This window comes from Pelobates fuscus, chromosome 6 (assembly GCF_036172605.1).
Source record: "Pelobates fuscus isolate aPelFus1 chromosome 6, aPelFus1.pri, whole genome shotgun sequence".
NCBI lineage: Eukaryota > Metazoa > Chordata > Amphibia > Anura > Pelobatidae > Pelobates > Pelobates fuscus.
In genome coordinates this window covers 254,183,287-254,255,375 of record NC_086322.1, presented here as the reverse complement: position 1 = coordinate 254,255,375, position 72,089 = coordinate 254,183,287, and the positions used below count along the sequence as shown (strand labels likewise).

The following is a 72,089-nucleotide window of genomic DNA, read 5'->3' as shown; positions in this document are numbered from 1 at the left end:
CATATGAAATGTTGTGTGAATAACCCTCGTTGACTGTCTGACAGTCACCTGTTCTTCCCAATATATCCAGTTTTTACTGTAAATATGCTACCCTTCTGTGATGTGAAAGCACTGATTTTAATCTGGACACCGGATGTATCTAAGCGATTGCTGCAGATTTGCTCGGGCCATCTGAATTCTGATCATGTTTGGATTTGGCAAATATTAGAATTAAAGGGACACTCCAGGCACCCAGACCACTTCTGCTCATTGGAGTGGTCTGGGTGCCAACTCCCACTACCCTTAACCCTGCAAGTATAATTATTGCAGTTTTTTTTTAATCTGCAATAATTACCTTGCAGGGTTAAGTCCTCCCCTAGTGGCTGTCTATTAGACAGCCACTAGAGGGAACTTCCTGCTTCATAGCACAGGTTTTCTGTGATAGAGCGTCGCTGGACGTCCTCACGCTGTGTGAGGACCTCCAGCGTCGCTCTATTCCCCATAGGGAAGCATTGAAATTCATTTTCAATGCTTTCCTATGGGGTGCGCTAATGCGCATGCGCGGCATTGCCGCGCATGCGCATTAGGTCTCCTCGGCCGGCGGGCGAGATAAGTAGAAGGAGGAGCGGCGGGGAGGAGGAAGCAGTGACGTGGGACCTGTCGCTGCCTCTGGTAAGTCACTGAAGGGGTTTTCACCCCTTCAGCAACTGGGGATTGGGGGGTGGGAGGGAGAGGGACCCTCCAGTGCCAGGAAAACGGATCGTTTTCCTGGCACTGGAGTTTCCCTTTAATATTATACTGTTTGCCAGCACTCTGAGTCACACGACTATCACTGAGCTCATCTCACCACTTTCAGAGATCTGTGCTGGCTAAATAACATACTCAACATACTCAACATACTCTGCTAAATAACATACTCAAGTAGGTCTACCGCTGAAAATGCTCTACACACACTATAGTCACGTTGGAAAAAATGCAGCCATCCTACTTACCCTTTAAAATTACGTGCAACTGCAACACATAGTCTATAGGCAAGTACCTGAATATGTTGTACAATATCACTTCTACGCTTAACTTATAAGCACCTATTAGTTCCTGACAAGCATAGTAACGTCATAACTAGATAATAAAACGCTATAGCATCTTGTAGCAAGATTACCTAAGCACCCAAAGCGACGAACGCATGTAATGTTCAACATCTACCATTTTCATATATAAAAATGTGCTGGACTTAACATGTATCCTTATGTTCAACTGTTGATTATCAGCTGGAGGATTGCCTTTGGGGTACCTCTCATGCATCTGTTCAAAGCTTATGCACTACAAAAATAAAGAATTAAAAAAAAAAAAAAAAAAAATTATAGCTGTGTGAATATACTGTATATCAGTATCATAGTGTAGATCAACTGAAGTTCGAAACAAGAATTTGGTTCTATATATCTCGAACATGAATTTGGTTTTATAGCATTTGAACTACAATTGATAGAGATAGTGCAGAAATATAACTGTCAGGCCACTGCTCACCAGCTAACAGCATAAAATATTTAGAACTCATTGAAAACATTATAGATTACTCTGATGAAACAATCTCTGCTTTTGATCCTATGCCACCTAGTGGATACACAACGTGGCAGGAAGGAGAGGAACTATATTCACATGGCAAAGCTGACCTTAAAGAATGTTAGGTTATTTGAGCATTCTTTTCTCTGCTATGGAAAAGTTAATTATGGTTGAGTAAATTTGAGAACTTAAGACACACATGAAAAACCAGTGTTATATGTTTGGATTGTAAAGATGATGTTCACAATTAGCGTTTCCACAGCTGTGGCAGAACAAGTGAAGACTTCTATCATCTGTCCGTACTCCCACCTCTGATGCTCGCCTTCAAGACTTCTTGAGGGCTGCACCGGTCCTGTGGAACTCACTTCCCTCCTCCGTTAGATTCTCACCCAGTCTCCACTCCTTCAAAAATCATTAAAAACCTACTTCTTCATTAAAGTGTATCAATTAAACTATCAATAGTTCCCGACTGATTCCTCTCTTGCAACTGTCATTAGTCTAATACTATCCTTACCTTTTGTGTCACTTTACCCCACTCCCTCTAGCATGTAAGCTCATTGAGTAGGGCCCTCAACCCCTCTGTTCCTGTGTGTCCAACTTGTCTGGTTACAACTACATGTCTGATCGTTCACCCACTGTAAAGCGTTACAGAATTTGTTGGCGCTATATAAATAATAACATAATAATAATAATAACATAGTGAAATATACACTTAGAACAAGACATCAATAAGCCAAGCTGCAGGACATACTGCTTATTAAATATTTATTAAATGGAGGGTCCTGAATTTGAGCAAAATGGCCTCAAAAGAGTAATTCAGTATTGGCTTACATCTGGTTGAACCAAGCACTCAAGTAGACATAAGGGGCGTCATGAGGTGTGAGTCTGATAAGGTTTATGTAAAGCAACACTCTAACATTACATATCTATGTATTGATAACATTAGAATGTTCCTTTAAAGTATTTTATGCAGGCATCCCATTTTATAATTATACAAAGATAAATCCACTTTTTATACAGCGTTGTTCAGGTTTCGCCACAGCAGTCTGTTCACCCCACTTTTGGATCAACAGTGATTATGATCTCAGGTCAATCCAGTGCTTCACAAAGAAGCATTGGGGCCTGCGCCATTCAGATGCTTCTCACAGAGAAGCATTATCCTAATTCTTCTCATAGAGTCCAGCATCATTATGCGGAGTTTGATGATGCCAAACATAATAATATTCAAAAATTGAAGTCTGTCAGGGGAAAGTGCCTCTTGTGGCTGTCTGAGCAGCAGCCACCAAGAGGCTTGCTGACTGACGAATGTAAGCTTTGTTGCTACATTTGTCAGACTGCAAGCATGGTGTCTATGCACCAAAACTACTGCAATAACATGATGCTTACATTGTCATATTTTATTTTGTGTTCCTTTAGTTTAATCTACTTTTTTTTTTTATTTAGAAATCTGTTCAATTTAAGCTCATCTGGTGGGGACCAAGCAGGTGAGTGTACATAAAAGGCATAATGAGGATAATTATAATCAACTTTAATTTCTCTAATGTCTCTATTTTATTTTGTCATTATTTAATTTATGCCACAATTAACATTTTGAGATATATTTAAGCTCACTACCTGCATTTGTTGATTATGTTAAAGTAAGGAGCATTAAAGAGAGACAATAGGCATCAATCATTAAACAAACAATGCAATAAAGAAAGTTCAAACCTTAGGCCTCTATTTACAGGAAATGTTTAAAAGGCTGTGCAGGGAGGTGTGACTATGGCTGTATAACCAAAGTGATCTATACGCCAAAGCTAAAGTTCTTTTGATGCCTATAGTACCCCCCTAAAGTACTTTACTTTAACATAATGAACAAATGCAAGTGGTGAGCTCATGCAGAACATATAATTTGAAATTTACATTGAAATATTACTTTATAAAATAGCCCTACTTGACTTTCCTTTTCCTTTACATTTTTTACCACTAGATGGCAACATTAGATAAGTAATGACATAATTACCCAAAAAACACATAATAATAATTTATATGCCCAAGAAGGACTTCTCAAACCCCGGCCTGACTTAGGCAGATGTGGTATTAGTATTTGCACTGTGGGGAGATATATTGTGTTTGGTCTCACCTCAATCTTTTGGTACCTATCTATATAGCGATATATAGAGATAGATAGACAGACAGTCAGACCGATAGATTAAACCAAGCATGTCAATCTCAAAGGCTAGCATGGGCCACATAAACAGGGTTTAAGTTTAAAAAAACAAAACCTTAAATTTTCATACAAATGTAGGTTTGTTTTGAAAAGTACAGTATAAAAAAAAAACAGCATCCCCTTCTACTTAATTCCAGTCCCCTCTCTGTGCTAAATCCCAATCTCCCCCTCTGTACTAAATCCCAGTCCCCCCTCTGTAATAAATCCCAGTCGTTGTCCCCCCCCTCCCCGTACTAATTCACAGTCCTCACCTCTATACTAAATCCCAGTCCTCACCTCTATACTAAATCCCAGTCCCCCCTCTATACTAAACCAGCCCTTGTTTAAAAAAAACAATATTAGCCAACAAGCAGACTCCACTCACATTGCTGCTGCCAGTATGCGACCAGTCCAGCCTCTGGTATACCCCCAATGGCGCTGTCCGCATCCTGTGCCAATTGGATCCTCCCGCTACTCCTTGAAAACCCGTGAAGGTGGAGCACGTTGACATCACATTGGAATGTGACGGCGTTGCGTGCCTCCATGCTTCTCCAGATCCTCCACTGTCCAGCCGAGGCTATTGCAACACTGACCAACACACACTGACAGAAATACACTCACTGACAGACACACACACACTCACTCTCTGACAGACACACACACACTCTCTGACAGACACACACACACACTGACAGACAGACACACACACTCTCTGACAGACAGACACACACACACACACACACTTATAGACACACGTTCACTGACAGACACACACACTGACAGACAAACACTCACTGAAAGACATACACTCACTAACAGACACACAATCACTGACAGACACTCACACACATACACACACACACACACATTTACACATTCTTACACACACTCGCATCATTTCAGTTATAGCTCCCTACCTTTCGGAGCTGGTGTGGGGCCTCTCCCTGATCTTCTCTCGGGAGCTCAGTCTTCCTGCTCCTCACGCGCGCAGTTTAGTGAGCCTTCAGTATAATTGATGTGGATCTGTTTACATTGTGCTCTTTACTTGGTTGCTATTTTATTGGATTGCACTTTGTCTCTTCTCATTTTGAGATAAATAAAGCTAAACCTAGGACAGATCCACATTACTTATACTGAAGGGTCTTTATCTTTTTTGAAATTGTGAGTGGCCATTTGGCATAAGGAAAAGGAAGTACTAGGGCAGGCAGCAGGTCCATAAGTGCTGTATCTGATTTTGGGCAAGTGGTCAAAACTTACCAGCCTTACCTCCTCTGCTAATACTACCACCACTTTTAAGTGGTTGGACAGGTACTGTTGGACCACTCATCATCCAGTAATTTGAAAAAGAAAACACAAAAGAAAGAATTAGAAAAACAAAAAGCTCCTCTTGTCTAGCTGTTACTGCTAGTGCCATGTACACCCACTTTGATTTCCCAATTTAGAATTGTTTTACTGATATGTAATTTTTTTCTTTGATTTTTCTGTAATAGATTATTTGATTTGCAGTGTTTCTGTGCCACTGCTTGTGCTTTGAAAATTCCAAGCTTATTCGCGCAATTATATAAACAGTGCTTTGCTACAGTTTACCCATAAAGTGGCAAGTCTTTTTATTTATTTTTTTAAGCATGCTAAAATGTGTTGCTGGTGGTCATGCCATTGATCACCACCTATCAAAAAATATATGTGACGGATGCCTCCTTCATGGATTGCACCCCATAAGCTTTGTCTGTCTATTTTTGTACTGCCTTGCTTACAGACACTGTTTGAGCCTCTTGGACTTCTAACTGGAACAAATTGAACTTTCAAAGTGGCACTTCGAACTCCCGAACTCCTGAAGCCATTCGAAGTGCCAATTGATCATGTGGCGGCGGCTATCTTAAGCCACGATTACAATGAGCGGTGCTTGGTCGTCGAGTGAGTGGAACTCAAATCGGGCACTCAACAGCGCAAACACCGCTAAATATTTACCTTCTACTCATGTTCGGCTATTCGAACGGGAGTCGAACGGCGTTCGGTAAAAAGAAACCCACAAACGAGACCTATAATTACTTTATCCACGAACGGCCAAGTTCGGTATTTCGAACTGTATTTCAAATCCTCTAAGTAGGCCGGCTGCACAGCCTGATTCTCTGGAACTGTTTTGGCCATGAAACCATGCGTGCGGTCAGTCAAAATATAACTTCCATAGAATTCTTGAACCCCTCAACTGATCTGGGTGATTTTTGGATATGTTGGTCACCCAGATCAGGGCTATCAGGGAATGTAATCGTGGCGAGATCATGTGTTTTTGGGGTACTTTTGGGGTTTTGAGAAATATATGTTCTTTTTAGCTTGGAGATAATTGAGTTGATACAGCAATTAACTAAATTATTACCCAAGCAGAGGGGAGGGATTGTATGCCATGTGTGGGAGTGCCTTAGATTATAACTATGTTAATTATTGGTTTACAACTGTCATAAAAAGCCAGTGTGGCACCATTAAAAGTCAGTTCCTGCTTACCCTCATCATAGTCTCATCTCATGATTGTAGGGACCAGCTATACATGCTATAATCACCTAGTTCTTGTAAGATTTATACTATCCTGGGAAATCAAAAAGCAACACTCTGGACAGTGGGAAAAGAACATCTCAGGCCGTGAAACCCCTCATCCTCTCGGCATAGCTGCTACAATATATAAATACATATAAAGAAATTAAATTACTTGTGTTGCTGCTCCTTTTTTTTCAAATGCCTTTCATTGTAGTGGTTTTAACCTGCCTGGCTAAGTCTTGCAATGTGGCTATGCCTGCTACCCACAGATGCAGCTAGTAGTAGATGATATGGCACGGATTTATTCCACGTTGCAATTCTTTGACTATTTATTTTCAGAAACGGATTATTTGATTTGCATTGTGCTTTTGTGTCACTGCTTGTGCTTTAGAAACTGCAAACATACTCCCTCAGTAATATACACTCCGTATTACTACACAAGTAGACCCTGCCTACACTGAGTGTGGCAGTAGAAGTGTTGCAGGCAGGATACAGCATAATTGAAGATATTTTTTTTGTTTTAGTGTGTGTTGTGCAAATGTCAAAGTACTATGCAATGTAGTCAAATCCACCAAGCACAACCCATTTTTAATACAAACATAAGGCAGCAGGAAGCCACTGCAAAGGCATTTAAAGGGGGGGGGGAGGCAGCAGCAGCACCTTCTCCACTACTACCAGTATAGTGTCAGTTGTCAACAGCGACAGGGCAGCAGCAGCACCTTCTCCACTACTACCAGTATAGTGTCAGTTGTCGATAGGGACAGTCCACCAGTCTACTCTTGAACATTTTGTTGGATTTATTCCAGGGCCATGTTGGGTCAGCAGGCTACTAAAGTTATTTGCCAGATTGACCATGACATGCTCTTACTGGTCAGTATGCTTTTTTTTCCTGGTGACAGTCCACAATGCTGAGGTATGGTGGTGGTAGTGGAGGAGGTTTAACCTTACTGAAAACCATGCTTAAACATTACATGAGGATTGCCAGGCATTTACACCATAGTGTGAGGGTGAGCTAACTCTTAAGGCATGAACAAAAGAAAAGAGAGCTTACTACACATATCTATGACAGGATGTCAGCGCGTGGTGGAACTCCACTTTAGACATGTGGTGGTAAGCCCCACCCCCCTAGCCACCCAGGGTATGAGAAGTGGACAATAATAAGGCAGCTAGAGTCAGGTATTAATCTATTAAAGAAGGCGACGAGCGATTTGAGCCACAGTAATGCCAATTTGAGACAGTTCATCTCTTTGCTTACCCACCTTAAATAGATCTATTACATTACTCCTGCTGCTGCTCACCTTTCCTTCAACTGCCTTTCATAATAGTGGATTTGCCCTGTCTGGCTATTCCTGAATCTTCTGCGGACACATTTGGAAGCAGCTGATAGAATACTTTTTTTTTTCCAAAGTGAAAGATGGTCACTGATGCTACAGACTGGATATGTGGGAAAGTTTTGTACTTTTCAAGGTGGAAGGGAAGATGAGTGAATCATCAAATGTCCACTCATTATTGAATTATTATCAGTTCAAGCCATGGGTGTTTGTGAGGGTGTCACGATTCTATGTATTCTTCCTACTTTTATGTGGATCTGTTGTAGGTGGCTGCACCCAGACTGAAGAAATGTGGCTCTGTCTCCAGTTAGCCCTACCTTGTAATTATTTCCTCCCTATTTTAGACTCTCCCTCTTGTTTGCCAGGTCATTGATATTGCCTGCTGAAACCCTTGCTTCCTATTTCCTGTTCCTGGAAGCCCAGCTCATTGGTTATGTGTCCTATGGTACTTGAGCTCCTTTGCTAACCCTTAGTATTCCACACCTTGCTGCTATCCTGTGAAAACCCAGTGTTTCAGAGCTTGCTGCTATCCAGTACAAAAAACAACAGTGTTCTAGAGCAAGTTGCTTTCCTGTGTAACTTAAAGAAATCCTGTAGTGCCAGGGATACAGCTTTGGCTCCCCCTCCCTCACATACCCCTCCTCCCACTCCCCCTTGCGGTATAAACCTTCTATTTACTTACCTTTTCCGATCGCCGATGTCCCTCGGCACTGGGTCCTGGCTCCACACCCTCTGACGGCCCATGATAAACGGGCGCTTATGCATATACGTGGCAAATGAGACCTCCTCATAAGAAAGCATTGAATAGCTTTGCTGTGGGGAAAAATCTGAAACTGGAGGTCCTCATGCAGAACGTTAGAACATTCAGCGTCAGATAACAGACCAAAGGTCGGTTTCAATTCAGGAAGCCTGAATGAGCTTCAATGAGCTGAAGTGGTCTGGGTGTCTACAGTGTCCCTTTAACCTTTTAACCTCTGTATCCAGAGGCCCTGCTAACTATATCGAGTCCCTGTTCCCTTTCTTTTATACAGAGCTATCTGTTTTCAGTATGTGCTATTCATTTGTGTTCTTGAATTTAATACAGTTGCTTTCCTCTTTACATTGTGTGTGTTCTGATTTCTTTGCATATTGGGTTCCTTCTTATGGTAGTTGTTGCTGTGACGACTTTAGACTTTGAGATGCCTTAGGCATCTAATTCTAATTCCCACAGTGAAACAAAATAGGGGTTTATATTGAGCTGTAGTTATATGGAAGGACGTGCTTGCAGTGCTGGATACAGATTTATTGTTCAGAGGCAAGCAGTGCTGTGGGAGGGTGAAGGGGAATGAGTGTGACAGAGTGAATGAGGATGAGTTTGGCAAGGATAGGAGGTGAGTATGACACGATTAGGAGGGGTTAATCTGATAGGGTGAGTGTGGCAGAGCAAGGGAGGGTGAGTGTGACTGTGTGGGAGGGTTACAGTGTGTGGGGGGTGACAATGTGTGTGGGAGGGTTACAGTGTGTGGGGGGTGACCAATTTCCTCACACTGAAATCATTTTTTGTGGTCCAGTGGCTTCCCTCCCTGATGATCTGGTGGGTTGGATATCTGATCTGCAGCTCCACATGAAATAGCTGTCTTGCGAGCGCTAGCACTGGAAGTGTCAGAGTGTTGCCGTGGTAACCGGCAGCAATGCTTTGACTGGCCACAACTCAACTCACGAGATCTACTTAAAGATCTGCAACTCTGCACTGCCTGGCCTAGATGCTGAGCTCTTTCCCCCTTTTTGGCAGACTTAGGGGAGGTGCCCCATAACTGGCTGCATACAGGGCAAGCTTCCCTTCCAGTGCCGGTCCCTTGGTCATTGACCAAGAGCCCCACTGATACGTCTGCCTTTACGCGAGTTTGGCAGCAGCGAGGCCCCAGAGAGCACATGGCCTTTGGAGGCTGCCTAACTCGCCTAATTAGAGAGCCACCTGTGCTTCCCAACCAAACCATGACTGAGGAAGAGTATCATAAGCAGAATGTACCATGATTGAGTAAAGTGCAACTTTCCTCAAACTTTTACTAGAGTAAAGTACAATTAGAGTTCTGAAGAAGCTAATTGCCGCACAGTTAGCTATATAAGATTGCATTTTAGAAATGGTACAACATCTGCAAAGACCAAGTGACATTAAAGTACTAACAAACTTATGTTGAGATGAACTAGAAGTTGTATTACTACACCCTGTTCCAAATTATTATGCAAATTCTATTTAAGTGTCACAAAGATTAAATATTTCGTTTTTCAGTTTAACTCATGGTTGGCATTGTTTCTCAGGGCTCTTTTGATCACTGAAAACAATCTCGGACACCTGTGATTAGATTGCCAGGTGAGCCCAATTTAAGGAAAAACTACTAAAGGAGGGTGTTCCACATTATTAAGCAGAGCACCATTTTCATGCAATATGGGGAAGAAAAAGGATCTCTCTGCTGCTGAAAAGAGTGAAATAGTTCAATGCCTTGGACGAGGTATGAAAACAGATATTTCACGAAAACTTAAGCGTGATCATCGCACTATTAAGAGATTTGTGGCGGATTTCATGCAGATAAAGGCACATTGAGGAAGATTTCTGCCAGATCCATGCATCGGATCAAGATAGCAGCTGCAAAAATACCATTACATAGCAGCAAACATATATTTGAAGCTGCTGGTGCCTCTGGAGTCCCACGGACATCAAGGTGTAGAGTCCTCCAGAGTCTTCCAAGTGTGCATAAACCTTCTATTCGGCCACCACTAACCAATGCTCACAAGCAGAAACGGCTTAATTGGGCAGAAAAATACATGAAGACTAATTTTCAAACAGTCCTGTTCACTGATGAGTGCCGTGCAACCCTGGATGGTCCAGATGGATGGAGTAGTGAATGGCTGGTGGACGGCCACCCTGTTCCAACAAGGCTGCGATGTCAGTAAGGCGGTGGTGGAGTCCTGTTTTGGGCTGGAATCATGGGAAGAGAGCTGGTTGGCCCCGTTTGGGTCCCCGAAGGTGTAAACATGCCCACTGCAAAGTATTTGGAGTTTCTGACTGACCACTTTCTTCCCTGGTACAGAAAGAAGAACTATGCTTTCCGTAATAAAATCATCTTCATGCATGACAATGCATAATCTCATGCTGCAAGGATACCTCTGCATTAATGGCTGCTATGGGGATAAAAGGAGAGAAAGTCATGGTGTGGCCTCCATCCTCCCCTGACCTCAATCCTATTGAGAACCTTTGGAGCACCCTCAAGCAAAAGATCTATGAGGGTGGAAGGCAGTTTACCTCCAAACAGCAGCTCTGGGAGGCTATTCTGACATCTTGCAAACAAATTCAAGCAGAAACTGTCCAAAAACTCACAAGTTCAATGGATGCAAGACTTGTGAAGCTGCTATCAAATAAGGGGTCCTATGTTAAAATGTAACGTGACCTGTTAAAATGTTCAAAAAGTTAAAATGTTGTTATAAGTTTGATTGAAATAGCTTTTGATTTCAGTAAATATGATGCAAACACAACAAATGACAATTTTCAGTTCTTTACAACCTATAAAGTGTTTTGAAACTTACTGTGCGTAATAATTTGGAACAGTGCATTGTAAGTTTTTTATGTTTAAAAAAATACTGTTATCATTAGGAGGTTTGTTCAATAAAATTTTAATTGTACTCTTAATAGTTGATAACATGAGAATTATGCTGTTATTTACATCAATTATTTAGGTAAATGAGAAAAATATAATTTGCATAATAATTTGGAACAGGGTGTATATGTTTCTCCTCTTCTGTGAGAATTCATGATTGCCCCATTTTACGGAAGGAATTGGCCCTCTCTTTCCCTCATGTCTACCATTAAGATAGAGCCTGTTTCATTTGTTAAAACATGATTTCTACAGAAATAATCTCAGTTTAACTCCTTCTCGACCGTGGACGTTTCAGGTACATCGGACAAAACACAGCCCTTAAGGACCACGGACGTACAACGTACTGAAACGTCCGTGGCGAATTAGAGAGGTGGAAGAGATCATGATCACTTCCAGCCGCTCTAACGGTATTGCAGCGATGCCTCGACATCCTGCAATCCCCCCCCCTCTCTGCCGGGCTGCCCACGTGGCTCCCGACAGTGAGGCAGAGCATCGGAAACCATCAGGCTTCCGATGCTCTGCCTGTGCTGAGTGCCTCAAGGGGTCGAGGCACCCAGTGAAAATTAAAATAAATTAACACACACACAAAAAAAGATATATATATATATTCTTTTTTTTTTTATTAACCACTTCCCTCCCTCTCCCTCCTTCCCTCTCTCTCCAGTCCCCCCTCTGCAAATTAGGACCCCCAGGGGCCATGTGATTGCTCTGAAAGGGCGGTCACATGGCCGCAATAAGTGTCCATTGTGCTGCCAGCAGGGGGACTGCCTGAACTGACAGGTGAAAAAGAGTAAAAATAATAAACAAAAATAAAGTTAATAAAAAAAAAAAATATATATATATATATATATATGAAATATATATATATATATATATATATATATATACATATTTTATATCTATATATAATGTGTATATGTGTGTGTGTGTATATATATATATATATATATATATATATATATATATATATATAAAATCTTATATATAACGTCATACTAAGTGTATTTTTTTTATTAATATATACATATATTAATATAAAAATACACTTGGAGTAAAATTACACACGTATCATACAACGAGAAAAACCCAAGAAAAAAAAATGTCATAGTGTATTTAATATAACAAAAAACATATAACAAAAAAAGTTTGGAATTACCAAATGTACACTCACAAGGATATATGCACAAAATAAATTGTGCTATTTAACCATTACCCACCAGGGGGACACTTCTCCAGCATATATACACGGTCCCCAGGATCTTATCCAGCAGTAGCAATTGGCTGGAAAGGCACAGTTTGTTCGGTATATTCACCATAATTTCAATTCAGCAGAGTCTTTGTAGTGCATTCGTCTATTTGGATTTGCTGGGCGCGTTTTGTCCGCTTTCAGGACTTTTCAAGATCACCTCTAGTTGTATGATCCACCACATAAACAGAAATTCTGAGTGCCCAGACCAAAATTTTAAGCTATCTGCACTTTTTTTCACATTTCTCATTGCACAGAATTATGAATTTGCACAGTGCACTTTATTTGCGCCAAAGACCACATTTTGTGACCACAATCTTTGTTCTTGTCAGGGTGAAAGGGGGGGGAGCAGGTGGTCAATTGCCAATTTAGTTTTTCTTTTCTTTTTAGATACATTCCCTATTTGAACTCGAATTACTCCTGCTTCCTATTTATTAATACAAAATATCAAAAGAAAAAAGATCATAATCAAACATTATTTTAATTTTTAATCCATATGTATAATAGTCTAATTTTGTCAACTCAGAATTTTCATTACAAAAATAGCAGAAATTGCATAGCCATTAGACTAGGCAATATTGTAGTTGTTTTAGCATGTTAGCACATGCAGCATTTTTCCTGCTGTTTTGCTTTCCTGAATGGCGTTCCTGAATAATTTTTAATACCAATATTTAGCCTAATCTTACAGTGAAATAAACTAAATTCTGCTTAATTGTGGGGAAGCCCTCTTTTATCTTGTTCCTGTCCTCACACTACAGTGAGTAGTGAGTTGGCTTGCTCTCACACTACAGTGGAAATGCCCGACAATCTTCCTGAACTGCAAGTAAGGTTTGCACCTTTGTGATGGCTTCCTGCATTGAACCCTTCACCACAACGCACGCCTACCAAGGAACCATCTCAAAGACCTTTGACCTTGTTAGCAGCTCCGTTGGTGACCACAAACCAAATATGCAGATCGGTGCCTGCCTGTTCTCCCAAGCAATTTGACACCATTTAGGTGGTGGCCTGCAATACGTATGCTATAGTTTCTGTTTCACCCATTACTTCAGCATGTAGCAGGAGGGATTGATAGCCCTTCTGACCTACATATCCAATAGTCCATTCGCAGCCTGATATGATGTTAGTATTGGACCTCCTCCACTGCCAACGCAATGCCCAGGCACCAGGGGCTGCCACCAGTATCACAGAGAGGAAGGCCTGCTGCCTATTAGGATCATACCATAAATGAAGTTCACCCACTGACCTACAGCCTTAGGCTACTGCTGCTTCAGTAGTAGCGGGAATAATACAGCTATAGGACTTCCTGCTGAATCACAAGGGCATTTATTGCAGAGCAAGGGCCTATATCAGCTGCTAAAATGGCTCCCCTTCTATCATGGAAACGGAAGCTACCCCTACAGTGATCAGAAGAAGTACGCAGCGTTGATATTCAGTTTCCTGGCAATTTCTTGCATGGAACATCCTTAATGTCTCAGAACAAGAATAGACTGAGTTTCAGAAGAAAGTTCTTTTTTTTTCAGCCATCTTGAGCCTGTGATCGTACCCACAATTTTTGATACTCCGGATAATCAGCTAGTCTAATGAATGCCAGTTTTATTGCTTCTTTAATCATACATCAGTTTTCCAGCTGTGCCAACATAATTGCAAATATTTTTTAATGATCAGTTAGCCTTTTTAAATGATACATTGGATTATCAAATACAACATGCCTTTAAATGCAGATATTGTATTACAAAATAGCAGTTTCCAGCTACAATAGTCATGTACTACATTAACAGTGTCTATACTGTATTTCTGATCGATTTGATGTTATTTTATTGAACAAAAAAATTAGCTTTTCTTTTGAAAGCAAGTTAATTTCTAAGTGTTCCCAAACTTTTGAACACTAGTGTATATTCATGAGTAACTCATTAAAATGCTTCTTGCTGTGCAACTATGTACAAATATCCTTCAACTATCCTTCCAATCACAAGGCTGGTGATAAGCGGCATTGCAAAAGTGTACTTTAAATGTAAGGTGCCCTTATTAACATGACTTCTCAAACAGAGCAGATTATTTTTTTTTCCATTAGCCAGTAATGAAACTCTTTGTATTTCTATGTACCTCACACCATGGGTTGATTTGGGGTATTAGCCATCAGTTCTGTGGTTTTAACATAAATAATGAAATTACTTCTATTTTATCAACATTTATGGCAGCCTAACCTTTTCCCACTCTGCTTTTACGAGGTTAGGAAAATAGTTACTCAGACTGTGTGTTATGCATTGCAAAGTCCCATTTATATATTTTTTTTTTTAAATTGTTGCTGTCCTACTGCAGGGAGGAGCAGTAGGAAAAAAATCTGTTTTATTCACAGAATAAAACATAAATTAGGCATTTCCCAAATCTAAATGTTTTTAAGCTAAAATATTTCTACTGGCTGAAATCTGTCTCATTTACAAAAATATTTTTTTGTGAAAGTCACTTCAATATACACTTTAATACGTCTAGAAATAGTGCATACAATAAATAAAATAATAGAAATCTGATTTTGATACCGTTTTTTTTTTTTAGAAGCAAGTATGCCTTTTTTGGGGGGGGGCTAGCACAAAGACTACCAATTTCCATGCCTCCCATGTGCCCCTATTTAGGAGGGACTATTCCTATGTTAGGCCCAAATGCCTCTTTTATCCTAATGACCCTTTTTCTTTGAGCTCCATATTGTTAGTGTGTCTTGGCGTATAACAGAGCTTCACAGCAACAATACGGCTATGTGTCTTCAAACTGCAATAAATATGTTTAGAAATAAGTCTGTGCAAAAAAGATATGTTGTTCTAGTTCTAAATTCAATTGAAGTTGCATTATTTGTTATTAATAAGTAATCCCACTCACACAACTAAAATTAAAGTGTCCCTCTTTGTTCATTTGAAATGTTGGGAGGTACGAATTACACAGATTTATCATGATTGTCTCTGTTTTTTACATGATGTATGCCAAAAAACAAAAAAAAGGTCTTGTCAGCCAAAAGTAAATGTATAGAAGAAATGTTGGGCTTGTGATTATCTTAGCCCATAATTAAAGAAAAGGATTGTTCTCATCCTGGTGACTGGCAAAGCTAGTATGAGATGCTACTCCTTGAGGGAGCATTGTAGGAACTGGATTTAGAATTAACGACTGATTGTTTGGGAAGTTTCCAAAAGAATGATGGCCTAGAGAGGTGGAAGAGCTTTGAAAATGTATCAATGGTTGATTGACAGATGGCATGAAGAAGGAACTTGAAGAGATTGATTTCATATTAAGTATAGTTTCAGCAGACATTGCTGACATTGGATGGACATTCGACATTGGTGTGAAAGGAATTGCTGTCAAGCCTGGAGCAGGAGAAATGGCCCTCACTTGGTTAAGAGATGGTTTTTGATCCATGTGTTGGAATGGGTTTATTGATGATGGTGCGCTCGTTCCTAAGGTAGTGTAAAAAAAATAATTTCATGATTAAAAAATAATATATTTTTGCATTGAAGAACAAAATTTAAGAAAAATAACTTTTTTTGTGAAAGGTGATCAATCCTTCATACGCTAGAAATATTTACTTTTCCCAAAGAAAAACAAATAAATGCACAAATTTATGAGTGAGGCCACATTCACACAACAATTCACAAATTAATGAATTCATTTTTGTCCCTAAATGTATAAATTGCTCACTGCCCAAATCAAACCTTTTGGTCTAAAAACTGCAAAATGGCATGTTGTGTATTTTATTGGCTTTGGATAGAAATGTAAATATGTGATCTGTAGGGTCCCAATAATGAAAAAAGGAAATAATTATATTAATACAATCAATTTGGCAAAATATATATTTTTCCAGTCATTAAAGTGACATGCATCACTTGACAATTATATTTTTAAATCAGCAAGCACTGTTAAACATAACTACAAACAAAAAAATTGAATAAACTTTTAGAAACTTATTAGAAACTTGAAAAAAATAATTAAAATAGCGGACCAGTGAAGACCCTAAGGAGAGAGTAACAATGAAAAGGAGAGGATGCCCTACCTTTAATACATCTTAGGATGAAAGAATAATGGGTAAAAAAATTAGTGTAGAGGGTACAGCTGGTAAGGTATATGTACAAACGAGCTAAGGTCCACTAGACAGACACACAATGTGTCTAAAAATCCAGATAATGTCAGAACCCCTAGCTCCACATACTCCCAGCATGTATACTAGCAGCAGGTATAGCTAAAGGTAAAGATCACAGGTAGGAAGATGGAGGAACTGAGCCTCAATAACCATAAACCAAAAAAGGCTACTGAAAAGAATCTATGCCTGTGTTACCTCGGCACCGTGGACTAACCACTAATGCCTACCTGAACCAATCTCCCTGCCTAAAACTAAATAAAAATAAACTAGTGCAAACAAAATTAAAGTGCTACCATGTGAAGTGAAAACATAAAAAGAGAAAGCTCGACGCGTGTTTCGGCATGTCAGCATGCCGACGTCAGGAGCAGAAGCTCTGATCTGGCTAACTTGCTTGTATATATACCCTTGTCAATTATTGTGAAACAGACTGCAGCTGATAGGAGGGTGTGTATATTTTCCCTTCCAATCTCTATTTATTGGTGAATTGTATTGACCTGGTCCAACTGCATTATTGGGCATGCCTCTTAGCTAGGGCAGTTTCTTCAGCCTCCCCTCTTTTCCACCCCAGTCTACTAATGACTGAAACAGAACATCATTGTGCAGCAGAAGGAGAGAGAAAACCGACAAGTCTGCTTTGCCTGATCACACCAATCAGACTCTTTTCATTCCATGTAAGGATGTTGCAGGGTGCAGAAATCTATCTACTGCACACATGCAAATCTATCAGGCAATGCCAATGCACTTCTCCAGCATTCCAAGGGATAGGACACTGATTGGTTAGATAAGTGTTCCCCCTGGAATGGGTGTGGAAAGCATAAGAAAAAAAAGAAAAAGCAGATAAACATTAATTTAACTGCTTTTTTCACCCTGCAGAGTGAGGCATCTTTCTCATTCAAAGCTAAAGCTTTTGAATCAGAAAGTTGTCTCAAAGTGACGCATGTCCCTTTATTGATGAGTTTTGCAATTTTGTATATAAACGTAACTATTGTTCTTGTTTTTTTATTAATTATTATTATTATTAATAAAGTACTCACCAGAGAAAAATGGGTTTTTGTTCTTTACACTGCTTCCTGTAACAAGACTATCTAAATTAACCAGTGATAGAGCTTCAGGGCTAAGAAATGATGAAGGAGTTTGAGAATTAAGTTTCTTTGGGGAATCAGTGATTTGATCTTCTATAATGTCTTGATTATGCAAACCTATCTTGTTGCTGGAATTTTCAAAGATGTGTTGGTCTGTAGAAAAATCAAATAATTCATCAATATTACACTCATTCCATAATGCATAACAAAACTTAAATGGGATCATACAGTAAAACATAGCAATAATCCATAAAAGTATAGCAGGGGTATAGCAGGAGTATTGAATTAGACTTCTCAATGATTTAAATACAAATATGTACATTGGATTCAGAGAACAGACAGGTAGGTAAGTAGGCTATATATATATATATATACTAGCCTGGCATTCACAGCTGTATGTAAACAGCTGTCCTAGTGCTTACACCAGCAATATAAAAAATAACCAAAAAACAAGAGCAAGACCTAATCTTGAGAAGACTTTTCCCACTTTGAGTACATTGGGTATCTCCTGGGCACACTTAAAATTGTCTAATTAGGGGACCTATTAGGAAGTAATATGATAATTGCCTGATTGACAGTCAGGGGAGTGTAACAAGGTCAATTGGTTAATTTATAAAAGTTCAAATTTCTATTGAAGTCTGCGTTTTTTTGTTTGTAAAATAAAAAAAGAACACACTCTTCACATACTGTATAAAGCATTTCAGCAAGCTAAAGTGCTCTAAGGGTCTAGACTAGAGAGTCCCTCTAAAGGGACACTATAGGCACACAAACCACTTCAGCTAATTGAAGTGGTCTGTGTTCAGTGTCCCTGTCCCCCTTAGTCCTGCCCTGCAATGTTAATCATCGCAGTTTTATAGAAAGACTAAGACTGCCTCAATACATATTTGTATTCCTCACACTATAGAAACCCTTGAAGTTTTTTCTGTTTTTGCTTTACTGTGCATCTAATAGTTTTACAAACTTTGCCTCTTGCCAAAGATTGGCGCAAGAGGAATTTTGGGGATATTATAGTCCCTACATAGTGTCTATGGTGGTGGTAGAGCATATTTTCTTTTTTTTTTTTTTAATCATCTTTATTTAATAATTTTTGTTTTGTACAGTCAGCCAATATATTAGGTGATATTCGTTAAACATATCAAAAGCATTTGTGGATTTTGGTTTTAGTTTACATCATATTCAAATCACAAATGTATTGTCCTGTTATAAAAAAAATATCGTAGAAAAATACATCATAAAGCGTACTTTGACTGACTTACTAAAAAATAAATACATCTTTCACACATTCATTCATACTTTCAGACTGAGAGATAGATCGATCCCAGCTAGTTATCATCAGTCAGGAGTAAAAAAGAAAAAAAGAAAGCATAGTAATTGTGCATATTGTTACTTCAGTATGGGCCGGGATTTAGTAAGCGGGGAGGCCATATTGTTTAAGGTGAATATCATTGAGTCTTGAGTTGTTTTCCATTGATGTCGATAGGTATCTATGATCGTTCCTTTAAACAAATTAAGTATTATAATCCTGTCTAATAAAACATCTTGGTGAGGGACAACTAATGATCGTCCAGGACTATATCAATGTTTCTATACATAGAAGAGTAGATAATAGTAAGTCAGACCCACAGTTCCCCTTCATCTTGACATTAGGTTATAAAAATGTCATAGAATTATCCGTTTTTTCACCACCTTTAGGTCATTACAATACTGTTATAGTTAACACTTAGTGGGGGGTTGCCCATTTTCATTCATAGATTGACATTAGGTTATAAAAATGTAAAAGAATTACCCGTTTTTTCACCACCTTTAGATCATTACAATACTATTATAGTTAACAAATAGTGAGGGGCTGCCCATTTTCATTGATAGATTGATATCACTTTGTTTAATTACAGTTTGTAAATACCTTTTTTAAGAGTTGAGCTCGATATGTTACTGGTAAGATTATTTTCCATCGAGAGTTGGTATTTAATTTGATTAATAAGATGTGTTTTTTGGAAGGGAATAGATGATTTCCAGTTTCTGGCAATTATAATTTTGGCAGCCACAAAGCAATGAGATGCTATGCATTTAGTTTTTTGTGTGTCCAAATTCCAGTTATAATGTAGAATCGCTACAGCCGGATTTTGTTCCAATCTTTTATTAGACAACTCATACAAAACCTCGTAGGTCCATGACCATAATATCTTTACAATCGGACATTCCCACCAAGTATGTATATATGTCCCAACAAACGACCCACACCTCCAACATATATTCTGTGAATGTGGGTACATCTTTGATAGTCTAGATGGAGTATAATACCATTTATATATTAATTTAAAATGGCATTCTACCGAATTTATACCATGTATATATTTTGTTAAATGAGAAATAGATGAGCACCATTGTTTTTCTGATATTGATATGTCTAATTCTTTTTCCCAGTAATCTATGATCTTTAAAGGTATCTGACCTATTTCTTTTAACAGGACATTCGCCAATGATGTGACTTTTTTCTTGGATCTATTACAAAATATGATTTCCAATTGGTTAGAAATTGTAGATATATTATCAATAATAGAGGAGTGTAAGTAGTGTTTAATCCTTAAATACGTAAAGATTTCTCTAGATGGTAATTTATAGGTATCTACGATCTGTTGAAATGATATCAATCTATTGTCCATCATAATATGAGAAATAGTATCTATACTGTGTTCAAACCAAATATTCAAGGATAAGTCAGTTACATTCTGCTCAATTACCGCCAAAGAACAAGTCTTTGGTATCTTGTTTACATAACCCAACAGTTTTTTTGATTTCTTGCCAGGTGTTTAACGATTGGCTAAGTATATATGATTCAATCTGCGTAAAAAATTGGGATTTACCCAGTAGTTCCTTCCATATCAAGAGTTCCAATTTATTGAGCATCACAACCTGTGACTCCAAAATATGCCAAGGTTCGTCTAAAAATTGTGGGTCTTGAAGACAGAATATATGTCTTATCATATTTGCATAATAAGTAATAATAATATTAGGAGAATTTAATCCCCCATTCGTTATTCTCTTAGACAAGACTCTAGAACTAATTCTTGTTTTTTTTGTTTTTCCATATAAACTTGGAAAAATATGATTGAATCATATTTAGCCAAGACCTTGGAATTTTCATAGGTACCATGGAAAATAGGTAGGACCACTTTGGCAGTATATATGAGTTTATAATGTTAATTCTGCCGATCCAGGTAGTCTCCAAATTTTTCCACTTTTGTAATTTATAATTAATTTCTTTGATCATTCTAAGAATATTGATCTCCATTATATCCTCAATCTCTACTGGTATAGTAATCCCAAGATATTCTATTTCCTTATTAGACCAAATGAAATTATATAGATCCGATAATCTCTTAACCACATTCTGTGATAGATTGGTATACATGGCAGTTGATTTCGAGATATTAAGCTTGAAATTGGAAATCAAACTGTAAGATTCTATTTCTTGCATAAGAAAAGGCAAAGATGATTCTGGTGAGGTCAATGATATCAAAGCATCATCCGCATATAAAGATATTTTTCATTTGGTGTGCGCAATGGGGAATCCTTTAATATTATAATTATTCCTTATAGCGATAGCCAAAGGCTCCAGGGTTAAAATATATAGAAGTGGGGAAAGTGGGCATCCCTGTCTGGTGCCGTTTCGGAGTGGGAACCATCCAGCTAAGATGTTGGGGCCCACTGTCCTAGCAGAGGGGTTGGAATACAATGCCATAATTGCATTACAAATTCTGCCCTGGAAACCAAATGCAGTCAGTGTCTCCCTAAGATATCCCCACCCGACCCTGTCGAACGCTTTCTCAGCATCTAGAGACAGGGTCAGGAGGGGAATATTGGATCTATTGGCGATATCCAATATGTCTATTATTCTTCTGGTATTATTAGAGGACATACGACCTGGCACAAACCCAATTTGGTCTCGATGGATCAGTTTATCGATAACGGTATTTATTCTAGTTGCAATAATTGCAGAATAGATCTTCATGTCAACATTTATTAGGGCAATGGGTCTGTAATTTTTTGGATCATTAGGGTCTTTTTTAGGCTTTAAAATAGGGATTATGTTAGATTGGAGTAGTTCTTTGGGTGCTGATTTTTTTTCAATGATCTCATTAAACAAATCGGTTAAGGGAGTAACCATTAGTGGCATCATATATTTGTAAAAAGCATTTGTATAGCCGTCAGGGCCAGGAGTTTTATTCCAAGGTAGTTTTTCAATTTGCTGTTGAACTTCTGCATGTGTAAATGGTAAATTAAGGAACGCTAATTCTGCAGGAGAAATTTTTGGAATCTGAATGTTTCCAAGATATTTTAAAACATCACTATTTGGAGGAGTATCATTGAGATTATATAACTGTCTATAATACTGGTTAAATTTTTCTCCTATTTGAGTTGGGGTTGTATAGGTACTGTTTCCATCTATTAGTTTTCCCACTCTATTTCTAGCTTGGTGAATTTGTAATCTTTTTGTAAGATTTTTAGAGGCTCTGTTTCCCATGTGGTAATAATTCACTTTTAATTTGTTTATATTGATTTGAATTCTTTGTTCTTCTTTAAAGTTAATTGAATTTTGTGTTTGTTTTAATAAAGCTCTTAGTTCCTCTGAAGATTGTTGTTTATTTAAATTGGAGAGCCTGTAAAATTCAATATATAGGTCTGCCAAAGATTGTCCATTATTTTTTTTAAAGATATGTCCCATTTTAATCAGGTAACCTCTTGTTACTGCTTTTTGTGTACACCAATTAGTCGAACAAGAGGTATCCTGAGGGCAATTCTCCTAAAAAAAATGGGTTATTAGAGACTCTAAGTCATTTCTATTCTTCTCGTTTTCAATTAGTAAATTATTGAGTCTCCACGTGGAAATTCCAGGATGGGGAGCAGTGCCTATTTCCATAATAATGAAGCTATGATCTGCCCAAAGATTTTGTTTAATCCTAACTGTGTGGATAGTTTTTAAAGAATTTGGATTGGTTAAACATAGGTCTATCCTTGAAAATGATCCATGTACATTAGAATAATGAGTATAATCTCTCTCGTAAGGATTGTAAATACGCCATGGGTCACAGAGATTATATAATTTACATATATTACTAAATCTTTTCGCTTGTTTGTGTATTTTTTTGTCCGTATTAATCAGCACATGGGATTGTTTATCCAAAGTAGGATTTAATACACAATTAAAATCTCCAGCAATGACCAATGTGCCCTTGGAAATTTTGTCTACCTTGATCATTAGATGGGAAAAAGTAGTCATTGGATCTACATTAGGTAGATACAAATTCACCAGCGTATATAACTTGTTATCGATATTGCACACTACTATAATATATCTAGCCTCTTTATCCAGTTCACAATGAATAACTTCCAATTTGAGGTCATTCCTAAAAATAATTGCGACACCCCTTTTTTTTCTATCAGTCAAGGACGCATGAATGATTTTTGAGTATAAATCTCCTCCCCAGCTTTGTCTAGAATTTTTAAGCCAATGAGACTCTTGAATAAAGGCTATTTGAATTTTATCTTGAATTAAAGAATGATATAGCCTATTCCTCTTATTATTCGTATTTAAACCCTGCACATTAGAACTCAATATTCTCAAAGATAGTATACTTCAGTGTTTAGGTGATCCATCATCTCAGTCTGATTAACATACATACAACCATTCATTCCTAATTTTCGGGAAGGGCAGGCCGATAGAAGTCTGACCCCATCCGGAAATATCACATACCTTAGGTAGAAATTTCTACCCCATCCTATGGAGCCCATAAGGTCTCCGGAGTAAATGTAGCAAAACTACATATAGAGGGGGGAGGGCTCTGAGAGGAAAAAAAAATAGAAACTCATTCGATATTTATACAGAGATAAAGACCTTGTAAATAGAAAATAAATTAATTGGTTATTTTTATAGGGTAATATAATATATATCCTCTGAGAGTTAAATTTGTGATTTATAAGTTGTGTGTTATCAGCGTTATCAGAGAAATTTAAGATAAAAATGTATACATAGTATATGTTATCATACAGTGATAATAGACCGCAAGGGATTATCCTAAGTATAGGTGTAAAATTGTGATATAATAGTGATGTGGTTTACAAAAAAAAAAAAAGAAAAAAAAAAAAAAAGTGAAAGAGTTTGCCCTTATTTCTATATTAACAATGGATCCAGAATGTTTATAGGGTCCTTAAAGATATTGTCAATATCATATTAAATAGTGTGTGGTAATCATTTTCATAGTCAGAGGATGAATATCATTCTATATAAATGAAGGAAAGGAGAATAAGGGAAAACAAAATCAGAAGAAGAAAGAGTAGCCTTGTACATAAATATTAAATTGAATGTCTCTCCTCTTTACCCCTTCCCCCGCCCCCTTCCGCTCTCCCTCTCTCCTTTCCCTTCCTTTCCTTTCCCCTTTCTCTTTCTCTCCTTCTTTCCCACTTTCCTTTTTTTAAGATATTTTAGAGCATATTTTCAAGTATACATTTTCTAGGAAATTTGTAAGCAAAATTAAGAAGTTATACCTTCCTTTAAAGGACCACTATAATGCCAGGAAAACATACTCGTATAACTTACCTCTTTCTCCAGCGCTGGGTGGGGAGCTCTCCTCCTCCTCTCCTCCTTCTTCTTCCGTCACCGGCTGAATGCGCATGCGCAGCAAGAGCCGCGCGCACATTCAGCCAGTCCATAGGAAAGCATTCACAATGGCTGGCGTCTTCTCACTGTGAAAATCACAGTTAAAAGCGCGGAAGCCCTCTAGCGGCTGTCAATGAGACAATCACAAGAGGCTGGATTAACCCTATTATAAACAAAGCAGTTTCTCTGAAACTGCTATGTTTATAGAAAAAAGGGTTCAACCTAGCTGGACCTGGCACCCAGACCACTCTATTAAGCTGAAGTGGTCTGGGTGCCTATAGTGGTCCTTTAAGTTGTCTTTACTGTCAAATGTTTTTTGGAAGACAGGTGGTCCACTTTTATCATAACTTCATCTCAAACGTATTGCTCATTGTATGAACTGTGTGAATCTTACCACTTATCGTATGGTCCCATAATTCCATACATGAATTACTTGTGACCTGCTGCTCCTTCATAGTCGATGTGCTATCACTGCCAAATACAATGCTTTGGCTCATATAATCTTCTTTAAGCTTGCTGGTATTTGTGTTTAGATCCCACGGATTTGCAGTAGTATTGCAATCTAAAATTAAATAATATCAAGTAGGGTAAAATAAGAAAGGAATGTCCCTTGATAGTAGTAGTAATACTTTGGCAGAAAATAAACAGGAACACAAAGTCCAAGGTTAAATCAAAACTTCAGGCAAAGAATCAAGCTACAAATAACGTGCGTGTGCAAATAGTGCGAAACACGTGCAAATAGTGCAATGGCACATTTATTTAAAAACATTTATGCACAATAACTCAGTAGTAAAATATTTTTAATTATTTATATATATTTTTAAAGTGTATGCTCTAAACCAGGCTTCCCCAAACTCCGGCCCTCCAGATGTTGCTGAACTACAACTCCCATGATTCTATGAATGAAATAGATAGGTTGAGAATCATGGGGATTGTAGTTCAGCAACATCTGGAGGGCCGGAGTTTGGGGAAGCCTGCGTCTAAACAGTCTATTCAGGTTTGCACTTGGCTGGAATGGCACAAAGATTTTGCCTGGGCATTTTAAGACAGAACAGCCCAATATCAGGGGTATGTTGTATCCTCACCAATAACACCCACTCGAATTGGACATCTGAGTTTATTGTGCCTCAGAGAGAGCCCATGTGCAGAGCCCCTGGAGAAAACGGCCTGCATTGCACATTTAATGGCATGCTTTCTTATGGGCAGGATCCCAGGGATGACTGATAAAAGGTTCCCCCACCCTCTGTCTTTTATTAGCGACTGTACTGTTATAAATGCTTTCCCACACTTTGAGACATCAGTAGAACTGGTTGGCTTTTCATATAACCAGTCAAAGAAAACAAATTACAACTTACAAATGATGCATAGGTAATTAAATAAACAAGAAGCTAGCATAGAAATGCTGTCTCCACAAGAATAAAATATACACACCATAAATGTCAGCACTGTAAGCAATTAATACATAAAACATACAGCCATGTGTTTCCAAGGTATAAACATTTAGCATGGTGTAGAAAATACCAAAACGCTCTAGTTACTTTCTGATGTGTATCTATATTACATATTATCGTTCATTTCCTTTAAGGTCACTTACTTGTTTTTTCTGTAGGTGGAAACAAAGATCCAGATGACAATATCGGGTCCGTATTCAGAAACATGTCACCATGCACATTAGCAGTGTTTAATGACTGAGGTGTGTCAAATAAATCAAAAAGGTCCACGAGAGGGGTCTATGAAACAAAGTTATTAATTATTATTATTATTATTATGACATTTATAGAGCGCCGTCAAATTCCACAGCGCTTTACAATGGGTGGACGAACAGACATGTAGTTGTAACCAGACAAGTTGGACACACAGGAACAGAGGGGTTGAGGGCCCTGCTCAATGAGCTTACATGCTAGAGGGAGTGGGGTAAAATTAGACAAAAAGGTAAGGATAGTATTAGACTAGTGACAGTTGCAGAAGAGGAATCAGTTGGGAGCTATTAACAGTTTAATTGATACGCTTTTATGAAGAAGTGGGTTTTTAACGATTTTTTGAAGGAGTGGAGACTGGGTGAGCATCTAACAAAGGAGGGAAGCGAGTTCCACAGGAACGGTGCAGCCCTCGAGAGATCTTGAAGGCGAGCATCAGCGGTGGGAGTACGGACAGAAGATAGACGTAAGTCTTCAGCAGATCGTAAGGGCCTAGACGGGACATACTTGTGTATAAGGGAGGATAGATAGGTGGGTGCAGCATTATGTAGAGATTTGAAAGCAAGAACCAGAATTTTAAATTGAGCTCTATATTTTATAGGAAGCCAATGTAGGAACTGACAGAAGGGTGAGGCATGGGAGGTGCGGGCGGACAGGAAGATGAGCCTCGCCACCGCATTCATTATGGACTGTAACGGCGCAAGTTGGGAGCACGTAAGACCACTGAGAAGCGGATTACAGTAGTCAAGGCGAGAAAGGACAGTGGAATGGACCAACACCTTAGTCGCATCTGGCGTTAAGTAGGGGCAGATGCGCGCAATGTTTTTGAGATGGAAATGACAGGATTTGGCGATAGATTGAACATGAGGCTTGAAGGAGAGGTCGGAGTCAAAGAGAACACCTAGGCAGCGAGCCTGCGTGGTGGAGCTGATGGTAGCACAGTTGACTTAATTAATTAATTAATTAATTAATATATAGAAACTCAAAATTGAAAACTTCATTTACACAATAGATTAATAAATGCAAACTATTTTGCAAGAAAGAAGTCAATGAGCTTGACTTTTCTATTGATTGCTGGTATATATGGCTTATGGTAAATATTTTTCATTTTTATCACCGATTACCTATCCGGTTGAAAGACTGAACTGGTGCTACCATGACTGAAACCTGCAACCCTAAGGGTTGAACAGATTGCACAGGTGATTAGGGATTAGGTATAATAGGTATTTTACTGCCTTGGAATTACATTAGGATACATTTCCGTTCTTACTGTCTCATATTGTCCCAAGTTATCTATTTTAAATGAAGTGGAAATTTCTAAATAATATAATAAAACATCCAAATTTAAAGGGACACTATAGGCACCCAGATCTCTTCAGCTCATTGAAGTGGCCTGGGTGCATATTTTTAATAAGCTGCAATAAATAATCTTTGTGGGTTAACTCCATCTCTAGTGGCTGTCTACCAGACATCCACTAGACAGACGTCCGGGTCGTTAGGCATCTTTTTGTCACGCTATGCATGAGAACATCCAGCATCACCCGAAACCCAATAGGGGTTACCTATGCTTTTCTATGGGGGAAGTCCTAATGCGAGTGTGGCCATTGTTGCGCATGAGCATTAGGTCTCCCCGTTGGCTGACATAGGCGGGTGAAGAGAGAAGGCGGACCCCGAAAAGCGACGAGGGACATATTTTTCCTGGCACTATGGTTTCCTTTTAAGTTTGTTGCGTACATCCCTAATTTTAGTTTAAAAGTTTTTTTGTTTTTTGTTTCTTTATATTTACCTGACTTTTCTTCAAGGCATCTTGATCCTTTTGTACCACGGAGGAGTTGTTGGGATTTGAAGGATCTTCAAACAGTGTATTTTCAGTTTTAGATGCTCTCATCTCCTATAAACAAAAAAATAAACAACTTTTTAAACTTAAACTTTTTTTAATAACAATATCTATCACGAAATGCAAACAGCAGTGGAAACCAAATTCAGTACCTTATTTTTTATGTTTTTTAGTTAATAATAAATCTGCTAAAAAAAATGGTGTATAATTAGAGTAAATGTTGAAGAAGTAAACGCTTGCTTATTCCTAGAAAGAAAAAGGCCCTCTGAGCATGTTTACCTTTAACCCCTTCAGGACGGAGTCAATAGTGCACGTTCTGATCAAAACAAAACGTAAACAAAAACTAGAATTTACGCTATATGTCTGTTCACCCGTAGTTCCCCTCTTTCAAATTATATGCACCCACACTTATTATATATAATTTTGTTCAGGAGAAACAGGGCTTTACTTTATCATTAACTATTCATATATGGAACATAATTTATTATGAATAAAATTTACAAAAAATGTGAGAAAATAAGATTTTTTTTTAAATTTGCATTTCCGTCTGACATTTTAACTGTGAATGTCATAATACTGGTTTTACTGCAAAGAAATGCACATATTTGTAATCAGCGATGTCTCACGAGTACAACAGTACCCCCCATTAACAGGTTTTATGTTGTTTTGGAAAGTTACAGGGTCAAATATAGAACGTTCCATTTTCAAATAGAAATTTGCCAGATTGGTAATGTTACCTTTGAGACGGTGTGGTAGCCCAGGAATGAGAATTACCCCCATAATGGCATACCATTGGAAAAAGTAGACAACCAAAGGTATTGAAAGTGGGGTATGTTTAGCCTTTTTTAGTAGCCACTTAGTCACAAACACTGGCCAAAGTTAGCGTTCATATTTGTTTTTGTGTTAAAAAAGCAAAAAACGAATATTTGGCCAGTGTTTGTGACTAAGTGGCTACTAAGAAAGACTGGACATACTCCACTTGCAATACCTCGGGTTGTCTACTTTTGCAAATGGTATGCCATCATGGGGGTAATTCTCATTCCTGAGCTACCATACGCTCTCAAAGGCAACATAACCAATCTGGCAAATTTCAATGTCAAAAAAATGAAATGCAAGCCTTATATGTGACTCTCTAACTTTCCAAAACACCATAAAACCTGTACATGGGGGGGTACTGTTTTTCTCGGGAGACTTCACTAAACACAAATATTAGTGTTTTAACCCCTTAAGGACACATGACATGTCTGACATGTCATTTTTCCCTTTTATTCCAGAAGTTTGGTCCTTAAGGGGTTAAAACAGTAAAATATATTACAACAATAATATAGACCATAAAAGTGCTGTTCGTTTGTAAAAAATTCGAAAAATTTCACTTTTACTTAAAATATCATCGTTGTAATACAATTTACCAGTTTGAAACACTAATATTTGAGTTCAGCGAAGTCTCCTGAGTAAAACAGTACCCCCCTATGTACAGGTTTTATGGTGTCTTGGAGAGTTACAGGGTCAAATATAGTGCTTGCAAATTAAATTCTCTGTACTTTCTCCCTGTGTTGTCAGGCATGTCAATCAAATCACATAATTATGTTAAAAGATTATTTAAATATACACATAGAATTTAATATTTATGTATTTGTAGGTATTTAAATTCTACGTGTATACTAATGTAATCTTTTATGTAAGTATATGTATTTATCTATATATATATATATTTGTGGTTATTTGTATTTTATATATACATAGATATATATAGAATGCCATTATAAGTGTATTTTGTTACCGATATATATATATATATTAATAACAAAATACAGTTAGAATGAAATTACATATGCATATATAATGTATATTAATTTTTTTAAATATTTTATTTATTTATTTTAGTATTTTATTTATTTATTATTTTAATTATACGTATTTATATATAATATATATATGTACATCTATTATATATATAATATACATACATATTATATATATGTAACGTCATTCTAAGTGTATTTTAATATTAATATATATACTAATATTAAAATACACTTTGTATGACATTACATATATATATACATATTATATATATATAAAAAAATATTTAAAATTTAAAAAATATTTTAAATTTATTTTTACACATGTTTAATATTTTTTTTTATTACTTCCCACTAGCAGGGGGACTGTCTGATATTTTAGACAGTCCCCCTGCTGGCAGATCCATAGCCAGCTATAGGGGGCCATGTGATCGCTCTTTGAGAGCGATCACATGGCCCCCGGGGGCCTCATTTGCCGGAGGGGGGCTGCCTGGGCTGTCCGGCAGCCCCCTAGAAGAGGATCGCGGCGGAGGTAAGTACACCTCTCCTCCAGGGGCTCAAAGCCGTTACGACGTTCCATGCCGTTGCAACGGCTTTAAAGCCCATTTAATGCGGGACGGCATGGAACGTCGTAACGGCGTTAAGGGGTTAAACAGAATGTGGCTAGAGAATTAGGTTGAAGATTTATGGAGGAGTGCGTGTGGTGTGTGCGGAGCACCCATCGGTCCCAGTGGCGTCTCTAGGATTAATTTTTAGGGGGGGCACATGGTGGGCCAGGGACAAAAGTGGGGTGCCCAATTGAACCCCGCCCTCACCGCAGTTTGACCCCGCCCCTGCCGCATGTTAACACAATGTGGTGTTTTTGTTTTTTATAATCCCTGGTGGAGAATTCATTATTTTCCACAAAGGATTATTAAAAAAACAAACACATTCCCCTTGATACAGTTCATACACACACACACACACAGACTGCTAAGTCCTTACACACACAGAGACTGCTGAGTCCATACACACACACACTGCTGACCACACACACACACAGACTGCTGAGTCCATACAAACACAGTCATATAGACTGCTGAGACCACACACACACACACACACACACAGACTTCTGAGTCCATACACACACACTGCCGAGTCCAGCAGACTGCTGAGTCCATACACACACACACACCCACAGACTGCTGAGTCCATACACACATACTGCTGAATCCACACACAGACTGCTGAATCCACACACACACACACACACACAAGCTTCCTCACTAGCAGACAGACAGACGCACACACCTGAGTCCATACACACACAGAGACTGCTGAGTCCAAACACACACACAGACTGCTGAGTCCATACACACACACAGACTGCTGAGTCCACACACACATACAGACTGCTGAGTACATACACACACACACACAGACTGCTGAGTCCATACACACACACAGACTGCTGAGTCCACACACACATACAGACTGCTGAGTACATACACACACACATACAGACTGCTGAGTCCATACACACACCGACTGCTGAGTCCATACACACACAGACTGCTGAGTCCACACACACACACTGCTGAATCTGTACACACATACAGACTGCTGAATCCATACACACATACAGACTGCTGAATCCATACACACATACAGACTGCTGAGTCCATACACACATACAGACTGCTGAGTCCATACACACATACAGACTGCTGAGTCCATACACACACACACACACTGCTGAGTCCATACACACACACACACACACTGCTGAGTCCATACACACACACACACTGCTGAATCCATACACACACACAGACTGCTGAGTCCATACACACACACAGACTGCTGAATCCACACACACAGACTGCTGAATCCACACACACACACACACACACACACAAGCTTCCTCACTAGCAGACAGACAGACACACACACACCTGAGTCCATACACACACAGATACTGCTGAGTCCATACACACACACAGACTGCTGAGTCCATACACACACACAGACTGCTGAGTCCATACACACATACAGACTGCTGAGTCCATACACACACAGACTGCTGAGTCCATACACACACAGACTGCTGAGTCCATACACACACAGACTGCTGAGTCCACACACACACACACTGCTGAATCCGTACACACATACAGACTGCTGAATCCATACACACATACACACTGCTGAGTCCATACACACACACACTGCTGAATCCATACACACACACAGACTGCTGAGTCCATACACACACACACAGACTGCTGAATCCACACACATACACATACTGCTGAATCCACACACACACAAGCTTCCTCACTAGCAGACAGACAGACACACACACACACACACCTGAGTCCATACACACACAGAGACTGCTGAGTCCAAACACACACAGACTGCTGAGTCCATACACACAGACAGACTGCTGAGTCCATACACACATACAGACTGCTGAATCCATACACACATACAGACTGCTGAGTCCATACACACACACACACTGCTGAGTCCATACACACACACACACACACACTGCTGAGTCCACACACACACACACACTGCTGAATCCATACACACACACACAGACTGCTGAGTCCATACACACATACAGACTGCTGAGTCCATACACACATACAGACTGCTGAGTCCATACACACATACAGACTGCTGAGTCCATACACACATACAGACTGCTGAGTCCATACACACATACAGACTGCTGAGTCCATACACACATACAGACTGCTGAGTCCATACACACATACAGACTGCTGAGTCCATACACACACAGAGACTGCTGAGTCCATACACACATACAGACTGCTGAGTCCATACACACACAGAGACTGCTGAGTCCATACACAGACACAGACTGCTGAGTCCATACACAGACACAGACTGCTGAGTCCATACACAGACACAGACTGCTGAGTCCATACACAGACACAGACTGCTGAGTCCATACACAGACACAGACTGCTGAGTCCATACACACATACACACTGCTGAGTCCATACGCACGCACACACACACACACAGACTGCTGAGTCCATACACACGCACACACACACACACACACAGAGACTGCTGAGTCCATATACACACACTGCTGAGTCCATACACAGACTGCTGAATCCACATACACACACACACGCTTCCTTACTAGCAGACAGACAGACAGGCACAGACACACCTGAGCATTTTAAGCCTACCTGTGACTGGAGGCTGTTGCTGGGGTTCAGACAGCCATCTTATTGCCTTTCCAGCAGCAGCAAGGTCTGCTGCTTAACGGCGGGGGTGGGGCTTATGTGCGGGAGGCGGGGCTTCGTTTGGGGGCGTGGCCTGTGCCGGGGAAGCTGCTGGGTGCTGAAAACACCCAGCACCGTTCCAGCTGCTCTGCCCTGCATTCCCTCGGGCTGTGACACTGTTACAGACTGTTACAGTCCGAGGGAATAGAATTGAAGCACATGGCCAGCAAGTTGCTGGCATTTGGGGGGCACAAGGAGGGGCACAGCATGATGTAGGGGGGGCCATGGCCCCCTCTGGCCCCCCCCCTAGCGACGCCACTGATCGGTCCGACACAGAGATTTCTTAATGAGAAGCATAGGCATGCGCATGTGGTTTGCTGGGTGTGCCTGGGCACACCCTAATTTAGGGTGCCCACTGCCCATGTGTCCGGGACACTGGGACAGGGCAATTGCCCCCCAAGAAACAACAGTGCCTTGCTCTCTCCTGCCAGCCCTGCTGTGTGCCTTCAAGGACCGGAGGGGAGATCAGTGATCTCCCTCACCGGTCTGCAGGCCCTTTGCTGGCAGACGGTAGGGGAGGGAGAGAGGACCCGGGAGCGCAGCCTGCAGCTCCTTCGGTTTCTCCTCTCACGAGCACAGAGCGTTGACGCGGTTACCATGGCAGCGCTCTGGTTCTCGCGAGAGTGAACTCTAGCCTCAGGAGCTGCATCCTAGAGTTCACTCTCACCACTAGAACCGCCAGGGATTCTCCACTGGACCACCAAGGATTGCAGGATATATCCCCTCCCTCAGGAAAGGGAGGGGGGGGTATAAAAATTATTTATTTTTATAAAAAAAACTAAAAAGTATATATTTATGCATCTGCCCCCAATAACTCTCCACACGCAAACTGCTCCCAATACACACACACACTACTCGCCAATATACACAAACACAGTGCCCCCAATACACACACTGCTCCCCAGTATACACACACACTGCCCCCAATACACACACACACACACACACACTGCCCCCCAATACACACACTGCTTCCCAGTATACACACACACTGCCCCAATACACACACACACTGCCCCCAATACACACACTGCTCCCCAATATACACACACACTGCCCCAATACACACACACACACACACTGCCCCCAATACACACACTGCCCTCAATACACACACACACACTGCTCCCCAATACACACACCCTCCCTAAACACATACACGCACTGCCTCCCAATACACACACACACACTGCCCCAATACACACACACTGCCCCCAAATACACACACACTGCACCCCTGACACTCACTGCCCCACAATACACACACACCCTCCCTAAATACACACACGGTCCCCAATACACACACAGTCCCCCCAATACACACGCACACTGTAACGGAACCGCTGGCACCCCGACCGGGTACCCTCCGCTGACGGATGCTCCTAGTGCTTTCCGAGGTCTCCAAGCACTCTGCCTGACACCATAACCACTGCAGACCCCACGAACCGCCGCAGCTTGGTTGGGGTCTTGCCGACTCCACCCACTCTGGACCCAAGACCAGGGTCCAGCTTCCAGTAGGTGGACCTCTCCGAATTCCAGATAGCAGGAACAGGAACAAGCTCTTAGCAGAGCTCAGCGATTATACCCTGGGGAGTATAGTGATTATAGCAATCCCCAGAGTGCAGTTCTCCAATCCCCCAAACATGAGCCGAAACTTCATGAAGGTACAAGATGATCTGAGGTGCTAGCACACCCAGACTGGCTTTTATTACAGTTGTTGCAAATACAGGACCGCCCACAGGGAGGGATAAAACAACAAATCATATCACAGTTACATCCCACATATCCCCTCCCCTTATCCTGAGAGGAAACTCAATTATACATACAGTTAAAACATACTTTTTACCCAACTTTCATAACTCTAAAACCATACATCCATCTCTATAAAAATACATATTCACAATCAATCCATTCAGGGGAACAACATATTAAAAAATGGTGCGAATCAGACCAGTGGTTCAAAAGTTAAGGGGAAGTCCTTTGTTACCAAATGAAGCATGGCTTTTCTTTCCAAAACAGTTCCACAGAGTCTCTATCCTGGAGATAATTGTGAAGTAATCCAATTATCTCCAAGGACAGAGGTAAAACTCCATTAGCCACATGGCAGACAAAGGACAATAAAAGACGTAAAAATACATACTGTTACATTTATCACATAGAACCTACACATTTACAATTTACCTACCACATAATAGCATACATACTATTGAAGACAGCCTGAATGCAATCTGCTACACAGTCTTAAAGGGACATTGTTCCTAAAAGTCATAATATGTCCACGGATGGTTTTTAAAGGGCCAGCAGCAGCACCATACAAATCCAATATGCCCAAATGTTGCACCTGAAAGGCCAAATCTCCCAGGGACCATAGTCAACAGGTAAGAGGCTGGCAATCAGGCTCCTCCAACAGCCAGGGGTAAAGGGCAGCTTGTCACCAATAAACCCAGTGACAAAAGGCATTTCGTCACACACACTGCTCCCGAATACACACACTGCTCCCCAATACACACACACACACACACTGCTCCCCAATACACACACACTGCTCCCTAATACACACACACTGCTCCCTAATACACACACACACTGCACCCCACACACACACTGTCCCAATTACATGCACAGCACTGCCCCCCAATACATACACAAACACACTGGCCCCAATACACACACACTGCACCCCTCACAAACACACTGCCCCCCAATACATACACACAAACTACCCACCAATAAACACACTGCACCCCCATACACACACACACACACATTGCCCCCCATACACACACACTGCCACCCATAAACACACACTACACCCCTTCTGCCCCCATATACATACTGCACCCCTCACACACACAATGCATCCCTATACACACAAAAACACACTACTGTCCCTATTCCCTGGGAAAGCACCATGGCTGGATTGTTTCTTTAAATAATCTACCAGCGCCCTGGTCCTGGATCGCCCTGGACAGTCCTGCATTTTGTGGGTCAGTCCCAGGTCCCAGGCACCTTCATTCCGGGACAATGTAATGTCCCGGAATGAGTTGGGCCCCATATTAAAATTTGGTTAGTTCAATAAAAAAAGTATTACAAGATACATATTTTATCTGTTTTTTTTACATCTATATATAGATATAGATAGATACATGTATAGATACATATATAGATATATATATAAACCCAAGAAAGATGCACTCATAGAAGATCCAGTGCACTCATTCATTAAACAGCAATCTCAACGCAAACAGAATGTAATAGTTTTTTTTTTTTTCATAAATACCTTACATAGGCAAACATAATGGGAGTTTAGTTACAGTATATGACCATACATTGCAATAAGCCGGTAAAAATTGGGTACACTAGCGTTATGACAGGACAAAAAGCGCCAAAGAATGATGCTATAGAACTACAATAGAGAATCAATAATAATTTGAATATGACACTTCAGAATATTAACATGAAGAGAATACCTTTTCATATTCTTCTTTGCTCCAATTCAAGGCTGTTTGCAATTGCATTTCTTCATTTGCATCAGGGGCTGAAGGAATTACTTGCTGCATTAACATGGAGAAGAGTGTGTTACTAAATACATACAATCACAATGCATCACAGTGAGATAGTACCAAATGCAGCCAGGCAGGTTGATTGACGTCATAATTTTGGGTGGCAAAGCAATTTAAAGAGTTATCTGTGCACAATACATACTACAACGCAGATTAATGGCTATCACAATGACTTTGCATTTTTTTTTTGTCGAAAAGAGGGGAATACACAAGGGTCTATTATTATTATTATTATTATGGCCATTTATATAGCGCCAACAGATTCCGTAGCGCTTTACAATAATATGAGAAGTGGGTTTAACTATAAATAGGACAATTACAAGAAAACTTACAGGAACGATAGGTTGAAGAGGACCCTGCTCAAACGAGCTTACATTCTATAGTAGGTGGGGTATAAAACACACTAGGACAGGAAAGTCTACAGGAAAGTCTAACAAGATAAGCTACGCATCTAGAAATTGTACGCAAAATACAGTACAGGGGGTACTTCCACCTCTTCCAGCAAGACTGGCAAACATATTCCACAACACTAGCAATATCTTAAAAAAAGTTAAGGGGAAGTCCTTTGTTACCAAATGAAGCATGGCTTTTCTTTCCAAAACAGTTCCACAGAGTCTCTATCCTGGAGATAATTGTGAAGTAATCCAATTATCTCCAAGGACAGAGGTAAAACTCCATTAGCCACATGGCAGACAAAGGACAATAAAAGACGTAAAAATACATACTGTTACATTTATCACATAGAACCTACACATTTACAATTTACCTACCACATAATAGCATACATACTATTGAAGACAGCCTGAATGCAATCTGCTACACAGTCTTAAAGGGACATTGTTCCTAAAAGCTGGAGGTGTAATTTTGAGGTAGGTACAATGCTACATATATGGTTGTCATGTTGCCACCTGAATACCTATTTGGACACAGTAGCTATATTATTCAGAGAAAGTGTGGGGATCCCTGTTCAACCATCTATGGAGACATTTCTCCTTTTTATGTTACCTGAGCACTTTCATAAACACATGCTTAAATTAATATTCAATATCTTAAAGGGATACTATAGTTTAAGGAATACAAATCTGTATTCCTAGCACTATACTTCCCCCTGAACCCCCCCCCCCCTGCCTCACAACACCAGCAATGTAAGGGTTAATAAACCTTGTACTCAACCAATTCCAGGGCCCATCTCCCTTGGTGCTGGGTCGACACTCCACCTCCTCCATCACTCAATGGGGAGGCGCTAATGCGCACGCACTGCTGCAATGCTTACCTATGGGGTTTTAACTGATACTGGATGTCCGCACGCAGAGCATGAGGAAATCCTGCTTCAGTGAGGCAACAAAAAGTTGCCTTGAAAGCAGGAAGTTCCTCTAGTGGTGGTATGAGTCCTGCAAGGTAATTATTGCACTTTCTCAGAAACTGCAATAATTTATATTGCAGGGTTAAGGGAACAGGGACATTGCACCCAGACAACTTGATTGATCTGAAGTGGTCAGGGTGTCTATAGTGCCCCTTTAACAGCTGCAATTGCTTTATTAGCTAAGCAGTGGGAGTCGCTTGCCATATCTAGCAATGCAGAACTAATTTAACAAGTATCTCTTAATAGCAAATATGAAATAATGGCCTTTGAACAACTCCAGTCGGGAGAAGCAACCCATGAAGCATATAAAATGTGGTATGCATATGTGTTGAATAAACAAACAGAGTTTAGTTGTGACAAAAGGCAGTAGGTGAGAGTTAGTCTATCCTTGCTTATCAGTAATTTCTATACCACCCTTCCTTCCCTTTTACTACTTTCTTTTGATAAAGTTTATCTAGTGCCTTTCCTTTCTTTTATTATACCTTATGTTGTAAAAAGATATTGCAATGTGTAAACACTAATCTATTAAGAAATTTAGGTCAGGAAAGGGTACAGGGAAGCAGCACCTTCTGGGTGTCCTCAAGTTCGTATGGCGGTGAGTCAATATGGAAAATATGAAGACAGAAAACAGAATGTAGTGTAGTATATATAGTGTATAGTGAGGTAAAATAAAAGAAATGCCACTTCCATAAACACACTAACATGTTTCAAAGAAAAGGCTCTATTGGGTAAAACACATTAGTGTTTTTATGTCATTGGTTTTATTTTCTTTGTTTTAAATAATAATTTTATCTGGAGGATCCACACGTTTTACCTCCTTGGTGGGAGGAAACCACGCTGCACAGGATTGAGCAAAAACCTCATTGTTTGCTCTCCTTATGAATATCTGTGACGCTGCAATATGGAGGGAAATACCTGTAAAACGCTCGACACTTTAACTGGCCCTTGATCCTGACCTACCATCTACAAGGAACCAAGCTGAGCAACATATTCACAGGCAGGAATCATACACCCAGGTGCATATATCTGGAGCTGAACATAAACTCCAGGAAATTGTATGTGGCAATTTTTTTATTTTACCTCACCACCTATAGAATAGGTGCTGAATATAGAATATTGCTGAAGGTCCACTACTTCCACGTTAAGGAACTGTTACAGCAAATGACTAACCGGCAGAATTTTCCACCGTCCGCACCTTCGCGGATCTCTTGACAGCTACACTGAGACACAGGAAAGCATATTAAAAGATTACAGATGGCCTCCGGGAGCAACACATAATCTATCGCTGGTGCTTCCCTTTACGCCTGATTGTCACCAGAGATGGCACCACCTCAGTGATCCAATCAGCTGAAAGGGGGCTGCGCCTACTGCACAGTGGAACCTAAGCCTGGCAGAGGGGTCGGAGGACCCTGCACCAACACAGCATTTAGAGAAGGAATGGTCCCTAGTCAAGAACTCTAAATGCCGCTCCCCAAGTATACAGAGCAGTTAACTCTTGCAAATGGTTCCTACCATATTCACAATTGTGCCTACAGGCTACCCTTTAGTTGCTCACCTTGCACCTGCTGTTTGCCACACATCAGCACCGCAGTGCGCCAGTTAATATGTTTACTTACCTTTCCATAATATTGTGTTACTGTTTATATGCTGTTATGCCCCAACACGTTTTATAGATGCTGCACTGCTAGACATATGCCAGCTCAGGCTATCTAACTTACCACCATCTTTGCCTCCACCCCCCCCCCCCCCCCCCCCGCCCCATAGTACAGACGATCTGTACCAAATACAGAATCAGGGCTTTTATGTAGATGTAACAGACTGCTATATTTTACTTTTTTTACTTTAAGTTTTGAGATGTTGAACTTTGCCCTTTGCCCTGTCTTGTGAGGAGGAGGGGCTAGAATGGCAGGAAGAAGAGGACAGGGGAGAAGCCATGTTCTCTGAGTCTGCCATAAAGAAAGTGTGTTCCTATCTGTTTCAATGGTCTATTCCTGCTGGGCCAGTTAGATAATAACAGGGGAAGGCTAAGGCACTGCAACTACAAGAAGTTGGAGACGGTCTACTGCTCTGCTAGGAGAATTAGAAGACTGTCATTTTATGTTCAACTCCCTGCAGATTCTGGAACTTTCTGCAGGAGTGTGAATGAGCTCTTGCATCCTGTCTGCAGAAGGAAGAGAAAGGATTGCCATTGCTGTTCTGCTGCTGTCCTACATTCTGTTGGATCTCTCTGGAAATATCTGCAGTTACAGAAGTCATTCAAAGGTACTGTGTCTCCAGAGATTGCTTCAGGATTCTCCCTTATAACTGTACCTGGGTAGCGCTACCTACACCCAAGGGCCCCAACATTGTGCACATAATTTACCTGCAGGTACCCAGGAGTTTAACTGTTCAGATGTAGTTATTAATGTTATTAAGAGAAGTTTGTTGTCTGCATTTCTGCTGCTAAAGACTCTTGTGACTGTGTTTAACATTAGCCAGGGACTGCATTGTTATATGTGGCTGTTATATGTGTATCTCTTTAACCACAATACAGTGTGTATTTCCATGTCTGTATTTATTTCATGTCTCTGAGGTATTAAGTGGAGGGTACTCATCTACTCAGTGGGGTGGGTTCCCCATAAATAGAAGTTGCACTGAGTGGAGGCACTGCGTCAGAACAAGATGTCCCGATCTTCCAAGTATAGCGGAGGCTCAGGATCCCTGTCAGCGACAGAAGAAGGTGTAACTGCTGCTAGCTACGGCTTGTTGCCAGGAGCAGGGAAAAAAAGGGTTACATATATATATATATATATATATATATATATATATTATTCCTGTTTCTGTTGTCCCTCCCTACCTTTTGGTCCACATTTCCACACTCCAGTCATCCCTATGCTACACAAATAGTCATCTTATTGTGTCCCCTCATGCTAAAGAGGGGTGCCATGCCCATAAGGGTGCTACACTATAAATCCTCCACACAAAATCGTAGCCTTATCTACCCACACAGACCTTCAATACCACACATATTGTCACCACATTGTAAAATTAGCGCTCAACCCACTATGCCACACTGAAGATATACTCCCATAATGTATGTGGGCTAAACATGCCCCACAAAAGGCATATGGTCTTAAATGATGCTAGGAAACACTCAGTAGATGTTTTGTGTCTCCAGGAGACGCACTACCCTAAATCACATGTACCTCAATTTGGAATGAAATATTTCCCTATCCAATACCACTCGGCCTATGTTAAAAAAAATCCAGGGGTGTTTCTATATGCATACATAACTCAGTGGCCTTTGAATTGTTACAGAAAATATCTGATGTACATGGTAGATACCTTATTTTGATATGCTTATTGAATAATGTAATGTATACTCTGGTTAACATGTATGCTCCGAATGAGAATCAGCGCAATTTTCTACACAGGGTATTGAGTAGTGTGGCGGCTGCACATATACCATCATATGCGGAGATATAAATCATGTGTCACCCACATTTAGATACATCCACAACAAATCATTCCATAAGGCACAAAGCGATTAGACCCCAATGCAAGGCACTGACCATACTAATGCTACTATTCAACCTATATGATGGTTGGCGCACCATACACCCCTAAGACAGATGCTACTCTTACTACTCAAAGATGCACAAGTTGTATTTAAGGATTGACATGATTATGGTGCAGGGTTCTTCTCCAATTCAGATTCAGGCATGTGAATTAGGGGACATCGTCTGGTCAGTCCATGCCCCAGTTATCATGACATTAAAAGACGGCTTTAAGTTCTGCGGATGCAACCCGTGGAGACTCAATACAATGTTATTAAATGACAGGAAATTTAGGGCTGAAGCAGAGTCGTTACACCATAAGTGGAGTATTCATCCAAAGAGCATCCTTCATTAAGAAATAATTGCAAACCAAAATACTATCTCTCCTCAGAACTTTAAGGCATCTCACGGCCTCTCGATACCTTTGCATACAATTTGCATAAGTTGAAAGCAAAACAATATGCCATCGGCAACAAAGTTGGCTCATTGCTAGTGAGTAGACTAAGGGGCGCTGATGCACAATCCAAAATAGCGTATTTACTGACAGACGAGGGCAAAAAAAGTTATAAACTGTATAACTTAAAAGAGAACACTGCGGTCCATCAGCCCACTTCTGAGGAAATTTCTAGCTTCCTGACACAGGTGAACCTTCCTAGCCTGACTGATGACCAAAATCGCCAGTTAATGGCAGACTTGCTCTTACATACACCCTGTTCCAAATTATTATGCAAATGATATTTTTACCTAAATAATTGATGTAAATAACCGTCAGCATAATTCTCATGTTATCAAATATTAAGAGTACAATTCAAACTTTATTGAACAAACCTCCTAATGATAACAGTATCTTTTTTAAACATAAAAAACTTACAACGCACTGTTCCAAATTATTACGCACAGTAAGTTTCAAAACACTTTATAGGTTGTAAAGAACTGAAAATTGTCATTTGTTGTGTTTGCATCATATTTACTGAAATCAAAAGCTATTTCAATCAAACTTATAACAACATTTTAACTTTTTGAACATTTTAACAGGTCACGTTACATTTTAACATAGGACCCCTTATTTGATAGCAGCTTCACAAGTCTTGCATCCATTGAACTTGTGAGTTTTTGGACAGTTTCTGCTTGAATTTGTTTGCGAGATGTCAGAATAGCCTCCCAGAGCTGCTGTTTGGAGGTAAACTGCCTCCCACCCTCATTGATCTTTTGCTTGAGGGTGCTCCAAAGGTTCTTAATAGGATTGAGGTCAGGGAAGGATGGAGGCCACACCATGACTTTTTCTCCTTTTATCCCCATAGCAGCCATTGATGCAGATGTATTCTTTGCAGCATGAGATGGTGCATTGTCATGCATAAAGATGATTTTATTATGGAAAGCATAGTTCTTCCTTCTGTACCAGGGAAGAAAGTGGTCAGTCAGAAACTCCACATACTTTGCAGAGGTCATCTTTACAACTTCGGGGACCCTAAAGGGACCAACCAGCTCCCTTCCCATGATTCCGGCCCAAAACATGACTCCACCACTGCCTTGCTGACGTCGCAGCCTTGTTTGAACAGGGTGGCCGTCCACCAACCATCCACTACTCCATCCATCTGGACCATCCAGGGTTGCACGGCACTCATCAGGGAACAGGACTGTTTGAAAATTAGTCTTCATCTATTTTTCTGCCCAATGCAGCCGTTTCTGTGTGTAAGCATTGGTTAGTGGTGGCCGAATAGAAGGTTTATGCACAGTTGCAAGACTCTGGAGGACTCTACACCTTGATGTCCGTGGGACTCCAGAGGCACCAGCAGCTTCAGATATCTGTTTGCTGTTATGTAATGGTATTTTAGCAGCTGCTCTCTTGATCCGATGCATGGGTCTGGCAGAAATCTTCCTCAATGTGCCTTTATCTGCATGAACCCGTCTGTGCTCTGAATCAGCCACAAATCTCTTAATAGTGTGATGATCACGCTTACGTTTTCGTGAAATATCTAATGTTTTCATACCTCGTCCAAGGCATTGAACTATTTCACTCTTTTCGGCAGCAGAGAGATCCTTTTTCTTCCCCATATTGCATGAAAATGGTGCTCTGCTTTATAATGTGGAACACCCTCCTTTAGTAGTTTTTCCTTAAATTGGGCTCACCTGGCAATCTAATTATCACAGGTGTCCGAGATTGTTTTCAGTGATCAAAAGAGCCCTGAGACACAATGCCATCCATGAGTTAAACTGAAAAACAAAATATTTAATCTTTGTGATACTTAAATAGAATTTGCATAATAATTTGGAACCGGGTGTAAATCGCCAGACCCTAGCGGGTCCCCAAACCAGTATTATAAAATATTCTCCTCCATCCTCTCCCCCAGATGGTGAAACTATTTACCTCAGCCGCAGAACTGCAAACATTCCCGAAAGAAATGCTAATGTGGCTACATTACCCAAACCGGGCAAATGTCCAACGAAATGCACCAACTTTCGGCCCATTTCGTTGTTGAACTGGGATGTGAAAATCATGTCAAAAATATAGACGAACAGATTAACCTCCATCCTCCCTACTATTATACACTCAGATAAGGTTGGATTCATTAGCGGGAGACAGGGGGCTAATGGAACTCATAAGGCACTCACACTCTTACAAAGCATGCACCATTTATCCACAAATAACCTCCTCTTATCCCTAGATGCCGAAAAGGCTTTTGACCGCCTGCACTGGTCTTTCCTACAGGCGGTCCTAGAAAAATTCAACTTCCCTCCCCACTTCCTGGCGGTAGTTAAAACGCTCTATGATAACACCACTGCCAGGGTATTCAATACAGCGTTTAGATCGGACCCTTTCAGCTTTACAAACGGGACCGGCAGGGGTGTTCCCTGTGGCCCATACTATACATTCTGGGGCTAAAGCCGCTGGCGGCTTTGATCAGATCCAATTAGAATCTATGAGGAGTTCATATTGTTGAAAGGGGGATGAAACTGAACCTCTTTCAAGATGACATCCTCTTAACCATCACCGACCCCAAAACATCTCTGCCAGCATTCCATATTATCCTTAACTGCTACAGCCGCTGCTCATACTACAAACTCAACCTTACGAAAACAGAGGCCATGGGGGTGAGGATGGAGGACACCTACGTGTTAGATTTACAGAAAACATTCCTACAACTGCAAAACAGATTAGTTGACCTTCCTTGGGGTTAAACTTCCCTTTCACCTACCACGACCTTATGACCTTAACTATGTAAAACTGAGTAAAGAAATTACCGAGATCCTACGCAACTGGAGAAATAAATTTGTTTCTTGGTCAGGACGCATAGCTGCAGGTCAAAATAGTAATCTTACCAAAAATGCAATATCTGTTCAGAACTGTCCCACTGATTGCCCCGCCCACATACTTTCAGGCATTGCAAAAACAAATAAACATGTTTATATGGAATGGCAAAAAGCCTAGAATAGTGCTCTCCACTCTCTACAGGGCCACACGCTGTGGCGGTATGGGTTTACCCAACTTACAACTGTATTACAAAGCATCCTTACTCAATAGCCTTGTGTCAGCCCAAACACATCTCGACCCGCCACAGTCGGTACATGTTGAGCAATATTGGACGCAACAATGTGACATATCCACTCTGATTTGGCTAACCCCTTCCCAGAGACCAGACTTAGCACGAGCACTCCCCACCACAACCTTAAAAATGTGGGACTCCTCACAAAAACTCTTGTGCAGCTGTCACCCTATTTCAATGGCTTGCGTCTTAAGGCCTTACCCATGATGAACAACTGCACACACGGTACACAGTTCCAAATGTTCTCCAAAACGCAATTGCGATCATGGTGGCTAAGCATCTAAATCTCAGATGAGCTTGATAACCGCTTTTGAAAAACTCTACATGGCAGTGAAGCCTGCAAAGAAACCCGTCTCCACTATCTGCACTCTTTTGAACACAACCACAGAAATTAGAAACCTCTCTTGGGTAAAGACATGGGAACAGGACCTAGGGCACCAGATGTCTGAGTGAACCTGGCTTAGCTCCATCAATAGTTACAAGGGTCTCACAGCGTGTGCGTCCCATATGAAACTTTTACGCAAACTATTCTACAGATGGTACATGGTGCCCACACGTATGGCCAAACTCCTCCCTTCTAAATCAGATACCTGTTGGCGCTGCCACAGGGACACAGGTAAATTATTACATATTTGGTGGGGCTGCGCTAAAATCCAAACCTATTGGCAGGATGTCATATCCCCTATCCGACAACATGCCAAGATTACGGTGCCAAATTCCCCTGCCTCCCTCATACTATTTATGTTTGATGACCCATATCCCAAAGCTGACAAGTACCTGATATTCCATATAGTAATAGCAGCACTGTCATACATAGCAAAAAATTGGCTATCCACATCCACAGCAACAATACAGGAACTAATAAGATACATCTCACAAGTGGGAAGGTACGAGATAGCCACAGGACACATATTGTTGAGACAAAGTTGAAGACATGAAGTGTGGGAAACCTGGGCCAGGCAACACCCAACCTGAAGGAACCCCACTCTAGATAAGGGGTTTTGCAACTTGCGACACAAGTGAGACAGGGTAGTTATCCCATAGTGCGGAGAGTGAAACTATGACTACGTAAAGTTGGAAATGTACTGGAGTAACCCTCCCCCCCTTTTTTTTTCCTTATCTTGCCACAACCCTCATACAACTCACACCACTTACCTCTATTTTTCAGTGAGGACAATACAACCACAAAAAAAAAATACCTCACTCCCAATGCCATGAAACACTGTGAGGACACCATACGTGACTGTAGCCTGCACCATCTCACACAGTCACCTCTACGCATATGGTGCTCACTGAAAGGATCATGATACAGATAGCGCAACCAGCTGAAACAGTATTCAGTGGCAGATACAATTGGCCAATGTCTTGGCTATGTTAGGTTTCCAGCTACACCACTGCTTTCACACGTAATAGCACACACAAATAAATTTGTTCAAGATCATGACCACAGGATATTAAAGGCCCTTGGTGCTTGACTTATTATCACGCTCACTTGTTAAGGATGTATGCATGTTTTACTTGTTCAATACATCGAAACCTCACCCGAAAATACCTGTTTTGTATTGCTGGAATCTGAAAACCGATGTATCTTTACCTGAATGTATGTACCGAATGTGATATATTGTGGTCTCTCTTACTCCCCCCTTTTGTTTTCTGTACCACAACTACCACCACTAAAATTGTCAAATTGAAAAAAAAGACAGTATCGATTGCTATAGTATTATTACTGGATGTACCTATAACTCTTTGTATGAATACTTATGTGTAACACATTAAATTTTCAAGTAAAAAAAATAAATAAAAAAGAGAGGAATAAAAAATGGTTTCTCCATGAAATCAAGAGGCTGCTCTCTCCTCAGCCACATTAACAATTAATCAGTTACACGTTTGCAATAACCGTATCGATTTTGCAACCTTGGGGTACACCTGCAACCAGCACATCCACAAACTGTTTCCACCTTAAAGGGACACTATAGTCACCTAAACAACTTTAACTTAAATAAGCAGTTTTGCTGTACAGATCACGCCTCATGATTTTCGTCGCGCAATTCACTGGCATTTAAGAGTTAAATAACTTTTGTTTCTGTTTATACAGCCCTAGCCACACCTGCCCTGGCTGTGACTCACACAGCCTGTATGAAAAAAATGTTTTTATCTCCTGCTCTGTAAATTGAACAGTAATAACATACAGAAGGCTCCTGCGGGGTCAAGTAAGCTATTAACATAGCAGGAGATATGACATTCTAAATTAAACAGAATTTGCTATAAAGGAACTGTACACATTAGATGACTTAACAGGAAGTGTTAGGAAAGTCTGTGTAAGTCACATACAGGGAGGTGTGACTAGGCAACATAAAAAAAGTGATTTAACTCCTAAATGGCAGAATTGTAAGACTGCAGGGTCATGATCTATACACCAAAATTAAGCTAAAGTTGTATTGGTGACTATACTGTCCCTTTAACTACTACACTGAGCTGTAGTAGTTATAGTTCATAAAGTGGCGCTTTAAACAATTTTGTAATTTTTTAATTATTATTAATAACACCTATTTTCTTGAACCGCTTATGGTACAAAAGACCTGATGTGTGGAGATATGCTTTTTTCACAACAGCCATTATTCGAGATGTGTCAATTAATATATTGTATGAGCTTTTAGTCTATTTTCAAAAGTGAATGTGTTACCAATGTTCGACAATCAAAATTTGCGTAATTATTTAAAACTCATACACTGGTTATAAAAAAAAAAGTATTTATTAATGATTCTTCATAGAATTGAAGAGATCATTGGTGATCTGCGAAGTTTGAATGCCGTTTATTACATCAGGGTTGTCAAACAAATGACATATTGGTTTCATGTGTTTGTACTGCAGGGTTTAAATGCAGGAAGAATGCATGGGAACCTAGTCCTTACACCTCTTGCTGCTAAGTTTGATTGGTGGATACATGTTTGCACAAACACATAACACCTGCTAGTGAAGAAATCCTGGAGCTGCTGAGAGTTCAGAACAGACTGAGATATAATCACTGAATGAGAATTGCTGGGAATTCAAATTTAAATTTAAGGGCTACATGCCTTAACTGTAAGCCTACCTGACTTTTTTTCCCTTGTCTGTAAATGAAGGAGCTTACTTTAAATCATGTGAGCAGGCACTCCATTTGCAGGGAAAAGGTCCTAGCACAATAAACACTACAATAGGCTGTAGTGAAGTCTACCCCATATTGTGTATGCATATCAAGTAAAACCATATGAAATACTGGCAGTGGCGTAATAAGGGGAGGGCGGGGGGGGGGGGGTGCCACTCACTAGGGGGGTGCCCAGGGCAGACTCAAATGCCCCTCCTGCGCCCATCGCCGAGACCGGTCTGCAGCTCCACAGAGCTGCAGACCATGAATCTCGCGTGCACTGCCCAATCAGAGCGTTGCCGCGGGTTACCACGGCAACGCTCTGATGGTCTCGCGAGATCCATGGTCTGCAGCTCTGTCACCAGGGACCCCACCGGACCACCAGGCAGCCCCCACTGGACCACCAGGGATTTAAGGTAATTGTTTAGCCCCCCTGCATCACCCCCCCTCCTCATCACATCACCCCCCCTCCCTCTCCTCATCACCCCCTCTCATCACCCCCCTCCCTCTCCTCATCACCCCCTCTCCTCATCACCTCCCCTCCCTCTCCTCATCACCCCTCCTCCCTCTACTCATCACCCCCTCTCCTCTACTCATCACCCCCTCTCCTCATCACCCCCTCTCCCTCTACTCATCACCCCCTTCCTCTACTCATCACCCCCTCTCCTCATCACCCCCCTCCCTCTACTCATCACCCCCCTCCTCATCACCCCCCTCCCATCACCCCCCCCTCCCTCTCACAATCACCCCCTCTCACAATCACCTCCCTCCCTCACACAATCACGCCCTCCTCTCACCCCCCCTCCCTGAGCTCCCTCTCACTTCACCCCCCACACCATCACCCCTCCTCTCGCAATCACCAAACCTCTCACAATCACCCCCTCCTCTCACCCCCCTCCCTGAGCTCCCTCTCACTTCACCTCCCCACACCATCACCCCCCTCATCACCCCCCTCCCTCCCCTCACAATCACCCCCTCCCTCTCATCCTCACCCCCGAGCTCCCTCTCACTTCACCCCCCCCCCACACCATCACCCCTTCCCTCACACCATTATCTACTATACAAGCACACACACTGCATTTACTATACAAACAGACACACACTTATACATGTGTGCCTGTGTATCTGTATGTGTGTTGGTATATGTGTATCTGTATGTGTCAGCGTGTGTCTGTGTATCTGTTTGTGTGTCTGTGTTTGTATCAATGTGTCTGTATGTGTGTGTCTCTATCTGTATGTGTATGTGTGTCTGTGCCTGTGTGTCTCTCTCTGTGTCTGTATGTGTGTGTTTTTATCTATATGTGTGTATCTGTGTCTATCTGTATGTGCCAGTGTTTGTCTGTGTATGACTGTTTCTATGTAACTGCATGTGTGTACCTATGTGTGTGTATGTGTGCCAGTGTGTGTATATGTATGTATGTATGTATATGTGCATGCATCTCAGCATTTCGCCTACACTACACAGAGAACAAATAAACCCACCCGTACATTCACTCACACATACTCCATACAAAAAATGCTTACATTCAAACACACAAACAGTGCTTGGTCCTAAATACATAAAAATAAAAACACTGATCAGTGCTAAGGACATTTAAAAAATTGGCGTTTTTTTTGTTTTGTTTTTTTTTATAGGGGGTAGGGGAGTGCCAAATATAGGATCCGCCCCGGGTGCCAAATGCTCCAGGTACGCCCCTGAATACTGGTATGTCAGGGATCGACAGTATTGTGGTACCTGTAGAGTCAGAGACTGCTATACTGGTTAGGGGATGCACAAGGAAAAGTTTGCTAGTGCAGCCCACTGATTTGAAAAATTGTTAGAAGCCTCATTTTTAATATGTGCCATCCTAGAATTTCTCACCATAGAGGTTGTGATGGTAGGGGATGTGGAGTATTGATCATTATTTAATGTGTAGTTTGCAATATATGTGTATTATATGGTATGGTGCATATATATATATATAATCCGAATGTACATTTAGCTGTATACAATGGGTGTATTTTCATATTGTAGGCCCTTTTGCTTAGATTTGAAAACGTTACACTTTCAATGACATTTCCACAAGGTTAAAGTTAAATTAGAACAAACACATGTGCTGTCAGTCAAATGTATACAAAACTCGTAAGCTAATTACAGGCAAGAGCCTTCTAGAGAATATTCCACAAACACATGTGCTGTCAGTTAAATGTATACAAAAACACTTCGTAAGCTAACTACAAGCTCGAGCCATTTAGGGAATATCCCAAACTTAGATATGCAATACATTACATCATGTAACAAGTTAGAAAACCTTTTTGGGAAAATCACACAGGTGGGGGCTGCTTTATAGAGGACAAAATGCCTATTTAACCGAAGGAGAAAGGATAGGACGTTGTCATTCTTTAACATTCATTCACTCAGGCATACATTCAAATTCTCACTTGCACACGGACATCATACATGCTGTAAGCCACTAAACTTTGGTAAGATTAATTATTTACTGACTATTTTCGCATTCTGTTACATTCATCCAATACACTTTTATCTTATATTTATTTGAGTCATTGTTTCATTTATTACAATATTATTACAGTGCCGTTTGGGTTTTCCGACACTGAATTATTCTAGTGGTAATTATCATCTAGAATGGTTAAAGAAAACAGTATTTATAAGTAATTTGGGAACGGAAGGGTCTACTCCGTATATAGCTATAGATTGCATAAAGACACGCTAAGCTTAGAATGACCCGGAGTGACCTTTTGTCGGTAAAGGTCCACATCATACCTGAAGCGAGCCATAACTATCAAAATTGAAGTATCACCGAAACAGACAGGGGATACTATTATTTAAAGAGAAGACAGAGTAATATGCCGCTCTGATCACATCAACCTGTCAGTTTGCTGTCTCCTGGGTGCTCAGGTTAGGCATGTTGCTGACAGAATGAATGGTTTATTGGGAGGAGCTAGGAATGACCCAGCAGTCACGGTTCATATTGGTACCAATGACAAAGTTAGAGGAACTTGGAGGACCTTAAAAAATGCGTTCAGGGAATTAGGTAGCAAGAACTGGACTGCCAAGGATGTATTTTGTGAGATTACCTGTGCCGCGCTCTACAGTGGAAAGGCAGCAGGAGATTAGAGAGCTGAAGTTTTGAGGAAGGAGGGTTTGGGGTTTTTAGAGCACTGGGACGATTTTGGACTTGGGCACAATTTTCATATCCGAGATGAATTGCACCAACATGAAAGAGAGATTTATATGCTGGGGGTAGTTGTGTAATTTGGTTTTGTGCTGCCCCAGGCATTAGAGGTGCCCCCCTAACCTAAATTTACCCCATCCCTTCTTGTCAAGGCCGCACCTCTTCCTGATTAAGATCCACCCCTTCAACTATAGGCTTCACCTTTTCCTCTTAAAACTCCACCTCTTCACACCTAATCCTTTTAAGCACACACACTCTCACTGACAGACACACGCACTTATTGACACACTGTTTAACCAACGCACATGTCCAATGACAGACAACATGCCCTCACTGATACACTCATTGAAAGACAGTCATTGTCTCACACATTGTTTAACCAACACACACGTTCACTGACACACACTGACACAAACACACTCTCTGATACACAAACACTCACTGATAGAGAGTCATTGTCTCACACTGTTAAACCAACACATACGTTCACTGACAGACCCCCACTGGCAAGAACACACTCTCAGATACACATGCACTCACTGTTATAAACACTCTTACAGACACACACTGGCAGATACACACTGACAGACGCACACACTCAATGACAAACACACAGACGTCACTGACATATACAGACTCTCATTGATTTGACACACACATTCACTGACACACACTCATTTATTGACAGATACACACGCTCACTGACACACTGACAGACACACAAACACTGACAGATACTCATTAACATGTATAGCTTGGAGGAAAGACAAGACGGGGGGTGTGATAGAAACATTTCAATACATAAAGGGAATCAACACAGTAAAGGAGAAAACTATATTTAAAAGAAGAAAAACTACCACAACAAGAGGACATAATCTAAAATTAGAGGGGCAAAGGTTTAAAAATAATTTCAGGAAGTATTACTTTGCAGAGAGGGTAGTGGATGCATGGAATTGCCTTCCAGCTCAAGTGGTTGAGGTTAACACAGAGAGGAAGTTTAAGCATGTGTGGGATAGGCATAAGGCTACCCCTGACTTAAGATAAGGCGAGTGACTAATAATAGTATTTAGAAAATTGGGCAGACTAGATGGGCTAAACTGTTCTTATCTGCCATCACATTCTATGTTTCTATTGACAGACACACACTGATAGTCACACACAGACTCAATGATAAACATACTCTCACCAATTTGACAGACAAACACAAACATACACACTCACGGACACACACATACACACACTCACAGACACACATACACTCAAACACACACAGACAGACAAATAAACATTCTCTCACACACACTCACATATTATTATACATTTTTCCACCAAGCCTCCCTACCTTTCGAGAGCTGGCGTGGACCTGTCGTTGGGGTCCAGTGGGCCTGCTGTGAGGTCGGGCGGCTTTCAGAGGCGAGGAGGGAGCTGTGATCTTCCTGTTCTGGGCCATCTACTGATGCCGGGAGCCGGAATTACGTAATATTTCGGCTTCTGCGGCATCAACAAACGTCGCGTGAGGGAGCAGAGCAGGAAAATCATAGCTCCCTCAGTGCCTCTGATGCGTACACAGCCACATGCATAAGTTGTTCAGTAGGCCAACTCTTGGATCCCGCTATAACAGGAGAGAGCACTGGGGACTTCCAAGCATGCGTTTTGGGGTCGCATTTTTTGTGCCGTCCAAGGCAAATGCCTAGTTTGCCTTGGGCTAAATAAAGCACTGGCTGAGGGGCAGGATAGCTAGAAGGTTGGAGGAGGCTTTTATACTATGAGTCGAGTGGGACTGCCAAAAAAGGGTAAATGTGGCAGAGAGTATAGAAAGAAGAGGCAATTCAGCTTAAGTCAAGTAGGGTGGAGATGAAGGGGTGGTAAGATTAGCAGACAGAGCAATAAGGTATTAATTACATGTTGTTCAAATAATGTTCAACAAACAAATGGTAACTTTAAATGTATGTCCGCTAATGTAAGCAGTTTGAGTAGGAAAATGGGGACTTTGAGATATTGACATATGACATAATTACTTCCTGAGAATTGGTGAGATGAAACAATTGATTGGGCCATTCATTTAATTGGATATACATTATTTGGAAAGGATAAAACAAATACAAAAGCGGGCAGGGCATGTCTTAATATTAAATCTGATTTTAAGCCAAGTGCTAAAGAAATTGTATATGAGCATACAGGCGAGGATGTGGAAGCCTTATGGGTTGAAATATGCATAGGAGGGGGTATGCACAGGGGGTATCCATTAATAGTGTATATATGTATATATATATATATATATATATATATATATATATATATATATATATATAAAAGTGTAGTGGCTCTCGCCCTTTCAATGAATAAATAGAAAAATGCCTTGGTGCAATACCACGCTGGGTATGTATAGCAAGAAGGAAAGAGATGCACTCTCAGGTCTTTGTAGAAAAAAATCGATATTATTTAATAACAGGTAACATACATCTGATCGACGTTTCGACCTCTTCAGGTCTTCTTCAAGATCAGTATACCAACATATAAAACACAAATATATAGGCAACATAGGAGGAGTTACTCACCAATCAAACAGTGTACACCGGTTTCCATTAGTCCGAACCCGGAAGTGCAAGTGGAGCGTCATGTGACGCGTGACGCGTGACGTATGGGCGCGGCCATTACTATGACGTGGTTGCTAGGAAACGGGTAAACTAAACCCGAGCAAGTGTATAGTAATAGTGGAACAGCTCGGATTTGACAGAGAGTTATCTGTGCAGTATAGTGAAAGGGCATATAGCCCTGTGAAGTATACAAGAATATAATACCTACAAAATAGCATGATATAAACGCTATTGAGTGATCACCACTAATAGTGAGGACTGAGAAGTCCATTTCTATGAAAAAAGATTATATTGATATCGGTGCAGTATCGGACATACACCAATTAAAGTGACCATATACATGTGGATCACATATATGTTTTACAAGTAAGGATATTTTTAGTTTTGCTTTTAAAACTAAGAGGAAATTGGAACAGAAAGCAGAAATAGAATGTAGTGAGGCAAAGCTAGATTACCCACATGGCAACTTTTGAGGGACACAGCCAAAAGAAAGATGACTAGAATGGCCCTGTGGTATTTCAGTAGTAATGCAGGTGGCTCTGCTGTTGTCATAGAATGTGGAAAAGTAAAACCTCAGACAGTCACACACACAGGCAGACAATCACACACACACACACACACACACACACACACACACAGGCAGACAATCACACACACATTTACAAGCAGACAGTCACACACACATACACACACAGTTACAGGCAGACACACAAACAGTTACAAGCAGACAGTCACACACACAGCTATAGGCAGTTATACACACACAGTTACAGAAAGACAAATAAGTACTGGTATTCTGCTCAAAATGTCCTTCTGCTACCTCCAACTCTATCACGATCCCACACTCTTCCAATGCTATACATTTAATGAAAATTAAGGAATTTTATAGTGTTTGAAATACAATTCCTTTTTCAAACACTATAGTGCCCTCCCTCACATTACCTAGATTTCAGTAAGGCTTTTGACACTGTTGCACATAGAAGGCTTATCAATAAACTGCAATCTTTAAGTTTGGATTCCAATATTGTTGAATGGGTAAGGCAGTGGTTGAGTGACAGGCAACAGAGGGTTGTAGTCAATGGAGTATATTCGAAGCTTGGGCTTGTCACCAGTGGGGTACCTCAGGGATCTGTACTTGGACCCATTCTCTTTAATATTTTTATTAGTGATATTGCAGAAGGTCTTGATGGTAAGGTATGTATTTTTGCTGATGATACTAAGATATGTAACAGGGTTGATGTTCCAGGAGGGATAAGCCAAATGGTGAATGATTTAGGTAAACTAGAAAAATGGTCAGAGTTGTGGCAGCTGGCATTTAATGTGGATAAACGCATGTCCTAACTTCAACATCTGAGGAAAGGGATTTAGGGGTAATAATTTCAGATGACTTAAAAGTAGGCAGGCAGTGTAATAGAGCAGCGGGAAATGCTAGCAGAATGCTTGGTTTTATAGGGAGAGGTATTAGCAGTAGAAAGAGGGAAGTGCTCATGCCATTGTACAGAACACTGATGAGACCTCACTTGGAATATTGTATGCAGTACTGGAGACCGTATCTTCAGAAGGATATTGATATTTTAGAGAGAGTTCAGAGAAGGGCTACTAAACTGGTTCATGGATTGCAGGATAAACGTACCAGGAAAGGTAAAAGGATCTTAACATGTATAGCTTGGAGGAAAGACAAGACAGGGGGGATATGATAGAAACATTTAACCCCTTAAGGACCAAACTTCTGGAATAAAAGGGAATCATGACATGTCACACATGTCATGTGTCCTTAAGGGGTTAAATACATAAAGGGAATCAACAAAGTAAAGTAGGAGACCATATTTAAAATAAGAAAAACTACCACAACAAGAGGACAGTCTAAAATGAGGGGCAAAGGTTTAAAAATAATATCAGGTAGCGGGCGGAGCCTGTGCTCGAGCTGCATGTACGTGTAGGGACAGAGCTCCCCGGCTAACGGCTGCCTAAGCAATGCTTACAGCAATTTTCCAGCACAGAAAGAGTACTCAAAGCCCGTATTACCGATATGGCACAGAGAGGAGCAAGAAAAGCGGCGGAAACAAGGGAGAAACACTCCTTTTTCGCAGCGAAACCAGCGGGCCAGAAAGCACCTGCACAAGCACAACAAGATGGCGACGATAGTGGAGACGACAGGGACCTGTCACGTCCACAGTCCCCACAGGACACTCTCCAAATTCAGGGAGGACAGTTCCAACGAATGCTTGATGAGATGGCACTCAAGATACAAGCCACGGTACAATCCGCTATAGCGGATCTCAGGAGGGACATTCAGGATCTCGGCAACCGCACGGCTCACATAGAAAATGAGATGGCCGACTACGCTGCAGCACACAACAGCATGGCACAGCGCGTGGAAGAAATGGAAGAGCGGTTAACAAAACAAGAGCTGAAATCCATAGATTTGGAAGACAGATCCCGACGCCAGAACCTGAGAGTTAGAGGGATCTCTGAAGACGTACAAGCGGCAGACCTAGTGGCTTACCTAACGGGCTTATACCACGCTTTGGCCTCTGATATCCCGCCCAAATGCTGCTCCTGGACAGGGCTCATAGGGTGGCGAAACCACAACACCTTCCTGCTTCTACAGCTAGAGATGTGCTCACTAAGGTACATTACTACCATGTGAAAGAAGTCATCCCCCGGTCCAAACGTCCATCACAAGACCTGCCAGAACAATACAGATTGATACAAGTGTACGCGGACCTCTCTGCAGATACACTACGACGGAGACGAGACTTCAAGGTAATAACCTCGGAATTAAGGAACAGAAACATTCCGTACCGATGGGGTTTGCCCATTAAACTGCTAATATCAAAAGATGGGAAGACGCATACAGCCATGGATGTAGCAGCGGGCACCCCCCTTTTTTTTTTTTTTTTTTTTTTGTTTTGTTTTTTTTCCTTTTGGATCAACAGCAAAAAACAGGTGTGAGGAAGGCTGAACTTGATGGACGCAAGTCTCTTTTCAGCTATCTAACTATGTAACTATGTAACTATGTAACTATTGAGAAGCTGGGGCTTCCACACATCCACCACGAATGAGAAGCACACCAGACCCGCAGAGATCCAGCCGGATTTGAAAGCGGCCAAGCAATCCAAAACAGGGAGAACGCATTCGAACAAATAATGAAATTGGCTGATTGGCAGTACATCGGTACCATTCGGATGTCGCCAGACCCTGTCACTTGAGATAACACACGGTCAACAAAAGACACGGATGACCCTTTTGGACTTATGGGTTATACCACTCACAGGACTCCGTCTTAACTTGAGTAATATACCTCTCTTAAGTTTCAGGGTATGTTTTATGCTGCTTAATTAAAGATCGTAAGGAGCCTCACCACAGGAGAGGGTAGAAGGCGGGAGGAATTGTGACGAGGGTAAGCAGAGGGTGTAGGAGCTGAGCCAAAATATGGGATTGCACAACCCCTGTAGGACACAGCTGCCTTAGATACACCCCCCCCAAGTAACGATGTAGCTCCCAATCCACTCAGGAGACGCTCCATAATGGCAACGAAACAGACAAGAGGGCAATAGGCCATCTCAAGAATTGTATCCATGTCCCAAGTAATGTAGGGGCTTTAGTATCACTTCACCTTTTTAAATGACAGGTGACAACTGTAAGAGCCGGAGGCAGGGGGTCCGCGGTCACCTGGGTGTCCGTGGGCTCAGACCTGGTCCCATTCACCCCCGAGGAGGGCACAGCTAGTGGGATAAACTAGCAGGGTAGACTAACTTGACAAAACCCCTCTAGGGCAATATGCGGGGGAAGATGTTGTTGTTGTATTTATGTTTATGTATATATGTTATTGGTTTTTTACTTTGGCAATGTCTATGTTTACACACGGAATTTTATACAAACACCATAGCAAGAGCACACTTAAGACACTCTTCGCTGACGAGACCACTCACTCACAACTAGGCAATGGGGATTGGGAGGGGACCGCCGAAGCCATAAGCTCTCCAAGGGGCGAGTTTCTTTGCCAACACAAGTTACGCCCTATCCAGGCCCTCCACGGCCCACCTACAAGACACATCACAAGGGTACAAAGAGTTATTCACCCTTTACATTCAGTCTAAAACTCTACTCCCACAATGTACAGGGACTCAATATACCCTTTAAACGTCACGCCCTAGAAAGGGAACTCAGAAAAACGCAAGCAGACATTATATATCTACAAGAAACACACTTCAGAACGGACGCCTACCCACCAATAGGCGTCAGGTCATACCCCCACCAGATCCATGCCACGACCCCACAAAAATCCAGAGGGGTGTCGATCCTCCTCAGCAAGGACCTCACAGTGACAACAAATGCCCACATCATAGACCCAAGAGGCCGTTACATTATTTGGCAGTGCACTATAAATGACCTAGAATACACATTGGTAAATATATACTCCCCGAACGTCAACCAGAGGAACTTCCTCCATGGAGTTCTAGTGAAAACAGATAAAGTAAGGAAAGGCACATTAGTGGTCAGTGGAGACCTCAACCATGTCCTAGACCCTATAATGGACTCCACCAGACCGCCCACCACCTCTCATTATAACACCCTCAAAAAACACAGCAAGGCTCTAAGGACACTGCTGGCCACCTTCGGGCTCCGAGATGTGTGGAGAGCCCTTCACCCGAAAGACAAAACATACACGCACCACTCAAAACTGCACAACACATATTCGAGAATTGATGGCTGTCTGATGCATGACTCTGCCATGACCCAAGTACTGAGCTGTGACATACAAACTATTATGAAGATGGCGTTCAACTATGACTGGAGACAGGACTACCTCACCTTTTTGGGGATCAAACTAACCAGCACACACAGGGCTCTGTTTAACATGAATTACCAAAAATTACACACGGACATAATAAACACTCTAAAGAAATGGGAAGGTACATTTATGTCCTGGATAGGCAGATGCACAGCCATCAAAATGATGATTTTGCCAAAACTCTTATATCTCTTTCGCACACTACCAATTAACGTCCCCGCTAAATTTCTCAAATCCATACAGACGACGCTACTACAATTTAGCTGGCAACGCAAGAAACCCAGGGTTCCCTGGAGTCTCCTCTCACGCACAGTGAGATGCGGAGGAATAGGCTTCCCAGACATAAGGGAATATTACAGAGCCACTCACCTAGCTAACATTATCAGTTGCCACGCCCAACCACAGACACCACAATGGGTGACACTGGAGTCCTCCAGATTAGAGGGGAGACACCTGACACACCTCCTGTGGGCCCCCAAAGAGACCAGACCCTTATCTCCCAAGATTTTATCGACTACCAGACTCATGCTCTCAATGTGGGATAGAAATAGGCATAGGGTGTGCTCACCAGCTAAGTGGTCACCAGCAACCCCGCTGAAAACATTACATGCCCTAAACCAGTCCTTCGACTGCAAGATATTGGCTTCCCATAACGCAACTCATTTACACCAACTTACTCACCAGGGTGCTCTACGGAGCTTCACAGACCTGAAAGCCCAATTCGAGATATCACAAAAGGCTCACTTCTCGTACATTCAACTGTCCCACACAGTCAGAAACGAATGTATAAGAACATTAGGGGGAGAAAAGGCAGGGCTCATGACACATTTTGAATGCAAATGCACTAGCCCCCAGCTTCAAAAGAGGACCCTTTCATTTTGCTACAACACTATCACTGGGGAACCTCGAACACAACTCTGGAATTTCCAGAAGGAATGGCATAAAGACTTGGGAAGGGAACTGTCGTCCCATGAGTGGGACAAAGCCTTCACTGCATACAGGGGTTCATCGATGTGCGCCTCACACCTCGAGACTTCGAGGAAGATACTATGCAGATGGTATTTAACACCCGACAAACTATCCGAAATGTACCAATCTACTTACAATAAATGCTGGAGATGTCAGGGGTCACCCGGTGACACAATCCATATATGGTGGAGGTGCCCACTTATTCAGACCTTCTGGAGCACTGTGAGCAACATAATCAAACGCAGCACAAAAACACGTATGCCACTAACAGCTGAGTCCTACTTACTACACATTGTACCACCCAATCTCCCCAAGCATGTCCGTAAACTGGTGTTTCTAATAGTGATAGCAGCACAAACGTTAATCGCCAGACATTGGAAATCTGGCTTGACCCCAACATTGGATGAACTACTAAATCTAATATCCACAAATATAACTTACGAGCGGTTCGCAACACCCCATAGGAACACAGGGCAATCAATTATACGGATGTACGACATGTGAACCGTCTACAAGTCCCAACAATCCCAGGATAGGGGGAAAGACCACACTGATTAGCCGTTTACTCATTAGAACAATCACCTAGATACACATACAAGCATCCCGAGACGGATTAAACGAGGGACAGGTACACAAAGTCGCTAACATAGTACTTGCCATATCTTGTAAATAGTTTTAAACTTTTCTATGTATGTTCCACTGTATATGTCTTGACTGGATACAACACTCATTACGCTGGTACAACCTCACAATTGGCCTCGTGCGGAATAGCCCCAGAGGCAGAGACACCACAACTTTTGAGATGATATGATGAGGACAGGTACCATTTTTACCATATGCAACATCACCATGTATCCTGTACCCCCACACCCCCCCCCTTTATTCCGTATCCCACCCACTGTCTTTATAACAACATGAAAATGGTCGAACACAACGAACGACAAGTGGGTACAGTTATAGTAAGGTGTTAATTCTACTGATAATTATATGTTAACGACAAAAGTGTAATCAGTCTGTATGCACCGAATGTATAAAACCAAAAAAACATTCCCCCCCCATCCTTTTCCTTTCTGTATCCCCTAGTTCTCTATAACAGACAAAACAATAAAAAATTTCAAATTTGTAAAAAAAATAATATCAGGTATTACTTTACTGAGAGGGTAGTCAATGTATGAAATAGCCTTCCAGCTAAAGTGGTAGAGGTTAACACAGTGAAGGAGCTTAAGCATGCGTGACATAGGCATAAGGCTATTCTAGACTTGATAAGGCCAGGGACTAATGAAAGTATTTAGAAAATTGGGCTGACTAGATGGGCCGAATGGTTCTTATCTGTCGTTCCATTCTATGTTTCTATGTTTCTCTGACGTCATCTGATGGTGGGCTAATGCGCATGTGCGGTGAGTGCTGCGAGCACATAAGACCCTCCCCATAGGAAAGCATTGCTTCAATGTTTTCCTATGAGGATTTTACTGATGGTGGATGTCCTCATGCAGAGCGTGAGGACATCCAGCATCAGTTAGGTGACCAAAAGTCCATTACGATCCAGAAAGCACCTCCAGGAAGTGGCTTTCTGATTTTCTCTAAAACTGCAACGATTTACATTGCAGGACTAAGTGGGACATGGACATTGCACCCAGACTTCTTTAATGAGACGATAATAATAAGTCACGTGATTTGATTAAAAGTCAAACAACAGCAATGTGTATTATTTAAAGTTATGTGATTAAGCTGGTTAATTTGCATTGATGACAAGGTGTGGACCCCAAATTTGTACTCTGCAATTTTTCAGTACAAGCAGAAAATGAGAGGCACCGCATAAACTGTTTAAGAAGAGTTCTGACCTTTTCGGACTCCTCTTTGCTCATAGCTATGGCAAGCTGTAGTTGCAACTCCTCTTCCCCACTGCTTTGTGGTCTTGCTTGCTCAAGATCAGACTGAAGCCTTGGTGAAGAGTTGTAGTGAGCTAAAAAGCAAAACACAACAAAACACATCAAACCATGACACTGTCAACGAAAATTTAAAATTGTATTAATTTAACAAATTATCCCCTATGGTCAGGTACCTTGGTTGCAGGGGAGCTTTTTGTTGCTGCTGATTGCTGAAAGGCTTTGGGACATTCTTCTAGTTGTGTTCTGTGCTTGAAGTCTCTCCTGTTTTAACCTTTCTTCATCTTTTAAAAGTGATACAATCTGTTTTGCTTTCTCTCGTATGTTAATTCCCTGGTCTTTCCCATCGCGGTCCAAGAACTGAAAATCTTTCAGTGTCTGCACCATTATGAGATTCTCCTGACACTCCTGATACACCTTGTTTGATCCATTTTTGATTAGATAGTCCAGTAGTGTCAATGCTTTGTACACATGGCGCCATTTTTTCCCACTATCGTTTAGTCTTCTCCAGACCATCATCATTACTTCAGAAAAAGTTTCTGTATTGTAGGTCATTTGAGCTACCTGATACATTAGAGTAGTAGAAGGACCCCATGGATCATTTGAAGTAGCCTCTCGTACCTTAACCTCAGCTTCGGTGTAATTATGGACCATGTTTTTCATTTGTCGGCGGATAGATGAAGTTGCCATGATGAAGCTTGCCGATATTAACAATAACACTAGATCAAATGTGGACTGGAGTTCTTATCTGGAGATGAAGTTCTTCTTTGTATTATTCAAAACTTAATTTTGGCTGAATAAAAAAAGTATAATATTTCATCAATATTTTTGTCAAGTAGATTAAGGGACATTATTTTACTTTTTTTTAATAAGTAGCAAGGTCTTCTTCTTCTTCTTAAAGGGCCACTATAGTTCCAGGAAAACAAACTTGTTTTCCTGGTACTATAGTGTTAATAGGTTCCTCCCCCCCCCCCCACCTCCTCATGGTCCCCCTCCCGCCTTGCTCTAGGGGGAGGAAGGGGTTAAAGGCTTACCTTTCTCCAGCGCTGGGCTCCCTCTCTGAAACTGCTATGTTTACAGCTGCAGGGTTAAAACTAGAGGGACCTGGCACCCAGACCACTTCATTGAGCTGAAGTGGTCTGGGTGCTTATAGTGGTCCTTTAAAGTGTTTATTTAAGTCAGTGAATTAAATCCAAATATGTATACGATCTTATTTGACTGATTTGAATAAACATGTTAAGAAGATGTATAAGTGCACCCCCTCTACTTTATATATATATAGTGTGTGTGTGTTTTGCCAAATTGTTCAATGAAATTATCACAAAAAGGTAAACATAATTAAGCATATTTCTAGCATAAGCAAAGCAAACAAGCTAATAATGGATCATTAAAGCGACTTTATAGTCACCAGAACAACTACAGCTTATTGAATTTGTTCTGGTGAATATAATCATTCCCTTCAGGCGTTTTGCAGTAAACACTGTCTAGGCAGAGAAAAGGCAGTGTTTACATTACAGCCTAAGGGTACCTTCACTGGCCACTCCTCAGATGGTGACTAAAGGTGCTTCCTTGGGCAGTGCTGCACAATGCGCAGTACTGCCATTCAGAGTCTCCACCCTCTGCATGCCGACACTGAACTTTCCTCATAGAGATCTATTGATTCCATGCATCTCTATGAGGAGATGCTGATTGGCCATGGCTGTGTTTGGCTTGTGTTGGCTCTGCCCTTGATCTGCCTCCTTGACAAGCTCAGCCAAATCTATAAAAAAGCATTATGATTGGCTCAGTTCATAACTTTTGATGATGTCAGCCAAGCAGGCAGATCAGAGGCAGAGACAACAGCAGCAGACTGAAATAAAGGTAAGATTTTAGAATATTGGGGCGGGGTAGAGGGCAAAGGGGCTAGATGGTGTTTTAAACACTATATGGTCAGGAATATGTGTTTGTTTTCCTGACCTTATAGTGTTTCTTTGATGTTTTAGAAAATGAAACCCATGTATACATATAATTAATGATAGCTAATCCATAAGGTCAGCAAGAAGTCCTGCAAGTGTGAGCTGGCCGTACGGGTGCGAGCAGCAGACAGGAGAAGGTCCGTGACCTTCTCCTGTCTGCTGCTCACACCCGTACGCAGAGCTGAGAGACCGAGAAGGGGAATACCTATGGATCTGTGAAGAGATATAAGAGTGCTAGAATTGTTCAGTACTTTATAGGTTTGAGTTAGCACTTTGAATTGATTCCTATAGGATACAGGAAGCCAATGTAAGGACTGACATAGGGGTGAGGTGTGATAAGACCAACAAGGGAGCAAAATCAGTCTGGCGGCAGAATTCATTACAGACTGTAGTGGGGCAATACGGCTTTTGGGAAAACCAATTAGGAGAGGCGTTACAATAATCCATGCAGGAAATTACTAGAGCATGAACAAGCTCCTTGGTAGCATCTTGCGTAAGAAAGGTGCGGATGTGGGCTATGTTTTTAAGATGAAATCTACAGGATTTGGCAACATACTGGATGTGAGGCCAGAATCAAGTATGATGCCAAGACAGCGCGCTTGCAAGGATGGACTTATGTGGATACCACTAACTTGAAGGGAGAGCGAAAGAGGAGGATCAGTATTAGGAAGAGGAAAGACAAGGAGCTCAGTTTTAGAGAGATTGAGTTCAGAAAGCGGGAGGACATCCAGTCAGAGATGGAAGAAAGGCAAGCAGTGACACATTGCAGGACGGTAGGGGAGAGGTCCGGGGAGGAAAGATATATCTGGGTGTCATCAGCGTACAGCTGGTAGTGGAATCCAAATTAGGTAATAAGTTTGCCATGAGAGGCAGTATAAAGAGAAAATAGAAGGGGACCAATCGAGACAGGACGAGGGGAGGAGGTTTCATTCGAAAAGGAGACCCTGAATGAGCATTGGGAGAGATAAGAGGAAAACCACGAGAGGAGTCACAGAAACCGAGTGATTGAAGGCTTTGAACAAGGAGAGCATAATCAACTGTGTTAAAGGCAGCAGAGAGGTCAAGAAGAATTAGTATGGCGTAGTGGCCTTTGGATTAGGCTGCGATTAGGTCATTAGTAACTTTGATAAGAGCAGTCTCAGTAGAGTGGAGAGGGTGGAAGCCAGATTGAAGAGCGTCAAGGAGAGAGTTGGAATTGAGGAAGTGAGACATACAGATAAAGACAAGTCTTTCCAGAAGCTTTGAGGAAAAAGGGAGCAGGGATATGGGATGATAGTTAGAGGGGGAGGACGGGTCAAGAGATGTTTGTTTCAGGATAGGTACTACAGTGGCATGTTGAAGATGTGTGACAAAGCCAGAAGATAGAGAGCAGTTGAAGATGTGTGTTAAAGAAGGCACAAGACAAGTACTAGCACTTTGTTGACTAATGCTAATGGAAATGGTATTGGGAGTGGTGGTGGTGGTAGAAATGATGGTGATAACAATGATAATCTGGTGAATTGCTTGTGGCAGTGGTAGCATTTGATGATTCCCTTTGATCAGAGTATTTAAAAGCAGAAGGATATGGACGAGACACTACACTGCGCACACTGGACTGAACACAGAAAAAAAAGAAGGATTTTCTTTCAACAAAGAGTTCAAAAAGACCTGCTATACACAGTGCGGTGTTCACTTGTGCCACTAACTGAACTGAATTTGCAAAGCACAAGTAGTGGCACTGAAGTACGCTGGAGAAGTGGTAATCAAATAATCTGTGCAAATTTGAGAAAAAAAAACTAATTAGTAAAATAATGTTCTTTAATTTAGTGCAGCAAACCTGTCACAAGTGTTGCACTGCCAGTGACTAGACACAGCAATACTTAACCATTCTTACACTAATGTGACGGACCGCCTGGCACCCCGACCGGGTACCTCCGTCAATCGCAGCTTCCTAGTACTGACGAGTACCATAAGCACTGCGCTGGAGCACCATTCTTTTTTTTTTTTAAACCTTTTGGAACAAATGTGAGGGGTAATTCTTATCTGGATATTAAAGCTGCATTATTGTGTTTTAGGGTGGTTCTTTACTTTTCCTTTCCTTAAGCTACTTGTATCTTCCAGACATGGCAAGCCCTCGTATGGAAAAAAAACTTGCAGACGTCTGTTCTAAATCATCCTGCACCCCTTCCCGCTCAAAAATCCAATTTTAAAACTGGAACATAATCCAAGTTACAATGATGTGTTTCTAGCTCCTTGATGACTTTCAGAAATGCACCAATGTTCTTTTACTGATAAACCATTATCACTATAGATTGTGTCAATATCAGCAATCTGTGAGCAGTTCAACTATTATTCCAGACCATTCGTCTAATAAACACTGAAAATGCTTCGCTCTGTTACCCCCCTGTGTAAAAGAAATAGTTTCTACATCTTCCTACCCCTTCACGTATGGTAAAATGAAACAAGTGGTACTGTGCTTAATCAGATCAAACTTTTATATGACAGGGTTATTTCCTAAGGTGATAAGTGGCAGGAATTCACAGTAATTTTAAATAATGGAATAATTATCGTCGTCAGCTGTGCTTCCAATTTGGCTACTTAATCCTTAAATTTGAAATTCACAGCAATTCTCCCAACAATTTACTGAATAACCCTTATACACAGAAAAAACAGTAAACGCAAGTCATACATTTTACTATAAAGTCAAACACAAGTCATACATAAGTCATAAGTTTTACTATAAAGTCAAACACAAATCACAACCTGTAGTTTCCTGATTGTTCCTAACTTTATCCAAAGCAGTTTGTTTCATGCCCTTTATTCCATACACACAGCTAAAATAAATAAAATGTCTCACTTACATAAGAGTTGCTCCTGCCACTCGGGGATCCTTCCGTCAACAAGAAAGAATATTTCCTGCTTTAAAAATCCGTAGCACTCGTCCAGAGGCTGGCTTGTTGAGAAATATGCTCCGTAGGTATGTCTGCTAAAACAACTCGACTTTCTGGTATATTGACTTCTATAAATATATATATGACTGTAAATAATGCTACGGCATGTTAATATGCTGCTCTCTAAATTATACGCCTTGTGCAATAGATCATATGCTCATGTAGAACTGTTAGAAAATCAAGGATGAAATTTATTTTAGCTTTAGAAGCGTACAATTCTTCTGAGACTACTTTTCCTGTTTCACCAAAGGTTCTACTCTCTCGCCCATTTGTGTGTCCTGATTATGTCCTTCTTTTACATATTACCATCTTATCTATATTGTACCTTCCTGCTTTTAATATGTATATCAGTCAGTTTGTGCCTTTTCCACCGAGTATCTGTGTGCCTTAGGGCTAGCGTGTGGATTTTTTTATTATTCATATTAGTCACTGCCTAGAGATTGTTAGATAATCTAGAATCCAGCCTTTCTTTAACTCTTTCAGAACCACAGTATAATTAGTTATGGAGAATTCACAAAGATTAAGAAACTCAGCCACTCAGTTATTTCAGTAACAAATCACAAGTTATATTATAGAGTGGAAATGGGGATCCTCACACACAGTGATTAGAAACTGATCAAAAGATATAGAAAAACAAAAACAAAAGAAAGATGTACTGGATCTATGAATAGTTATAGATTAAAGGTACACTCCAAGCACCATAGCTACTACAGTGCCAAGAATTTGAGCTATATGTTTGTTTAACCATAATTAGCATTATGTGGACCCATGCACATTACGGTATATATAATTGTAAGGACAAATAGGGCTTTCTTTTCACATCAAATATGAACTCTCATTTTATATGGATAAAATATAAATAAGTGTGAGAAATTAAGAAATTTAATTTCATGGCATTTTTCATGGTGTATTCCTGATCCTCTAGTGTTAAAAACACAATTTAGATCTCTAGCTCCCTTTCCCCCCTTAAATAAGTAGAAAACTCACCCTTTTCCAGCACTGTACTGGTTCGCCGGCACTGGTCCCACCCTGATCCGCCTCCTTGGCTGAGATCATTAGAATTGATTATCTCAGTCAATCCAATACTTTGCCACAGGAAAGCACTGAGAGGCTATTGCGCATGCACTAGGCATAAATGTAAACACTGCATTTTCTCTGAAATGGCAATGTTTATATTGCTATAGACATAGGAGGCTGACTTAACTACCATGGCTGCTGGTACTTATCTCCCCTCACCAGCCCACCTAAGCTCCAAAAAGGCATACTAAAAGGACGGGTATCTGTAGACAGGTGACAAACTAATGAGAAACAATGCCCTGACAATACCAATGTACTGATTTTATGTTTTGTTTTCTTTAAGCTATGGTTTTCTTTAAGGTATGGTACAGGGCCTGCTCATTTCAGTTTTCATATATGACACTTGACAAATTGAGTTTCTGTGTTTATGTCGCCTTTCAAACAGTATTGCATCCTAGGAAAGAAAGTGCTCACTATGATAGAAAGTAGATAGTGCAAGGTATTTTAAATGGGGCATTTTGAGATGGCACTTTATAACATATGCTGGTGGTCACACTTTCACTTGTGTTTTTCACAGAAAATGTCATAATCCTGGTGTGTATTGCAATAAAGCCTTAATATTTGTATAGAGTAAAATCTCACATATATAACAGTGTCCACCATATAATGGTTTTCCAGGTTATTGTGTGAAGTGATATGGAAAAATACATTAGATGCCCGTATTTAAAGGATGACTATGGTGTCAGGAAAACAAACCCGTTTTCCTGACACTGTAGTGCCCTAGGTGTGCCCCTCACCTCAGGGTCCCTCTCCCTTGGCGCTGAAGGGGTTAAAAGCCCTGAAGCAGTTTACCTTAATCCAGCGCTGGGCTCCCTCGGCGCTGGTGACCTCTCCTCCCCCGCCGACGTCAGCTCCCAAGTGGAGCGGAATGCGCATGCGCTGCAAGTGCCGCACACGCGCATTCAAACAGTCCATAGGAAAGCATTTCTCAATGCTTTCCTATGGATGTTCTGCATGCTTGATGCGAATTTCGCATCCAGTGTCGCAAATGCGCCTCTAGCAGCTGCCAGGAAGACAGCCACTAGAGGTTGGATTAACCCTGCTATGTAAACATAGCAGTTTCTTTGAAACTGCTATGTTAACATCTGAAGGGTTAAAACCTGAGGGACCTGGCACCCAGACCACTTCATTGAGCTAAAGTGGTCTGGGTGACTAGTGTCCCTTTAACTTGTAAATTTGAAATTTGGGGGGAGGGAGGGGGAGGGGCAGGGTTTTAAGTGACAGGGCCAAATATGTGCCCCAATATTCATACATGGAAATTTGTCGAATTTATTTTCTGGGCTTATGTCACCTATGGGATAGCATGGCAGCTAGCCTACAAAGAAAATTACCCCCATGAAGAATACCATTTTCAATAGTAGACGACCCAGGATATTCAAAATGGTATATTTTGAGCTGTTTTGTGTAGCCACTTTATCATGACCTTTGAGAGGTCAGGGAATCCAGAAGTCCGAGTAGTTCATATAACAAGCCATTAAGATTACAAAGAGTAATCAATGTCAGAGTTGACATTAAATGTCAATTTTGCTGCGGGGCCCCAAATCCCTTCGAACGGCCCTGATTAAACTGCCGAGGACATAATGTTATCCATAACATATAATAATGAGATTAAGTAAATTGTTGCTCTAGGTACTCCTAAAAATGTTGCCATGCTAGTTGGCATAATTAGTTTTTTAATAAACACAGAGTCATAAAAACATGAAAAAAAAATGAAACAAACATGGATAATTTCATAAAATATCTACTGGCTTATGATGGATAGTTAACATTGGTGAAATCTAGGTTAACATTGGTGAAATTTAGGTCACCAAATTCAACCGTCCACACATCTGTTTCAGCAGTTGATCCAAAAGATGGCAAAAAAACAAAAACTTTTTGTGCCCAAACAAATTCCTAATTGATTCAAAAATGTCAATCAGATATCTACTTGGAGTAACACACTATTGCCACTTACATTAATTAATATTCCCTGCAATACCCCAGAATCTATTTTTGAATATCTCTACAGAATATGATAAAACAAAGTCTTTATGCAAATAATTCTTCATCGTTATTGTTCATTTCCTCTGCTGCAGGTAAATGTTCCTTTATACAAGTCTCACAGAATGACCTCTAGCCCTATACACAGTCATATTAATAAAGAGATTGTCAGATAGCCATTTGTTTGGACTCTGTATATATATATATATATTTTTTTTTTAAAGAAGCTACTAGTATTCTATGGCTATGTTAAGTTGCATTAAAAGAGGAGGTATCCAAAACAAGATGATTATTTGTATAGTTTCACTATGAGCTGGGTGTATGCTCCTTGGAGTATACGGAGATTGAGTCAGTCCGGTTTTTGCTTTTATTATAGCATGTGTCACCCATGCAATAATACATGACACAACAGAGGGTTATACCCACGACAAGAATAGTAAACCATAGCATGTTTGTTTTGAAACATTAGGACATCTTATAACATACACAGCAGGTCACCGCATGTTATAGGTTCAAACTGGTCAAAACTTGTAAATACGAGACAGCCTGGGGATTTTTGTAAGGTGAAAAGTATCTGTCAGCTGGATTCTTTATGTTCCCCTTATTCATTTTAGTTTGTTAAAGTATGTAAATAATAAAGTCAACAGTTGTTTTCAAAACACCAATCAGATCTGTAAATTAAAGCAGTTTTTCGGGGCTTTTAAGAAATGCCATTAGCTGTTATTTTCTAACTTAAAAACGCAACACAGCTCGCCCACTGTGAAATTAGTGAATATCTTTGTTAAAACACCCCGGCTTGCAATCAGGGACATCTGCCAAATGTAGCATGTGCACCTTGTAACTCACAGTATGCCTGCAGCCAGTCAACAGTCGCTATCGGTGTCAGCAAAACAGCTCACTGCTAAAGCCCGAATCTTATTTTTTAAAATGTTAAAGTACATACTATGTTACTACCAGATTTAGTGATTTTTGTTTTTACATTTCCAGATGTTTTAAAACTAAAGCTTCCATGAGGTTTTCACAGTCTTAAACGACCACTTCAGCTCAATGAAGTGGTCTGGGTGCCAGGTCCATCTAGGGTTAACCCTGCCTGCTGTAAACATAGCAGTTTACCTATGGGCTATGTTTACCTATGGGTTAATCCAGCCTCTAGTGGCGGTCTCATTGACAGCCACTAGAGGCGCTTCCGCGCTTCTGACTGTGATTTTCACAGTGAGAAGACGCCACCTTCCATAGGAAAGCATTGAGAATTAGGTTGGAAGGAGAAAGAGAGTCCCCAGGAGAAAGGTAAATGATTTAACCCCTTCCTCTCCCTTCAGCCCGGCGGGAGGGGAGCCATGAGGGAGGGTGGGACCTATTAATACTATAGTGCCAGGAAAACGAGTTTGTTTTCCTGGCACTATAGTGGTCCTTTAAGGCATGCAGAGCATCATGGGAGATGCAGTTCTACAACATCTGGGGATCTACCATTTAGGCATCCCTGTTTCAGTGTGTTTCTAACAAAGAATTCTGATGACATGTACAAAGGTTAGCAAAGCAAATCGATAATTCTATCATTTTAAGTCTACATTGCGTCATTTATCTGCTCATTTAAAGTGCCAGCACATCTTATTACTGATCTGGACCATAGAAATTATGTAATTAAGTAATGACACTTCATATTGCTGTTGGATTAGGAGAGATTTTGTTACAGGAATCAATATTTTTCAGAATTTACAAAAAATAAAAAAACACTTTTATATGCTGGCAGTGTGCAGTAACCTATTACATGTGCTGCTGTTTTCAGTCACTCTACAGTCTGGACAGAAGGAAAAGGATGGTGAGAAATAGGCCTTGCGCAAAATGCAAAACACAAGAACAGAACCTGTAAGACAGGTTACATATGAAGATCACATATTACACAAATAAGGGTGGTAAGGGTGTTTACCCATGATTAACAAAACTGTCTGTCATCATTGCAAACAGTTAATTACAGAATGAAAATTACAACTGACAAGCAGGATGTTTTGCAGAAGAGCAACCAAAAGAGCGGACATGGGAAGGATGGCAAGTACCACCTAGGCCACTGGCATCAAAGGGCTGATAAGGATGTTGTGGACTGCACCTTCAAACCATTTATCTGAAACCTATAACATAGAGAGGACTGCAGGCAGGGAGGGATTTCCTATTAGCCATAGTAGGCACTTGCATACAGGTGCCTGTCCTGTAGAGGGCGCCTATTTACAGCACATATGTGTATGCAGGGCCGGTGCCTGGATTTTTGCCGCCCTAAGAAAAATAAAAAATTGCCGCCCCCCCGCATGTGACATCACAATACCCCACCCATATGATCTGCCATATGAATTAACGCCAGTGCTGCACACAGTGTGTGTTTACATTAAAAAGCCTGCAGGGACCGGCTATAGACACCGGGACCACTTCATTGAGCTGCAGTGGTTCTGGGGACTATAGTGTCCCTTTAATGTGAGGTAAAATATAGATAAGTGTCACTAATAATATACTAGATTGCCTTCTTAAGACCAGATGAGGAGGGTGACGGGCTCTGGCTGCAGTTTGGCTCCACTGGTCTGGTGTAGAACAGGATCTCTGGAGGCTGTTTGTAACTGTGGTCACAA

General features: G+C 40.9%; 1 protein-coding gene across 1 annotated transcript; it reads right to left on the bottom strand.

Annotated features, from left to right (window-relative positions):
• Positions 1 to 15,046: 15,046 nt before the first annotated feature.
• Positions 15,047 to 66,787, bottom strand: EPN3 (epsin 3). The gene is made up of 9 exons (XM_063458968.1): positions 66,328 to 66,787; positions 61,709 to 62,325; positions 61,488 to 61,609; positions 36,446 to 36,529; positions 27,809 to 27,913; positions 25,920 to 26,055; positions 24,720 to 24,887; positions 17,620 to 17,820; positions 15,047 to 15,905 (listed from the first exon to the last, which is right to left on the bottom strand). Exons 2-9 carry the CDS (start codon positions 62,220 to 62,222, stop codon positions 15,520 to 15,522), a joined length of 1,716 nt encoding a protein of 571 aa, XP_063315038.1. The 5' UTR covers positions 62,223 to 62,325; positions 66,328 to 66,787; the 3' UTR covers positions 15,047 to 15,519.
• Positions 66,788 to 72,089: the final 5,302 nt, after the last annotated feature.

Bases quoted from the DNA above. Each gene is read 5' to 3' on its own strand.
- EPN3 (XM_063458968.1), bottom strand. From the start codon at position 62,222: ATGGCAACTTCATCTATCCGCCGACAAATGAAAAACATGGTCCATAAT. The intron at 27,914-36,445 runs GTATTCTCTTCA...TTTTGTTTATAG, and splicing joins GCAAAGAAGAATATGAAAAG to GAGATGAGAGCATCTAAAAC. The intron at 15,906-17,619 runs GTGAGTACTTTA...ACACTACCTTAG, and splicing joins CAAAAACCCATTTTTCTCTG to GAACGAGCGCACCATCATCA.